This window comes from Rhinatrema bivittatum, chromosome 1, assembly GCF_901001135.1.
Source record: "Rhinatrema bivittatum chromosome 1, aRhiBiv1.1, whole genome shotgun sequence".
Lineage (NCBI taxonomy): Eukaryota > Metazoa > Chordata > Amphibia > Gymnophiona > Rhinatrematidae > Rhinatrema > Rhinatrema bivittatum.
Window position 1 is genome coordinate 663,339,804 of NC_042615.1, and position 72,089 is coordinate 663,411,892.

Genomic DNA, 72,089 nt, shown 5'->3' on the forward strand with positions numbered 1-72,089 from the left:
AGTGCATTCTTTCTGGTGTTCAATGTTACACATAGGGTGATCACTATAGTCACACTAGTGTCAGTGTGTCACACATATACACATCCACGTCATTTAAAGAAATAAAGATTAAAACATCTTTTGTCAAAAACTTTAGCAGATAAAATCCCATCATGTCAGGTAAAGGTACTAGAGGATGTGGGAAGCCTGCAGTTGTTAGTAGGGGATTTGTGAGCAAGACAACAGTGAGTTCCCCAACCAAAATAAAGAGGGATTTTTTTCAATTCCAAAACATCAGCAGGAATGTCAATGTGCAAAAAATTGAAATTTGGGGAGGTTATCCCAGTTCCATCAGTGTCTCAGCCAGATCCTGTTGTGTAAGAGGAGTTGGAAAGGACAGGCACTAGTAGTAGCCGCAGAGTACAACCACCAGTGCCTTTAGAAGTAGAAGTACAAATGGTGAAACCTAAAGCACCAGCAGCAGAGGCCATTCAAGCAGTTTTGTCTTACTCTTCCTCTGAATTAGATCTCAAAGAATCTCCCTTTAAAGGATTTACTGAAGCAGAAATGGGAGAGGCAATAGCTGAAGACACAATATTAGGAGGTTTAGTCAGTACCATGCTAGCTTCCACTTCACTGAAAGAGGAGAAGGAGGCAGGAGCTGATGTTTGTGAGGAAGAGCAGGGTACACTGACAGTACAGGAAGAGAGAATGAGTGAATCCTCTGCACCAGTTTCTCAGGCTCTACCTGTCTCCTCCATGATTTCAGTGCCAGCAGCATCATCTACTCCCAAGGATGCAGACAGAGGCAAAGCATAATGAAAGAAATCTGTGATCTGGAGCCATTTTCAAATTAAGGAGGACCCACGCTTTGCGCGTTGCAACTATTGAGCAAAGGGCATCAGCCGACGGAAGCAACTGAGCCACTTAAGTAATTCTAGGATGGAATATTACCTGAAGAAGCAGCATCCCCTTCAATATGCACCTGGAGATGGCAGTAGCAGTAGTCAGGGGGCCCCTTCTGCAAGCCAGAGGACACTAATATTTGAAAAGGGGCCAAGTGTTTCTCAAGTGGCATCCAAGCCTTCAGCTCCTTCTACCAGTTAGGTGGCAGGCTGGCAGCAGCAGTTCCCAGCTATACCTAAGAAGTGACAACCTTCAATGGATGAAATGGGATGGTGTTCAGTGACACTGTCATGGGGAAAGAGGCAGGCAGCATCCAAAGTGGTGATTAGGACTATTGGTGAGATGATTACTTTAGATGATTAGCCCCTGGTAAAGGAGGTGGACCTTCTCCATGAAAAGCAAGAGGAATTAGAAATGCCTCACATGTGTCTCATTACAGATGTGGGTACCCACTGGAATTTAACCTATACAATGCTGCTGAGGCTAGTGGATCAGCAAATACCTCTGCATGATCTGTCTAGGGAAATGGAGATAAGTGTGCAGGCTCTTCTAGGGCATTATGACTGGTTAGTTATGAGACAGCTTGTGAAAATCCTGAAGCCTTTTAAGGTTGCCACAGGGGACCTGAATGCCACAGACACTACCTTGGGAGATATCATCCCTATAGTAAACATCATGTTAGAAAAGTTGGAGGGCTTTCAACAGGGAGAGGGAATGAGAGGTGAGGTGCTACTTTTGTTGGTATGCTTAGCAAAGCAGGTGACAGAGAGACTAGGACTTTGACCCCAAACCCCACATATATACTCGCTACTTTTTGTGAAAGGGAGACTCACACTGAAAGCCAATAATCTGACACGTAAGAAGAGAATGCTGAGAGAGAAGGTCTATCAACTAGACCACCAGAGGTTGAAGCAGAGGAGGGATGTAGCACAGGAGGAAACACCATCACTGGCCAGGTCAGATAGTAGTGCAAGTCAGAGCAGCAACCTAGCATCATCACCTCCAACACAGAAAAATGGAAACAATCCTCACTTCTATACCAGGCAATCACAAAAGCAGCTGGGAAGAAAGACAAATGTCTGATATCAGCAAAGGAGATGGTAGCTCAAATCTCAGTGACACACTATTTCACAGACAATCGAGGACACTGAGAGAGATATGGAGCTAGGTCCCACCCCTGTCCTTAGAAGAGGCCCTGTCCCTAGAAGAGGCCGGGCGGTCCGTGCGCATAGGGGCATGGCCAATGCCAAGGACGATGCTGGACTCCAGCTTGAGGCCTGGTGCACAGTAGAAGGCCCGGCAACCTCAGCCGTGGGACGCCGGGGCCTGGAGGAAATTGAGGCTGCAGCTGGGGAGGCCAACCCAGGACCTGCTGAGGAGCCAGAGAGGTGAGCAGGCCCATGCTTGGGCTGCATGCGGACGGGGCACAGAACAGCAACAAGGATTATTAATAGAGTCAGTAGGCATAATTATATCATCCCAGTGTTGCAAGATCATGAATGGCTCCCATTCAAGTTTGGGTCATGATTCAAAATGTTAGTGACAAATTATTAAAGTTAGATACCCAGTGTATGTTAGGAAATAAATTGCAGGGGTATGTGTCTGAATGTTTCTTCTGATCTGAAGGAATAGCATTGTTGGTGTTACCCTCAAATCATGAAATGTATTCACAGTTTATTCGTAAAAGAGCTTTTATTCAATGCTGCTCCTGTAATGTGGAACGTGCTTACAGTGTATTTGAGGAAGGAATAGTTTGTGAAACATTTTAGAAAGGGTCTTAAAACTGTACTATTCCAGGAAGCGTTTAATTGTTTGTGATGATGTTAAGTTTGTAAGTGATTTGTTAGTTCACTTTATTTTATGAATGTTCCACTATAACCCACCCTGAACAATTGTTTGGAGGGGCAGGATATACATTTTATAAATAAATAAATAGAAAAAAAAATAAAATGTCTCTGTTAGAATAAAGTGCTTGTTTGTATGCCTTATTTTATGACTGAATAAGGATATCCTCATTCTAGAAATTGTCTGAAAAGATTTTTGGCTTCTTTTTCAAAAATTGCTATATTGGAACAATTTCTCCTAAATCTGAGAATTTGAGAAAAAGGAATACTATCCTTCAAATTCTGGGGCTGTAAACTTGCATATGAAAGATAATTGTTGCAATCATTGGATTTCCTATATATAGTTGTAATCGAATTGTCATTCAGATTTTTCTTGACCACTACATCCAGAAATGGAAATTTCCTGCACATTATATTTCATCTCAAACTGAGTATGATCATAAGAATAGTTTGCAATACATGAAAACTCAATAATTCTTCAATTGAACCCACCAAAATCATAAATACATCATCTAAAAACATTTCTATAACACAATTTTGTGGTGAATTATTGACACATGCATCCAAGCTTTTTCAAAGTGATCCATGAAAAGATTTGTTAGAGACAGAGCTATGGTTGCTCCCATGGCCAATCCAAAAACTTGAAGGAAAAATTATTTATTTTTATTTCTTTCAGAATCCATGGCTCTGTCTCTAGCAAATCTTTTCATGGATAAATTGGAAAAAAAAACTTGGTCTTTTTCGGCTCTTATCTTCTATGTTGCTATGCTATTATGTGTGGTCTATGAGGAAGCAGAGACATCATAATGTAAGTGGATAGATGTGTCTAAAAGTTAACCAGGATCTCAGATCATGCTCACTGTAAGAGAGGTTGTTCTGCTTTGTGGCAACCACAGTCTAGATGAGTTCATCATGGAGCACAGCGTCAATGATCTGTGTCCTTCAAAGATAGCCCCAGTATATGGATTCCCATCCTGATGAAAATAGTATCAAGGGGATTTGTTTATTCCTGACAGTTAGGTCATCAATGGAAGAAGAAAGGGCTAGGTTCCAAAGTGAAATAAGGAATAATGAGAACAGAGCAGTGTGAGTGAGACCCATTAACTCAGTGACCTAATAGGCCCATCCTGTGCCCAGGTTTCTGAGCAGCACCAACAGCAGAGTTGAAAGTTAATAATGCTTTTCCTTGGTATTTGTTTTCAAAAGATGTCATCTTCACTCTTACCCTCTTCTTTATGCTGCTTATGTTTGAATGACTATCAGAAAGTCTCTGGGATGTTATTGATCATATATCAGGTAAGTCTCTCGAGCTGCAGTTAATGTGACACAGATCATAACTGATTGATCATGCATGAGTTTTTGTTTCATCAAGACTCATCACCCAAAACAATTTTTAAACACCCAACAATAAACCAGGGAATTTTATTTAATGCCTGTTGAAAGTGTATTTATAAATATTTTGAAATTATGTAATAATTGAGTCAAAAATGGTTTTCATATTAGAATTATTGGCTCTATATGCATGGCATGTATGCCGTTAATCCAGTGCAATTTTATTTTATTTAGGGGAAATTTTCAGTAATTCACATTGCTTGTGATGTACACAGACACGATTAGCCTGCGTAAATCGCAGTTAATTTATAGAGGGAAACTATTGACATAATTTCCCTTTCATAATTAGCAGCCACAACCAATGTGCACTAAAATTTACCACCTAGTTTGCACCTTCTATTTCAAGTGGAGACAACATAGCATGCGTATATTTGAAAATGATTTGTACACATGCTGCTTTTCTCTCCTAAAATAAATATGCCCATAGAAATGCATCTTTTTAACTGTACATTTCTAATCTGTGATCATATATTTTTAACCTGACCAAAAGTGTGCACATATGTATAGTAGGTCAGAGAAGGGGAAATTTTCTGCCAAGTAATTATATCCAGATAAATCATTATTGACCCAGGTAAATGATTTTGAAAGCTGTCTTCTAGAAGTCTGCCTTTAGTGGGCAAATATTGTCTTTGCTGAAAATGCACTTTAGGACAGCCCTATGGTGCAACCAGAGTTAGCCGCATAAGTTGTATGGCTAACTCTGAATATCGGAGTTATTCACATAACTTATGCAGCTAATTCCACTCCTCTCTGAAACACTTCCTGGCCACCTCTGGAATGCCCCTGACTTATGTGGCTAGAATTTGGCTGCATATGGCGTTTAATATCACCGATTAAACATTTAGACAAATAACTTTTCAGCTGTCTGTCTAAATGGCTTTTGAATATCAACCTCTTTGTGTTTGTCAAATTGGTTTATGAAATTGTTTTGAAGAATCGGGAGAGTTCTTGGCATGCTATACACTACAGCATAGCTGAAATCCACTAATGGAGTCATTCAAAATCTGTCACTAATCATTACAGATCTATTACAAATTCCAGTGGATTCTCAGAAACCAATTTTTCTTGAGTATCTCACAGAAATATGCAGATATTTTTGAAACTTGAACCAGGCTTAAATCTGCCTGGTATGGGTTTCAATAAAACCGTTTGGGCCTTCCCAAGTGAGGAGGATGCTTCTGCCTTGATGCCCAAGAGCTCCGAGGTTGACTGAGACCACAGCTATTGCCAGGGACTTTCAAAAACACAGCAGGAATAGGTTACTTATCATTATTAACATTTCTTAATCGCCTTCTGAGGGAGTCTAGGGACCGGACACAGCTATCTGGCTCAGTCCCAACCCAGCAAGGGATTCTGGACCCAGGGAGGCTCCCTTCAGCCTGGCATAATAAAAGAGGGCCCAGAAAGGTAGATAGGCCCAGGGACCAAGCAGGAGCCCAGCCTAAGTGAAAACCTTCTATGTTTGATAATATTTCTTAGCAGAACTACAAGGTGAGCTGCATTTACTTTATGTTTTGGTTTTACACTGCAAATACAATTGCACAGAAAGAAACAGCCAGAATCTGCTTTAAGATAGTCAGGTATATTCAGCGGTACATCTCTTCTAAACAGGTTTGCACTTCCGTACTTCTTACATGTCACACACTCTACTGACAGGCAAAGCTTAAAATACAGATGGAAGAGGAAAACCTGGGCATATAACATCTCCGCTCAGAAAGTGGCAGTCTTGGGCCAATAGTGAGAACAAATATCTTCCAACTTCATGGTGAGTGCTACAATGTACATCAATAGCAGATTTCGAGAAAAAAATCCCTACTGATTTTGACAATTGCCTAATTTATGTGCAAGTTCAATAACCGTAATCTCATAACCTTTATTTTAGCTAATATTACAAATTTTAAGGATGTATATTCCTCTTCCTCCTATCCTCCATTTCACCAGGCATTCGTCCAAGTCAGGATTTGTGACCTGACTCCCTGTCTGTTCCCTTTCCAGGCACTGGACGCCAACAATGCAGCCCTCTACCTCAGTTCTGGTCTTTTATTCTCCTCTGATTCTCTCTGTTCTCTCAGTTCATCTAGCCATTTCAAACTTATTCCTCAGCTTTGGCTTATTTCCTCCTTCTAGTCCCAGCATTACTAGCTCAGATGTGCTGAATTCTAATGGAGAAAATCAAGGGATCTCCTAGATTATCTTATCTGGATTCCATCTGTCTTCTGACCCTTATTAAACAAAATCTCTTACCAATACCTGATTTTCTCCTCTACCACCCAGCAACACTAGCTTTCCTCTGTTTTCAACTCTTTTTTCACCATCCCTCTACTTTCCTTCAACTACTCTTCTCTTACTTTCCTTAACAAAATTTGCTCTATCATCTCTGTCATCTGACTTCTACTACCCACCTACATTGCCATCTGCTTGTTCTCTGAAATCTTCCTCCTTCTTCTCCTCGTTTTCTTATCATCTCTCCAGGATACAGATAATTTCATTAATTTTTCAACACCTTTTTCCTCATTTTTAGATCCCAACCCTACTTCTATTATTATTAAGAACACTAGCTCACTCCATCCATTGATATCATTTCTTCTTAGCCATTCTCTCTCTTCTTTTATGGTACCTGACCTCAAATTTCTTGTTGTACCTCCAGTTCTCAAGAAGCTTACTCTGAATTCTTCTTTCATCCGATTTAATTTCTTAAATTCCTCACTAAGATTCTTCAGAGATCTGCCTCTGAACAGAATATCCAGTTTGTCCTGGACACAGTGGAACCCTTCCAATTAGGTTTCCAACCCTCTTTTTCTACTTAAACAATTCTCTTTCTCTTATTTAAGCACCTACAGATTCTTGTTGTTTCTCATTCCTCATCTATTCTTGCCCTGCCTGAAACTGTTGACCAGGTGACACTATTACCCACCCCAACCTTGTCTCTGCTGTTCAGGTTGCATTTCTCTGGCTCAGTCCACAATTGGTTTTCCTCCTATCTTTCTAATCACACTATATTTCTTTCCTTCTCCTTATCTGTGTAGCTTCTTCCTGGACATGTTTGTGTTTTTTGATGCTCAATTCTAGATAGATGATGATGGTCTCCATATCTTCTGCTTTGCCAGTTCCAATATCAATACCTCCTTTCCCCCTCTCCTTTGTTAGCATAGCAGCTGTGCTGGATATCTTTCAGCACTGGTGTGCACTATAGCAGACAAATTATCACTTATTCTTTGTCATCAACACTTTATTATAAAACCCCAATCACTGGCTGTTGTTAAAATCCAAGCACAAAGCAGATTATCCTATTCACTCTCTCATTCTTTGTATAGAATGAAGTACCTAGTACAGTGTTCAATTAATATCATTTGTTCCTCAACACAAGTAACGAGCCTCTTGTTATAGTAAGTTTGCTCTATTTTTCATGTTCCTTGGGTACTAGTAGTACAAGTATTAGGTCACTTGAAGGAAAAGGGGCAGAATGAGCAGCAGTGAAACTGCTATGAATAGCAACTGGAGGAGAAAGAATTATATTTTCTACTGTTATGAAAGCAAAGTATCAACAGATTTAGGGGTAAAAGGTAAAGCTGTAATGCACATTTTTTACATTCTGTCTTATTGCTTCATTTCAAATTCAGACACCACTTGTATCATGGACTTGTTTGCTTTCTAGCAGAGTGGTTTCATGATGTTACCTGGGAACTCTCTGGGTTTGCTCCAGACTCTGGGTTTTAAACTTGAACTCCAGTCTTCATGATAATTCTCAGATTATCCTAGGCCTAGGGGAATTCAAAATATAAAGAAAGACAAAGCAGTGCTGCAGAATTTCAAATCTATCATTACGGAGAATGCTGCCTTTCTCACACAGGTATTGCTTTCTCCCTCCTGGTTAATTTGAGAGGCAGTGACAACACGAGTACTTCATGTTACAATGCTGCTCACAGGCCTAGCCATGAGCAGCCTCTCGCCTCTGCTTTTGGAGGCCGCAGCCGACATCCTGCTTCGCAGCAGGTCAGCCGCTGCCACTGTGCTTCCATGCGGCCTGGAGGGCGCTGACACCATCACTCCTCCTGCAGCAGGCAGGGCCACCGCTGCCACGCTTCCACATGGCTTAGAGGCTACCACCTGTCTTCCGTGGTGGTTGGAGCCGCCGCCATTGTTCTGCCTTCGTGGCCCGGAGGCCGCCAACGTCATCCTCTTCCTGCGGCGGGCAGGGCCACTTTTGCCATTCCGCGGCCCAGAAGCCGCGCCAACACTGGGATCTGGTTTTGCGGCCTAGTGCCGCTCCTGCTCCTCTTCACGGCATGGCTTCCACTGTCCCTGGTCCTGCCTCCTAGGTGTGCGGCCGCGCCTCTCCTGCCTTCTTAAAGGGCCCACGGTGGGAGTAGCCCCATGGCCCCTTTTGATGATGTCATCAAGGTGTCTCCTCATCAGTCCTATTTAAGGGCCCTTCGCCAGTCCTTCAGTGCCTTTGCAAGGAGCCAGTCCACTCCTGGGCTTCTCATCTCATCGTTTCCAACTTCTTCAAGGCAGTCCGTTCTTCATGGGAATTCCCTTCTCATCTATGTCTTTGGTTCCTGGTCTCTTGTCGGATTCCGTGTCTTCAGATGTCCTCATCTTCAGATATCCTGATGTCTTTGTCTTCAGATATTCTGCCTCCAGGCGTTCACTCCTTCCAGCTCCTCTCCTTGGAAGCCTTGTCCTCAGATGTCCTGGTTCTGGATTTGACTCCTAGCTGCCTGCCGTCCTCTGTTTAGCTTTGAGAAGACCTTCTGCTGCATTTTCCACGCCGGGTCTGAATTTTGTTTTCTGGTTGACCTGTCTGGTGTGTCCATCATGCTGGGTCTCTGAAGTCCCTGTCCAGGTCAGAGGCTGCTTCAAGTGTTGCCCAGATTCTTCTTCATGCTGAGTTTTAACCCTGCTGTCCTCTGTTCACTCATCAAGTGTCCTCGTCGATGTTCGTGATGTTCCTCTTTTCATCCTGAAGCTTCAGCTTTGCCTTAGCCGTGTCCACTCGCCTAGTGTCTTTGCCTGACCATGTCTCCAAGTACCTTCGCCTGACCATGTCTTCAAGTACCTTTGCCTGACCATGTCTCCAAGTACCTTCATCTCAATCATGTCTTCAAGTGTCTTCATCTTGTTCCAATACCATTGCCTGACCTCGACCTCTGTCCATCCTGTCGCATCTGTCGTTTCCAGGCGGCAGGTCCGAAAGGGCTGTTGAGTGGCTGGAGGACTACCCCAGAGACCAGCATTGCGTTGGGTCTCTTCCGGTGCATTCAGGTTTGGCAGAGGTTGGAGCTCCTGGTCTTCAGCCTGCTGCCTGTGCTTGGACATGCCTTGCCTGCCTTGGTGCTTCCTCAAAGCTCCTCTGCAGTCTCTCCATGGTCCAAGGGCACACTAACCTTCCCCGAACTGGGACCGCTCCCTAGTGTTCCCGTAACACTTCATTTCCTGTGGCACCATTCCTGTGCTCTCAACTGCCATTTTTTTTTTTAAAACAAAAGTTTCAGATGTAGGTAATAGAAACAGATGGCTATTGGCTCAGGGAAGGATGGTGAAGTAAAGATGGATACATGGTGGGGAACATGATGACAGATAAAGAGCAAATGGCCCATCCACATCTCCTATACAGTTTTATAGTCCCATCCTTTCCCTCAGAGATCTTTTGTGATTATCCCTTGTTTTCATGTCTCTTCACTCTCTCACAGTAGGTGCTCATGGCCAGTTGGCTTAGCTTGTATATACTTTCTCTTAGAAGAACGGGCTGGATAACTCAAATGGTGTTCAAAAATAAAACTTTACAGCAACAAAAATAAACTTGAAATCCAGTTCATAAAACAAAGTCCATGAATCTTCATACAAAATGAAAAAATCCACAGTACCTGTTATCACTTGTTGTTCTCTGAGCCAGTATCCCTATGGGGGGTAGGGAACATTTAGAAAGAAAGCATTCTTCTGAGAGATTGAAAGTGGGCCCTGGTAAAAAAAGACCATGTCTCAATCTCTCCAACAGAATTCCAAACGTCTGGGAGCCTAGGTGGAAAAGTCCAAAAACAAAAAAATCTCTCTCCAAACTTCCCTTCCCTTCCTTACAGCAACTGCAAACCCCACTTCAGTAGATAGTATCGCAAGGCAGCACCTGTCCCAGATGCCCTCAGGTCAGAGGGCTTCCCTCCTGGAAAAATACATGGGGCCCAAAAACACAACTTCTAAAAATCTAGCACCTCAACTTCCAGTGGCATAGGCCAGGGGGGCTTAAAAGTGAAAAGGCTGCTCACACTCCTCAGCCTTTCTCCACCCACACCACTCACCAACTCCAACTCAGCTTATCGCTTCCTAACTGTACATGCTCAGCCTCAATATACAGGGCCAAGCTGACTAATCACAGCCTTGGAAGGACACTTCTCCAGATGGTGTTGCGCTGGAGGTGGACCCTTGGCCTGGTGCAGGATTGGTACGGCCCTCTGGTTGGACCCAGAGAGTGCCTGCCACCAGGAGACGGAGCACACAAGCAGATAGAGGCTAGCTGGAGCTTCAGCAATAGCAATCCTGGATTTATGCAGGTTGAGCTTTTGGGTACCCAGACTGCCTGGACTTAGGTGGGCATCAGAAGGTCTCCCAGAGTGGTAGCGGAGAGGTGTGCCCACCACGAGCAAAGGTGCATGGCTGGTGAAGAATGGAGGAACTAGACCTGAACCAGGATCACCGGAGACTTCTGGAATGCAGCCGAGAGATGAAGGTCCTCCGGGCGAGATAGGCAGTGCCTACTGGTCTAGTCTGATGTAGGCCGCGTGATGTAGGCCGCGGGCAGTGTCCAAGCAGGCTGGTCTGGTGGTCACAGGAGCAGAGTATCCGAGTGTAGCGCAAGGGTCAAAACCAGGGTATCCATCCGAGGGTGGTCAGGAAAATCAAGGGTTAGTTTCAAGATCAGTCCGTACATAGTCAAGATGAGCAAAGGTCAGCTCCAGGAGGCGGTCAAGCGTGGTCAGAAGGCAAGCAGTGGTCGGTTCCAGGCAGCGGTAAGACATGGTCAGAAGGCAGGCAGTGGTCAGTTCCAGGCAGCGGTGAAACATGATCAGGCAAGCAGAGGTCAGTAACATGAATCAGTCCAAGGAGGTACAACAAGAGGAGGAATGAAGAGCAGGAATCAGGAGAAATGCTGGAACACAGGGAGGACCATGGGAACACAGGAACGCAGGAGCACTGGAACAAGACAGGAACACAGGAACAAAGGAGCACTGGAACAAGACTGGAACACAGGAATGCAGGAACACGGGAACACTGGAACAAGACTGGATCAAGGAAGCAGGTAAATGCAGGAACAAGGAGCAGCAAACTAGTAACACCGAGGTGTCGACCCGATTGCCAAGGCGAGGCTCTGGGCACTGGGCCTCGCCTTATATACACAGCCTAGGTGATGTCATCATTAGGTGTTGGGGATCGCTTTCCTGTGCTGGGCCCTTTAAAGGGCCAAGCGGTCCCCGAGCGTGCACTTAGGGGCAGGGCCGGCGTCAAGGAGGACGCTGAGCCCCGGCATTAGGAGCGCTGAGAGTCAGAAGGCCCCAATGGGCCTGGGGATGCCGCGGGGCGAAAGGTGCTGGCTGCAGTTGCGAGGGATAAGGAGCCAAATCTGGTTGAAGGAAGCGTGAGGTGAGCAGGCCCGGGCGTGGCACCAACGCGGCCGGGACGCGCAACAGACGGTGTAAAAAACGTCAAGCCCTTTAGTGTGGCTCAAAAAGAGAATAATTGTAAGGGATCAAAGAATCCCTTATATATAGAAATATTTATTTAGATTGATCCTTTGTATATCCCCTTCAATCCTTTTCCTATGATTCCTTGTCCTAAAATTTCTTTTCCATTGAAAGAGATCTGTCTCTAGTGCATTTATCCCTTGGAAATATTTAAATATCTTTTCATATCTCCCTTTTCCCTCTTTTCTTCCAGGGTATACATGTTTAGATATTTAAGTCTTTTCCCATATACATTATGATGATTTCCGCTGAACATTTTAATAGAAGCTCTTTGGACGGATTCCATCTGGTTTTGTTAGGATTTGAGGGTATATGGGCCCCTGGGTCAAGGTGAGAGATGGAGCCGCCCACAGGGAGGAGCCCTGTGAACCTCACCGTTGGGAGGCAAGGACTCAGTGATGTCAGACACAGCTATAGATAGAGTCTTTATTAAGAGATAGAGAGGCACTGCCCATGGAGCGGGGAGTGCAGGAGAAAGTCTCAGAGTCTGTGCAATGGGAATGACCCAAAGGAATACCTCTGTAGTGAAGATATGGCAATGGTCCACAGAGCGGGGTACACCGATGAGATTCCTCAGTAGAGATGATACAGTAGTAGTCCATGGAGCAGGGTACGCTGGTGAGGGTTCCTCATTAGAGGTGATACAGTAGTAGCCCGCAGCGTGGGGTACACTGATGAGGGTTCCTCACTTAGCAATGACATGGTAGTGGTCCGCAGCACGGGATACACCAATGAGGGTTCCACACTAGAGATGGTACTGTAGTGGTCCGCAGCACGGGGTACACTGATGAGAGTTCCTCACTAGAGATGGTACGGTAGTGGTCCGCAGCACGGGGTACACAGATGAGGGTTCCTCACTAGAGGTGGTACGGTAATGGTCCGAAGAGTGGAGGTATTCACAGTAATGAAGGTTCCAAGAGAAACCCTGGGGAATTGGGCAGGTAGCAATCCAAGGTGATAGGCCATCCAAGGAGCGGAGAGCCAGAGACGAGGAAGGGTCCCCGAGAAGCAGGTACCCAGAGTGTCTCATGCCAAAGAGGTAGCCACAGGAACGGGAAGTCCGTAGTGAGCGAAGTGGATTCAGCAATGAGGGAACTTGTTGCCAAGTCGTCGGTTGGCAGGGCCAGCCGGCTTAAGTATCCTGGGGGGATGACGTCATCTGGAGGGGACGCCCCCAAGGTTCCCGCCATGACATGCTTAAGACTGGCCTGTGTGCGCGTGCGTGTGCCTAAGGGATTCCAAGGGCAAGATGGTGGTCGTCTGCATCCGTGCCATCCAGAGAGTCTGGGAGTGTTAGGCAGGCCGGCTATAACTGGCGGAGGCTGCAAGTCTGCCCAACAGAGTCAATGTTGTAAAGAAAGAGGTGAGCAAGAGCGGTCACAGCCATCTGCGACCCATGGGCGTAACAGTACCCCCCTTCTTAGGGCCCCCCCGGGGGTTTTGGCTTTCTTGGGTGAGAAGCATGGAACAGTTTGATCAGCTGTTTGTCAAGGATGTTGACTGCAGGCTCCCAACTGTTCTTTTCAGGGCCAAATCCTTCCCATGAGATCAGATATTCCCAATGCTTCCCATGCTTCTTCATGTTCAAGATGTCCTCAACCTATGTTATATCCTCTTCAGCCGCCAGAGGTTGGGGCACAGGTGGTTTCTTAGAGAATACCGACAGGATGAGCGGCTTTAATAGCGAGATGTGGAAGGCATTATGAATCTTGAGCAATGTGGGTAGACAAAGGCTGTAAGTAACTGGGCCCAGCCAGTGAAGTACGGGAAAAGGCCCGATGTATCTGGGAGCGAATCAAGCTGAAGGCAGTTTTAAGCGAATAAAGTGGGTGCTGAGCGACACTTTGTCTCCGGGGTTCAACTGAGGAGCTGCCCGATGATGGGCATTGTAGAATCTTTTTGCTTTCTGAGTGGCTTGCTGGAGGAGTTTGGTGTGTTCCCATAGTTGGTGTAACTCTTGCCCAGAAGCCTGTGCCACCGGAGACGACACAGACGGGTACAGAAAGAGGAGGCAGAGGTTGGTGTCCTTAGACTATTTGGAAGGGCAGTGATCCAGTAGATGCAGACTGAAGGGAGTTTAAGGCAAACTCAGCCCAGGGTAGTAAGTCGGACCAGTCACTCTGCCGAGAGTTTACATATGCCAGAAGAAACTGCTTTAGAGTATGGTTCATCCTCTCTGTCTGTCCATTGGCCTGTGGGTGGTAGGCTGATGTGAGGTCCAAGGCTATGTCAAATTTCTTGCTTAATGGCCTCCAGAATTTTGCCGTAAATTGCACCCCTCGATCAGAGAGTATATTTCTCAGGAGTCCGTGGAGGCAAAAGATGTGGCGAATGAACAATTTCACTAACTCCGGAGCCGTAGGTAGACCAGGTAATGCCACAAAGTGAGCCATCTTCGAAAAGCGGTCCACGGTGACCAAATTGTGTTGTTGCCACTGGATGGGGGTAAATCCACAATGAAATCCATGGCTATATGTGTCCACAGCTCACTAGGTGCAGGAAGAGGCTGAAGGAGCCCCTGGGGCAACCCGCCAGCGGCTTCTGATGGGCGCAAGTGGGGCATGACTTTATGTATGCTTGGACATCCTTTTACATGGTTGGCCACCAGTAGAATCTCTGAAGAGTGGCAAGAGTTCTAGCTTGTTCGGGGTGTCCTGTGAGCAAGGAAACATGCGCCCAGCGGAGAATCTTCTTTCGAAATGATCAGGGAACCACCATCTTTCCAGATGGCACTGTGAGTGTGGCGGAGAGAAGAACTTTCATTGGATCGATGATGTGCCGTGGAACGTCTGGAACATCTTCAGGGGTGAACGAGCGGGAGAGTGCTTCAGCTTGGGTGTTCTTATCGGCTGGCTGGATTCGTAGGAGGAAAATGAACTGGGTAAAAAAAAGAGACCAGCGGGCCTGCCTGTGATTAAGGCGTTGGGCATGGTGAAAGTACTTGAGGTTTTTGTGGTCAGTGTATACCGTAATTTGGTGCTGCGCTCCCTTGAGCCAGGGATGCCACTTCTCGAAGGCCAGTTTAATCGCCAGTAATTCCTTGTCCCCGATTCTATAATTACACTCCACTGGAGAGAAGCATCTAGAGAAGAAGGAGCACGGATGCAAGATGTGATTGACTGAGTGCTGGCTGAGGACTGCCCCAACACCGACATCTGAAGCGTCCACTTCAACGATGAAGGGTCGCTGGGGATCAGAGTGATGCATGGTTCCCGTAGGAATGTCTCCTTAAGTTCTTGAAAGGCAGTAACAGCTTCAGTTGACCACTGGGAGGGATTGGCTCCCTTTCAAGTCATAGCTATGAGTGGGGCGGTCAGAGTTAAATAATGGTGGATGAACAACCTGTAGTAGTTAATAAAGCCAAGGAATCTTCGAAGCGCCTTAAGACCCATTGGCTGATGCCAATCCCGAATACTTTTAGTATTTTGTGGATCCATCTGGAACCCTTGGCTTGAGACCACATAGCCCAGAAAAGGGACAGATTCCTGATGAAAGGAGCATTTCTCCAGTTTGGCATATAACTGGTTATCCCTTAAGCGTTGTAGAATGTTGGTGATGTCCAAGTGATGGCTCTGGAGGTCTTGTGAAAATACCAGGATGTTGTCCAGATAAACCACAACACAACTGTAGAGCATCACCAAATATTTGAAATGGCCTTCGCAGGTGTTAAATGCGGTTTTTCATTTGTCACCCCAGCGTATCCTGACCAAGTTATACGCTCCTCTGAGGTCCAATTTGGTAAATATCTTGGCTCCTTGGAGCCTGTCAAACAGTTCAGAGATTAATGGCAAAGGGTAGCGATCCTTCTGGGTAATCTCATTTAAGCCGCGGTAATCTATGCATGGCCGGAGGAAGCCGTCCTTTTTTCTCACAAAAAAGAACCCGGCTCCAGCGGAAGACTTTGAAGGCCGAATGAAGCCTTTTGCCAAATTCTCTTAAATATATTCAGACATGGCCTTTGTCTCAGTCAGAGAAAGTGGGTAGACCTTTCCTCAGGGAGGCTTGGTGTTAGGTAACAAATTAAAAGCACAATCAAATGAGTGGTGAGGCGGCAAAGTATCTGCGGCTTTCTTGGAGAACGCATCTTTGAAGGAGGAGTACTACAGCGGAAGACTTGGAATAGATGTAGTAGTGGCTAGGTAAGGCATCGGGGACACCACTTCCAAGCACCTTTCATGGCAGGAGTTACCCCCAATGGGACAACTGTAGAGTGCTCCAATTGAATTGAGGTGTGTGTAGTTGTAACCATGGCAGTCCAAGGATCACAGGGTGGATAGCCTTATCCAGTATCAAGAAAGAAATTGTCTCTGTGTGCAGTGATCCGGTGCAAAGTTGAATGGGTACCGTGGAGAAGGTAACTTCACCTAGTAATGGTTCACCATGGATAGAAGAAAGTAGCAACGGTGTTGGTGTCCGGACGGTGGGGATCCAAAGGTGTTCCACGAGTTGTCTGAGAATAAACTTTCCACAGGTCCTGGAGTACATTAGTGGGCCAGGGTGTGAAATTCCAGAGCGTCTGAGTTAATTGAGACAGGCAGTCAGCAGAGGAGTGGGAGCAGTCAGGCCTAGGAGAAGTCCTCCTGCAGATCCTAGGCCTGGGAGTTTCCCGGACAAAGTGGACAGTAGGGTACCACATGACCCGGTTGGCCACAATACATGCAAAGACCTGATCTTTGCTGACGACGCTTCTCCTTTGCGGATAGATGGCTGTGACCCATTTGCATCACTTCCTCTTCCTCGGTGCTAGGTGTAGGAGCAGTTTGGCTGGATGGTATTGGGCGAATGCGTGGAGCACCAGAAGACATTCTCTTGGATCCCCTGGACTCGTGCGATCGCTCTCTCAGATGGCGATCAATGCTAACAGCGAGGTCAATGAGAGAATCCAACGCCTCAGGGAGTTCTCGTGCTGCTAATTCATCCTTGATGCATGAACTTAGACTTCTAGGAATATGACATGCAGGCAGCCCAGATCTCAGTGTAATTCCGATGAGAGACTCCTAGCTGGATGACATAATCTGTCAATTACCTGGCACCTTGTTGCAGATGCAGGAGCATAGATCCGGCAATGGTCTTGTGACTGGATATGGAGCGAGATAGGGTGAGGAAACCCGGCAAGTAGTTGAGGATTGGGTCCGTTCACTCCTAAAGGCGTGACGCCCAGGCCAAGGCCTTTCCGTCCAGGAGGGACAGGATGTATGTAGGTTTGGAAACTACGTCGGGAAGTAAGGAGAAGTGCATGCTGCACTGGTTCAAGAAACCCCTACACAACAAGAGGTCACCTGCGAAATGAGGAGGTGCTGGCAAAGGCACTGGAGGCCGGAACGGTGACGGATGTGGAGCAAGGTTAGGCTTGCTAGGCATTGGGACAGAGTCCAGCTGATTACTCAATTGATTTATGGCATTAGCCAAAGTCTCTAATACCTATTGCTGTTCTGTGATTCGCTGGGCCAGGCCAGGGATGTCCTGAATCACCAAGACCTGTGCCGGGTCCGTGGGCTTGGCAATCTGTTAGGATTTGTAGGTATGTGGGCCCCTGGGCCGAGCGAAGAGATGGAGCCATCCACAGGGATGAGTCCTTTGAGCCTCACCGTTGGGAGGCGAGGTCTCAGTGACATCAGACACAGCTATAGATAGAGTCTTTATTAAGAGATAGAGAGGCACTGCAAATGGAGTGGGGGGTGCAGGAGAAAGTCTCAGAGTCTGTTTGATGGGGTATACCCAAGGGAATACCTCTGTAGTGAAGGTATGTCAATGGTCCGCAGAGCAGGGTACACCGATGAGGGTTTCTCACTTAGCAATGACATGGTAGTGGTCCACAGCACGGGGTACACCGATGAGGGTTCCTCACTAGAGATGGTACGGTAATGGTCCACAGAGCAGAGTTACTCACAGTAGCGAAGGTTCCAAGAGAAACCCCAGGGAACGGGGAAGGTAGCAATCCAAGGTGATAGGCCCTCCGAGGAGCAGATAGCAGAAACGAGGAAAGGGTCCCTGAGGAGCGGGTACCCAGAGTGTCTCACGCTGAAGATATAGCCACAGAAACGGGACGTCCATAGTGAGCCAAGCGGATTCATCAATGAGGGAATTCGTTGCCAAGTTGTCAGTAGGCAGGGCCAGCTGGCTTAAGTATCCTGGTGGGATGACGTCATCCGGAGAGGACGCCCCCAAGGTTCCCGCCATGACGTGCTTAAGACTGGCCTGTGCGCGCGTGCACGCCTAAGGGATTCCAAGGGTAAGATGGTGGTTGTCAGCATCCGTGCCGTCCAGAGAGGCCTGGGAGCGGTAGGCAGGCCGACAATAACTGGCGGAGGCCGCAAGTCTACCCAACGGAGTCAATGTTGTAAAGAAAGAGGTGAGCAAGAGCAGTTGCAGCCATCTGCGACTGACGGGCATAACAGGTTGATATACTTTTGAAGGTGTGAACTCCAGAACTGTACTCAGTACTCCATGTGAGGTCTCACCAGATTTATACAGAGGCAATATCACTTCCTTTTTCTTGCAGTCTATTCCTCTTTGTATGCACTCAAGCATCTTCCTGGATTTTTCTGTCACCTTATCTACTTGCTTGCCTCCTTAAGATCATGATATATGATCACTCCCAGATCCTGCTCTTATTTTGTGCACAGTAGAACTTCACTCCCTTATACTGTATTGCTTTCTTGGATTGTTGCAATCCAAATGCATGATCCTGAAAGTTTTAGCATTGTCTTAAATGCCAGACTCTAAACCATTCCTAATGCTTCACTAGAATTTCTCATGCTTTCCCCATCTTCCTGGGTGTCTACCCTGTTGCAGATAATTGGTATCATCCTCCAAAAGGCAACCTTTCCCAATAGTCCTTCTGTAAGGTCACTTATGACTATAAGAAAGAAAACAGAAGGAACAAAAGACAACAGAACACAGAGGAGGGGGAAATAGAGAGGATACAGGGACAGGTGGAAGATGGGCACATGGAGGCAGAAAAAAGGATAGAGCTGCATTAGGAAGGTGGAAGAAAGAGAGAGGTTCATGGGGAGCATAAGTCACAGAGGCAAATGGGGGGGGGGGGGGGGGTTGGTTCAGGAGAAGAGAAGGGAAAATAGAGGGGCACAGTGGGGGAGAGGGAGGAAAAGGGGGCCCTAGAAATGGGAAAGAGAGAGAAACAGAGCAGAAAAGGAATGGAGGGAAAAAGAGAGTTGATCACAGAAAGGAAAAGCAGGGAAGACAGAGAGGGACAGAGGTACATAGGAAGTAAGAGAGCTGCACAGGGAGGGAGAGAAGGGTGCAGAGATGTAAGAGATCGGTGTCACAGGAGGAGAAGGTAGAAAAGTCAGCTGTCTGCACAGAGGTTGGGAGAAGAGGAGAAAGCAGACCTGTAGAAGGTGAGAGAATCTGAGAAGACTAAAGGTTGATGATTGAGAGGAAAAAAAATCTACAAAAGGAAATGGGGAATTAGTATTTTCTGCTGAAGTAGTGTGACTTCCTACCATAGGGAAACCCAAGGCAACACTTGTGTGTGTGTATGTGTTTTGGTGGTGGTGGTGGTACTTTTCAAAACCACTCTATTGAATCAATAACCTTATGGTCAGGATAATTAAAGAAAAAATGGAAATACTCTAGGAATGCAGGACCTTTGAAATTAAAATGATCAGACACTTTAAAACTGACAAATAAGGACTTACAAAGACCTAGGTTTCGTATCACATTATGAACCATGAAATTATACTGCCTGCCACTTTCTGATCACCCATCAAATCCCCACCCACACCACTTTCCCTTCATTCTATCATTAGAATGTCTTTTATGATTCACATATTTTCTGGTAATGTCATCTTTTGCTCATTTTATTGTGACTTCAGGAAGAAAATATTAACTCTTAAAATATAGTCAAGAAATGTATTGTTAGTCCAAAAAAAAGGGTATCACCTCCACAAGGGAGCTGTTCCATTCTCCTTATCATTTTTTTATTGTTCTTCTTTGAACATTTTCTACTTCTATATGTCTTTTTTAGATGGTGCAACCAGAACTGCTCACAGTTCTCAAGTGTGGCCACACCAAGGATCAATATTCAGACATAACCAGCTAAGTTAGCAGGATATTCACTGCGGTACTCCCAATGAATATTCCCAGATAAATTTAAAGTTAGCCAGATAAGACAACCGGATACATTTAGACTTCTTCAAGTTAGCCATATGCCTAAGCCGGCTAAGTTTGAAGATCACTAAGGGGGTCATTTATCAAAATGCACTAAGGCTTTTTTTCATGCGTTAAGGGCTTATCACATGTGAAAAGCCCTGTTAATGCATGTGATAGCACCATATTGTATGGTGTGATGCAAATTTGGAGGAGTGGGCTGGGTTAGCCTGTCTGCAAAGAGCTATTGCACAGACTTAACTACACCTTTAAGCTGTGCAATAGCTGCCATGACCAGGTGATAAGGTTTTATTGCCTTTTGTGATGTCTCCCACAAGGCCAATTATAGGTGAATTGAGAGAGAGAGAGAGAGAGAGAGAGAGAGAGAGAGAGACTAGCCATAATGTCATCTTCCTAGATAGGTATTTGTATCACTATGGTAGGCCCACCTACTAACTGGAGATGAGGTTTAGGTATTAGTTTGGGGGTTAGGGGCCACTTTGACATTCAACGTCAGACGTACGAACAGAACAGAACAGTGGTCACTTGTGAAGATTTGATGACCTTCAGAGTGAGGAAACTCACTCCAAGATGAGATTTGGGCAATGTTCTCTCAACCTAGCTTGATGGACTCTCTAAAATCAAGACACTGAAGAAGGAGTGTAACCCACTCCGAAACCCTGCAGAGGTGGAGGACCAACTTCAGGATTCAGATAAGTGCACATTCAATGTTCATTGGTACGTTCACCATAGCAATAAGCAGTTGAGTACCTACACAAAGACAGAGGTGTGGAATGACCAATGATTAATCTGGATTGAGTGCATAAAGGCTACATTAATTTTGCCTGTTGCACCACAATTACCAGGTCTTAATGTCATTATAGGCTTTATCAACATAGCCAGTGACAAGACAAATATGATGGTCATCCATGACACCTATTAAATCTATCACATGAGTCATTAGTGGCAGAATTTTTCATTTTTGGATTAACTCCTCCTGGCAGCATACTGGTGGGAGGTGGTTGAAGCAGGGGCAGGCAGCAGCTGTAGCGTGGGACTGAGCATAAGGGTGCAGGTGGGCTGTGTTGCACACCAACTTGATTGATATTAGCCATACTTCATCCAATATCCTAAGAGTTAAAAGAAAGATGCTGGAGGGCTGACAGCTAGATTGGAGAGGCAGGAATGTTCATGCTGTTATTTTTTTGTTTCAGACTGTGGTGCAAATATCATTAAGGTAGAGGAAGATGGGGGCTACTAGGGGATCCACTGCTTTGAATATTTGTTCCTCCTGGCAGGGAGGAACAAATTTGCAAATACCCTGGGGCACAAGGAAAATGGGATTCCAGGCCCAATAGACCTGATAGAAAGGTATAGGAAAAAGCAGGGCATTTTCATCATTGCATGAAAGGTGGGCAACTTCTCCATGAGAAACAGGAATAATTTGGGCTATCTCCTAAGCATCTGATTCAAGATGCTGGCTCCTACTGGAATTCCACCTTCCTGATTCTGCAGAGGTTAGCAGAGGAACAGACATCCCTTCATGATTTGACTCTGGAAATGGAGATGGGTGTTGATTGCTCCTGAGGGATTATAATTAGGAAGTGATGAGGCAGCTAATACAAATCCTGAAGCCCTTCAAGGATGCCACTTAGAATCTGACTTCTAAAAGTGCCACCTGGGGGCAGTTATCCACATAATAAATGTTCTGGTGTAAAAGTTAGAGGTTTTCCAGTGCAAGGGAGAGTGAAACCAGAGGTTTTGCAGTTTGTGGATTCTTTGCAGCAGCAGGTATAAAGGATACCTGCTGCTGCCTCGTCCGCCTTCCGGCTGCTGACTCCTTCATGCGGCCGGCACAGACCCGCCGGGGTCCGAAGGAGTGCTCTCCCCCAAGCCATGCAGCCATCGCCGGATTCGCCTACCTGTCTACCTACAAGTGACTCTAAGCCAGCCCACCTGACTGCATCATCTCTGGGGGCCAAAGGGCTTTAAATCGCAGCGCTGAGAGCAGGTACCCCTTTCGCCTCATCCACCTCCCGACCGCTGACTCCTTCGTGCGGTCGGCACAGACCCGCCGGGGTCCGAAGGAGTGCTCTCCCCCGAGCCACACGGCCATCGCCGGATTCGCCTACCTGCCTACCTTCAAGCGACTCTAAGCCCGCCCACCCGACTGCATCATCTCCGGGGCCTGAAGGGCTTTAAATCGCGGCGCCGAGAGCAGGTGCGCCCCTTTGTGCCCTATTGCAACCTCCTTTCCCCCTCCCATGAGCCGTCCACCCCTTATTCCCGCCATGCAACCCTTTCCTTCTCCCCATTTATGACCTCACCTCCCATGACTCTGCTTTGTTTTTCAGCCTTGTTAAAGGCCAGTCTTTGCCTAGTTGTGATATTGTCGAGTCCAGCTGAAATATTGTGTACTTTAGCTACCCTGCTGCCTTAAAGTCTCCTACCTCTGCTACACTGTAGTTCTTATCCTCCTCAATCACTTTTGTTACCTAATCTGTACTCGTGTACCCACTGTTGTTAGCCCTGTTATTCTATAGACTTTAACTCGATGTATCCCCTACCTAGGCTCTGCCCCCTTTCCCCTTTAGCCCACTTCCACCTTCCCAACCCCTACGTCCAGCACCAACCTTACTGAAATGTGCCATTTGACCATTCCCATTGTGCTCCATTCCTGCCTGCGACACACCTGTCTGCGCAAAACCTACACAACACACACACACATTTCTACCTCCTGTAAATCATTAGTGCCCATAATGATCTCACCCCTCACCCAATTTCTAGGCTTAGCTACGCTAGCCATATCCTTTTTCAACGCACAATCTATCCTTAAAAAAGCACCCATCCTCCATGACCTTCTCACAGATGACAAACCTGATATACGTGCCATTACTGAATCGTGGCTAAAAGACACAGATCATGTTTTCCTTAACCAGCTCCCACTACAGACCAACGACATCTTCTCTATCCCGCAACCAAAAAAAAAAAAGAGGTGGAGGGTTACTCCTGGCTGCCAAAAAGCACCTCACCCTTAAATTACAACACTCCCACCCCCCCACCCCACCCCCCAGATTAGAAACTGGGCTCTTCAAATCTAATGCCCTTCAGATCTGCCTCATCTATGCCCCCCCAGGCTACTCGAACATGATCCATCCCCCATCATTGAGTTTATTGCAGATAATCTTAAGCCTGACACCCCCGCAATTATACTCGGAGATTTTAATCTCCATGTGGACATCAGCCCCGCCACCCCTGCCTGTGAAACCCTCCTGATCACCCTTAAGGCCTTAGGTTTCAGACAGCTTATCACCAATCCTACACATAAAGCAGGTCACACCCTCAACCTACTTTTCGTTAACTCCCACATCACTGCATCCAATACCCCCGCATCCACCCCCATCCCCTGGTCCGACCATTTCTTCATCAATGCCCTCCTCACTACCAACCCCCCCTTTAAGATCTCACAATTACAGAGAAAAACTATCTCTTTCCGCAAATCTTGTTCGTCAGAGGATCTTACCCTTACGTTTGATGAAGCATATAAGAACCTTGACCTCTCCAATCCAGATGCAGCCTTACACTCATGGAACAATATCACCACCAACATAGCCGATGAAATCTGCCCCACCATACACAAAGAAATTTCCATCATACACTAATGAGCTCAAAAATATAAAGAAGGACCTTAGATTGAAAGAGCGCAACTGGCGCAGCCAACCCTCCCCTACACACAAAGTAGCATACAAACACACTTTGCACAAATATCGACAAGCCACCCTCCAAGCCAAACGGGACTTCTACTCTGCCAAAATTCACAATTATCAACTCAACTCAAACGCTCTATTCTCTTACGTTGTAGACCTTACAAAGTCCATTCTCCCCACCTCCCACGAAGAAAGCACCAATAAAAAATGTGAATAACTAGCAAAGTACTTCCAGAATAAAATCTCCAATATTCTCCTTCAATTTCCCACCAAGCCCTCCCCTACCTCTCCCCTCCCAAACAATGATGGAATTATCTTTCAGTCCTTCGACCTTACAACTTCACTGGAGATAGAAACCATATTAAAAAAGATGAAACCAGCCTCCCAAATTGCAGACACAATCCCCTCTAAAACTCTCCTCTCCATACCCACCACTATTGCTAAACCCCTAGCTGACTTAATGAATTGCTCACTGACTTTCGGCAAAGTCCCAGACCCCCTTAAACTTGCCATCGTCAAGCCCCTCCTCAAAAAACCTACCCTCGACCCTACCGACTCTGTAAACTACCGGCCCATATCCAACCTGCCCTTCTCCTCCAAAATCCTTGAGAAGGTAGTCAATATGCAACTCACTGACTTCCTCGAGAACCATAACATCCTGCACCCATCTCAATTTGGCTTCCATAAAGGTCGCAACACTGAGAATCTCCTGCTAGCAATCACAGACACCATCCTTATAGGCATGGAACAAGGTAATTCCTATCTACTGGCCATTCTAGATATCTCAGCAGCCTTTGACACGGTCAACCACCAAATCCTTCTTTCCCAGCTGACAGAGATAGGTATATCTGACACAGTACTATCATGGTTCACCTCCTATCTCACCCACAGATAATACCTAGTAAAAATTGACAAGTCGGAATCCTCACACATTCCCCTCACGTAGGGTGTTCCACAAGGATCCTCCCTATCCTCCACCCTTTTCAATATCTATCTTCTACCCCTCTGCTACCTACTTTCCGACCTAGGCCTTAACTTTTTCCTGTATGCTGATGATGTGCAAATCCTTATCCCCATTCAAAAAACTTTCAAGGACTCCCTGCAATTCTGGGAATCCTGCCTAGTCTCCATCAATGCACTCTTAGCCAACATCCACCTTGCACTTAATGCAGCAAAAACAGAAATCATCATCATCTCTAATCAACCAGAACTCGCATCTCTTTCCTCCTCTATCTTATCTACCTTAACCCACACCCCTTGCCCTCTGTAATAGACTTAGATGTTACATTAGATCAACACCTTAACTTTAAGCCCCACATTAAATCACTGCTAAAGGGGGGATTCTACAAACTCCACATTCTCAAAAAACTGAAACCACTCCTTCATACCCAGGATTTCCATCTAGTCCTGCAGACTACCATCCTTTCTAAATTGGATTACTGCAATTCCCTTCTCCTAGGCCTTCCATACTCCACCATTAAACCTTTACAAATCCTGCAGAACGCCATGGCAAGAATCATAACTGACACCCGTAAAAGGCAACACATCACCCCCATACTGAAAGATCTGCACTGGCTTCCCATCCCTTTCTGTATTCAATATAAAACTCTCAGCATCCTTCATAAGGCACTTCACAAAAATAATCCTGCAATTTCAAAGAAATGCCATGTTTCTGCTCCTCTAATCGCCCTGCTAGAAACACCCTAGCGGGCACCCTGCACACCCCACCCCTCAAAACCGCACACCTTACCTTTACCAGAGAAAGGGCATTCACCATAGCCCGCCCTACCCTCTGGAATTCACTCCCCACATATCTCCGTCTTGAACCATCCTTACACAACTTCAAAAAAGGCATCAAGACTTGGCTCTTCATGCAGGCCTACCCGGATGCCAACCAAACCTAGACTACCTCCCCCCATCTCTCAGAATTCCTCCCCCATTCTGTATTCTGCTCGATGTTGTATTATATGGAAACGCTGATGATGTGATGTAAGGAGTTGTTAATAAGCCTTTTTGCTATTAAGCTTTCATTGTTACTATAGTTGTTATTAAGCCTCTATTGTTATCATAGTTGTTATTTAGCCATCTTTGTTATTATCGTTGCTCTTCACTCTCCTTACTATCTCTTTTCTTCTCCCTATTCTCTTCATTTGCTCCTTGCCGTCTCTCTCCTTTTCTCGCCTGCTCCCCTACCCCCGCTCCTTGTTCATTGTAATTTCTACTTCCTTGAGTTGATTGTAAACCGGCGTGATGTGTCCTACGAATGTCGGTATATCAAAAGTTTTTAAATAAATAAATAAATATTGAAACCTTTGAAAGAGAACATAAGAACATGCCATACTGGGTCAGACCAAGGGTCCATCAAGCCCAGCATCCTGTTTCTAACAGTGCCCAATCCAGGCTATAAGAACCTGGCAAGTTCCCAAAAACTAAGTCTATTCCATGTTACTGTTGCTAGTAATAGCAGTGGCTATTTTCTAATTCAACTTAATTAATAGCAGGCAATGGACTCCTCCGCCAAGAACTTATCCAATCCTTTTTTAAACTACTGCACTAACCATATAACCACTAAACAATACATGCTTGTGATGGTTTTTGACTCGCAAGTGAAAGGGAATCTTGCCTTCCAGTCCCAGCTTCTCACGAATATGAAGGAGATACTGGTAGCTAGGATTCATAAATGTTGTTTCCGTCGGTCGCAAATGGCTGCAACTGCTCTGCCTCACCTCTTTTTTACCTTTCTCCTCCTCCATGAGTAAGATGGCTACTTTTGGTGCTGAGTGCCAAAACCCTCGGCGTCTCCAACACAGCATGGGTGTCCCTGTCCGCCATGCCCCTTCCCATGGCCTCCTAGGGTGCATGCGCGCATGCTGCCTATGCTTATCTACACATCATGGCGGGAACCTCGGGGGCGTCCCCACCGCATGACGTCAATACCACCGGGTATTTAAGCCTCAACTCTGCTCCTAATGAACGAGTTAGCAAGGACTTCGGTTTAGCTACTCTAACCGCTTCTAAGCTGCATGCTTGGATTCCTCGCTACCCTCCGGGGTATCTCGCTCCTGAAGAAGCTCTGGGCACCTGCTCCTCGGGGGCCTCTCACTTCCATCTACCCTTTGGGGTTTCTACTACCTAACAGACAATTGCTCCTCAGGGGTCTCTCTTCTCTTTTCAGGATCATCTGTGCTCCTAGGTACTCGCTCCTTGAGGGTCTATCCAGCTCAGGGTATCCTGCACCACGGACCTCGGGTCCCACCTTCATCATCTACCAGGAGGATTCCTGCACTATTCGTCAGTGAGTATCTCTATGCTCCAGCTTCCATTTCCACTTTCCAGGTTTGGTTTATCATCCTAGTACATCTGGGTGAGACCATCTACATCTGAGACTGTCTGAGCTTATTGACACATTGCTGGACTTCTGTGCCATTGGTTCTTGTGCAAGTATCATCTATCTACAGCAGTACAATAAAGCTTTCCCTCTCAAGTGTCTGCTCTCTGAATCTAGCCTATTGCTGTGGTTCCCCACAGGGCCCCCCCTGTGGGAGGAGTCATTGCCACTGCGACTAAGAGTCTACACTATGCTTCAAACCCAACAATAAAGAGGAGAACTAGAGGCAGAGGTGCAGTGGGGATATAGCACCATAAAGAGGTGCCACCCACAAAGTAGTGTGAGCACAAGCAGCACACTGTCAGCTACCACTTCCTCCCCTATCTCAACACACCACTGCCACATTACCGCCATAGAGCCATCTCTCTTAATGCAGGACACAACTAGAGCATCTGGCAGCAGAGATTCTCGCCCCACCCCAGCACAGGAGACCCCAGCAGAAATGTATTTGTTAAGCTATTTGACAAAGCCTATCAAGGACATGGTCAGAAATCACTGGCATATTAGGTACATATGTCCATAGACCTAGGCAGGGTTGCTCAGCATTATCTTTGCAGCCCACCAACCAGAGTGTCCAGCAAATATATCGTCTCAATAGCAAGGGAAATCGTGAGGCTTTATCATTCAAGGCTGGCACCATAATTTGTTGAAAAAGTTGGTCATTTTGAAAATCAATCTGCCTTTAATGGTTTTCCAAGAGTTTCCATATGAGTGGAAGAATGAGTGTTGCTGTTACTCTGTCTTGTTGCCCTGCCCCTGATGCTACACATTAGTGATGATGCTGCCACTCCATCTTGTTACCCTGCCCTTGACTTTATACCTTATTGATGCTGCTGCCACAATGCTTGCTGTCCTGCTCCTGTTGTTATACCTTGCTGCCTCTATACCTTGATGCACGTCCCTGATGCTACAGCTCAGGCATGTTGCTACCAAACTGCTTTGTTGTCCTACTTCTAATACTATACCTTGGGGGTTTCCTTAACATTACATTTTGAGCATCTTGCTGCCTTCTCCCTGATACTACACACTTTGTTTTTTTTAATGTATCCATGTTGTTTGCTACTTGGATCCCTGCCTAGGTCTCCCATCCTACTTCTTTCTTGTTTTTACAGTGGCATGTTGTCTCCAAAATAAAATGTAAAAAAAGAGAAATTATTTCAAGTTTCTCCTCCAACCCCCACCTTTTTTCTGGTTCCCTAGCTTACTGTTTTCTTGTACCCCACTAGGATCCCATTCTAGTTCTACTACCCTGTTGCCTTTTTTCTTTTACTGGGATATTTTATCCCAAGATAATATGCAAAAAAAAAAAAGAAAAGAAAAAAAATGCAAGTTTCTCCTCTTACCCCATTTATTTCCTGGCTCTATATCTTACTATCTGAGTCTGCTATTGTTACTTCCTGGTCTATTCCAGGTAGAGATGTGAATCGTGTCCTCGATCATCTTAACGATCGATTTCGGCTGGGAGGGGGAGGGAATCGTATTGTTGCCGTTTGGGTGTGTAAACTATCGTGAAACGTTAAAATTGTGAGCCGGCACACTAAACCCCCCTAAAACCCACCCGACCCTTTAAATTAAATCCCCCACCCTCCCGAACCCCCCCCCAAATGCTTTAAATTACCTGGGAATCCGGCGGTGGTCCAGAACGGCGGTGGTCCGGAACGGTCCCCTCAATAGAATCGTGTTGTCTTCAGCCGGCGCCATTTTTCAAAATGGCCACCGCAAAATGGCGGCGGCCATAGACAAAAACGATTCGACGGAGGAGGTCGTTCCGGACCCCCGCTGGACTTTTGGCAAGTCTTGTGGGGGTCAGGAGGCCCCCCCAAGCTGGCCAAAAGTTTCCTGGGAGTCCAGCGGGGTTCCGGGAGCGATTTCTTGCCGCAAATCGTTTCCGTACGGAAAATGGCGCCGGCAGGAGATCGACTGCAGGAGGTCATTCAGCGGGGGTTCCGAACCGCCGCTGAACGACCTCCTGCACTCGATCTCCTGCCGGCGCCATTTTCCGTACGAAAATGATTCGCGGCAAGAAATCGCTCCCGGAACCCCGCTGGACTCCCAGGAAACTGTTGGCCAGCTTGGGGGGGCCTCCTGACCCCCACAAGACTTGCCAAAAGTCCAGCGGGGGTCCGGAACGACCTCCTCCGTCGAATCGTTTTTGTCTATGGCCGCCGCCATTTTGCGGCGGCCATTTTGAAAAATGGCGCCGGCTGAAGACAACACGATTCTATTGAGGGGGCCGTTCCGGACCGCCGCCGTTCTGGACCACCGCCGGATCCCCAGGTAATTTAAAGCATTGTGGGGGGGGGGGGGGGGGTGGGGGGGGGGGGGGGATTTAATTTAAAGGGTCGGGGGTGGGTTTTAGGGGGTTTTAGTGTGCCGGTTTTCCTGCCCTCCCCCTTCCCCCGATTTACGATTTTTTAACGATAAATTGGGGGAATTGGTATTGTATCGTGGCCCTAACGATTTTTTGACGATTTAAAATATATCGGACGATATTTTAAATCGTCAAAAAACGATTCACATCCCTAATTCCAGGAACTATCATAGTACCTTGAAGAACACCTGCCACTATAGTACCATTGTTGCCAAATTGCGATGCTTTGGGGTATTCATGATACTGTTGCTTCTGCCTTTGCTTCTCTTTTGGTGTCATTGGTTGTTCATGCAACTCTTGTTGGTTTCCTTTCCCCTTTAATGATGCCTTAGGGATTTTGATGCCTCCATGCCACTTTCAATACAATACAATTACACACTATGCCTTAGTGGTTTTAATTCATCCATGAAGTTTTTAATACCCTGCACATTACACCTTGGGGTTTTTGATTCCTCCATGCTGTTTGCCATATAATAATTCTATGCCTTTGGGATTTGTATGCCTCTCTGCTGCTTGTGATATTCTACATTCTACACCTTAGGAATTTTAATGCCTTCCTGCCTTTCTGTATCTTCATCTGATCTGCACCTACTATTAGTTACAGAAACAGATTACAGTGAATGCTAGTCTGATCCCTCTCCATTTCTTCTCTTTCTCACAGTTTGTGTGTGTGTACAAGGAATCAACACATATACACAGTAAGTGAGAGATATTTTTGCACACATTGTTAGATTTACTGGGTATAGTATTGTACAGTTCAACTGTATACACTAAATTGACATAGTCAACTAGTAACCAGTGTATCCCACTGCCAAGCATTCTGACTTTGCTTACTGAGCAGTTCCACTGTTCTTGTTGTTGCTCTGTACATACCATTTGTGATTTGTAATGGCCAGTGCCACTGTTGCTGCTGTTGCTGGTGTTACTATTCCAAGCCACTCTTAGTATCTGTGGGGGATTTTACCTCTGCTCCAGCTGTCTTAGAGGTTCTTTCCAAATCATCTTTCCTTACGGTACTTGCCAATGCTTAGGCTTGCCATAACAATCCAATGCTTTACACAATGGTACACTACTTATGGACCCTTTGGCCCTTCATGCCACTCTTTATACTGATTTTCCACTCAATGCCTTGCACTTTTGAATCCATTCTTCTTCCTGCCTCATCTCTCACTGTATATTATAGGGCTTTGCTGCTACTCTTCTTGCTGCATTGCTATGCATCTACTGCTTGTGATTTTAAGTGCCAGCACTACTGCTGCTGCTGCTCCAAGCCACTCTTGGTACCATTGGGTAGTTCTGCCTCTGCTCAGAATGACTTTGAGGTTCTTTCCAAATTTCCTTCCCTTATGGAACTTGGTGATTCCTGGTCTTTCCGTAGCTATTCAATGCTTTACACAGATTTTACATAGTTACTTTTAATAGTTTCATGGTCTCTTCTACTTTTTTTCAAGCTCTCTTCCTTTATGGTTTTTGCTGACTGAGATCAATATTCAAAATCATTAGCTACACAAGTTACACAACTAAATGAGTTTTTTGAATATTTGGCCACTTATCTGGATAAATTATAGCTGTATAAGTCATAAACTAAAAAAAGTCCTTTGCAGGCCTGTGGCCCAATTCCACCTCCCTCCCCAATATGTTTTTACTGGCCCCACTGGGACAAACAGACTCCACCCCCATCAAAAAGATCAACTTTTTTTTAGAGAGGTCACAGATCTCCCCCAATCCTTCCCTGTTTTATTATTATTATTATTATTATTATTATTATTATTTTATTTTTTTTAAAGTCTCCCTTCCATCCCCTTCCCACCTTCTACTCACCCACAGTCTCAATAACCTGTAGTAAAAAGGGAGGAGTTTATGAAAATGAGGCATGTTTAATGTTGTGTTTGATAGCATAATGCAAGCTATTGCATATTTTAATGCCAGAAATAACTATACCTTTTTTCCTGATGTTAAGCTGCGTGATATGCCCAAACTGGGATTTATGATATTTATCACAAATCCTGTTTTGGGTAGGGGGGAGAGGGGAGAGAGAGAGAGAGTGAAGTGGAGTGAAGAGAGAGAGAGAGCCTCTGAGGTGACCCACCTATTAGACAACTCTTTATACTACTATAGGAGGGTCAACTAGTAACTCAAGGTGAGGTTTTGGTGATAGTCTAGGGTTTGCGGGCCAGTATTACATGTATAGTTAGATGTACGAACAACACAGTACACATCAGTGAACATTTTATGCAATTTGGAATGAGGAAAGGAACACAAAGATGAGATTTCTACCAAGTACTCTCACTCTAGCTTGATAGCACCTAGAGCGAGAGTAGAATGTATAAATGTCATCTTTGTGTGACTTTCCTCATTCCAAATCACATCAAATGTTCAATGATATGTACTGTGCTGCTCATACATCTGACTGTGCATGTAAAACTGGCCCTCCTACAGTGGTATAACTATTTGCCTAATAAGAGAATCTCTCTCTCTCTTGTGATAAATTTAACATTCATTGTAGTAAAATACCTATGCAAAGAACTAAAATAGCTACATGTTGTAGTAACTAAAAAATTACCTTAACCACACCCTTTTTTTTTTTTTAGCAAAATGATGAATCTAGGCCCAAGTGAGCTGCAGTAACCTTCACCCTTCTGATGTTGTCTAAGTGATAAGTTTCTTTAGAAATGATAGGAAAATCTCAAATTTAGTAGCCCAAAATAGACTGCTTGGCTTACTCTATTAACTTTATGGAAAAGAAATGCACAAATAAAACAAACACAATTTTTACAAGTAAAACAAACCAAATGAATGAATGTGACCTATCAAACAAATAAACAAACTGAAACACATTTTTGCCTCTGCATATTCCTAGCAGCTACTGTAACTTGGTTTTCCTTTGTATGATAGTTCTATTTTAGGATGACAGTGATTACTGATTCATCTTGGGTTTTATACTTATTTTACCTAGCAATCTGATCTTGTATTATATTTTGGAATTGCATACCAATAAAAATGCATATTAGATTGCAGGTCCATAAGTTCAAAGCTCACAAACCAAATTGCCTGAGTAATTTAAGAACTGCCCTATTAAGAAATACAGATTGTATGCAAATAACTTCTTATGTGCAACAGAGGTGCAATATATTTAAAATTGTAACATTATTTCCTAATCCTATATGCAGAATTACCTTTGAGATACCTTATACAGCTTAGGACCTTGTCTATTGTGTATCCAATCCATGTCTATCAGTAACCCAGAACAATTTAGATTAGACTTGTACCACTGCCAGCATGTTCTTGAATAAATTAACTAATTGTTATGAGACAGAGATCAATTTTGAGCCAGCTCAGATTTATATACTCACAACTCACAGACATAGTTTCTGATGTCCTACTGGAAATATTTTACATATGAGACATGAAAGATAAATATGAAGATACACAGAGCTTGAATGCTCATGTTGTCTTCTCTCAGACATTGGACTGCAACTACCTAAGGTTCTTTCAGACTGTACGCTCAAGATAGTTCCATAAAAAAGACAAGGCGGGCTCTAATCCTGTCAAACTGCCTCTGCAAAATAATTAGCTATGACATTCAAGAAATACTCCCCCATGCTGTTTATTCATTATAAAACAGAATTCAAAAAAAATGTTATGCATTTATATTTCATAGATTTAAACTTACGCTTCCTTTTTAAAACTGTGTGGTTACATAATTTGTTCTTTTATTTTTGAAACAATCTTTCTTTTTCCCTCCTATGAAACTTCCATGCATTTTTCTTGCTCTGGAAGGTCTGATTTTGATACCGTGATATCATGCATGTTTCCAAAATGCAACAGTGGAAGAGTTTTTTTGTTATGGTTGTGGGATTATAGTTTGGGTAACATATGAATACATTTGGATATTATTATTTTATATTATGAAGAATTAGAAACCTTTTATTAAGCTTGTCCATGTTTCATCAGCCAAGGATGCCAGCCATGAATATTCAATTTTCTTCATGCACATGCAACACATGTGGCAATCTCATTTTCCCTGACATAGAAACACCACATCAGAAGGCCTGTATTCTGTGAAGTGAGGACACATTTCATCAATTAGGTGTCAGCTCATTATTTTCCTGATGTACTATTTAGAGGTGCACAAAAGAATATCAGTGAAAGTAAGAAAAGTCATGAGAAATGTCCTTTTCAATTTTCAATTTAATGGAAAATGATTAGGAAACAGATAAAAATGATGAAATATGCCTTTTTTACTACCTTCCAAAATCCCCAATATGTATTTTCCTTTCCCCCAGCTACATATCAGTTCCTCACATTTCTCAAGATTGGTTAACAAAGGCTGCATGGGGCTTTGCAGAATGCGGCAGCTTTAAAATACCCATGTTCAGTTGAACACGGCCTTCCTAATTCTGCATCTAATTAGTTTTATACATCCTGTATTAATGCAGGATGTAATGCCTGCATTAGAACCAATGGTTGACATGCATTGCCTGCTACTTCTGTTATGTGCCCTGTCCACGGCCATCCCACGCATGGGCCTGCTCACCATCACGGTTCCATGGCAGGTCCCGGGTCTGCCTCCCTAGCGGTGGTTGCCAGTTCCTCTAGGCGGCGGAGGTCACCGGGCCTTCATTCTGTCTTGTTTGGAAGGGAAAGCTCTGGCATGGGCTTCTCCCTTATGGGAACGATGTGATCCCATTCTCTCCAGATTAACCGATTTCATTGTGCTCTTCAAGCAGACCTTCGGAGACCCAGATCATCTGGCTATCGCCAGCCATAGTCTACTCCACCTCCGTCAAGGGTCAGGGGTCATCTCCTGAGACAATGGGCACCACCTACCCATTGTTTCAGCCTGAGACCCAGGCTATGTTTGAATATGTTAAAGAGAATTTAGAGAAAGGCTCCATCCATCCATCTGACTCCCCTGCTGGTGTGGGGTTCTTATTCATGAAAAAAAAGGATGGTGGCCTATGTCCCTGTATTGATTACAGGGGTCTCAATGCTATAACTCACAAGGATTGATATCCACTACCCCTCATCAATGAACTGTTTGATCACCTAGAAGGGGCACAAATCTTCTCCAAGTTGGACCTGAGGGGTGTGTACAATCTGGTATGCATCCAACCTGATGATATTTGGAAGACAGCATTTAATACAAGAGACGGTCACTACGAATATGTAGGATGCCATATGGGCTTTGTAATGTCCAGCCATCTTTCAGTGACTTATGAATGAAATCTTCCAAGATCTTCTGTACAAATTCGTAGTCATATATTTGGACGACATCCTTATATTGTCTAAGAACTTAGATTGCCATCCTGAACATGTCCGTATCATCCTTCAACGTCTGAGAGAAAACCACTTGTACACCAAGCTGGAAAAATGCCTTTTTGAGCGTAATCGCTTACCCTTTCTAGGATACATCATTTCTGACCGTGGATTTTCGATGGACCCAGAGAAAGTCCAAGGTAACCGTGACTGGCCCCAGCCAGTAGGCCTTCAGGCCTTGCAAAGTTTTCTTGGTTTCATCTATTACCGAAGCTTCATTGCTAATTACTCCTCCATAGTTGCCCCACTTACCGCTAAGACGAGGAAAGGAGTCAACACCTGAGTATGGTCACCCAAAGCACTTGCAGCCTTCCAGACGATTAAGGAGGCTTTCAGTTCCGGCCCTTGTCTCCACCACCCAGATCCCAGACGTCCATTCATCGTAGAAGTGGACGCCTCTGCGATCGGCGCTGGAGCTGTTCTGAATCAACACACATCACTCAAACTCTTGCCGAATTACACTGGCTGCCAGTCGAACAAAGAGTACAATTTAAAACACTTTGCACAATCCACAAGTTAATTAATGAAGAAAATACTGATTGGTTAAACACTGCATTAAGACTACATGTTCCCCAAAGAAATCTCAGATCAGCAAATAAAGCCTTACTAACCAAGAAACAAGAAAAGGACTTATACGCACAAGCAAAAGTCACCTGAGAACATATGTGTGTTTTTATTTTTATTTTATCACACTTAAGTATTAAGTTAAAGAATTACAGTATACCACATCTACGGTTAGCTCAAAAAGGGAATTTTAATACACTTTACATATAGCTTATAATAAGAACATAAGAAAATGCCATACTGGGTAAGACCAAGGGTCCATCAAGCCCAGCATCCTGTTTCCAACAGTGGCCAATCCAGGCCATAAGAACCTGGCAAGTACCCAAAAACTAAGTCTATTCCATGTTACCATTGCTAATGGCAGTGGCTATTCTCTAAGTGAACTTAATAGCAGGTAATGGACTTCTCCTCCAAGAACTTATCCAATCCTTTTTTAAACACAGCTATACTAACTGCACTAACCACATCCTCTGGCAACAAATTCCAGAGTTTAATTGTGCGTTGAGTGAAAAATAACTTTCTCCGATTAGTTTTAAATGTGCCCCATGCTAACTTCATGGAGTGCCCCCTAGTCTTTCTACTATTCGAAAGAGTAAATAACCGATTCACATCTACCCGATCTAGACCTCTCATGATTTTAAACACCTCTATCATATCCCCCCTCAGTCGTCTCTTCTCCAAGCGGAAAAGTCCTAACCTCTTTAGTCTTTCCTCATAGGGGAGCTGTTCCATTCCCCTTATCATTTTGGTAGCCCTTCTCTGTACCTTCTCCATTGAAGGTGCGGTCTCACCATGGAGCGATACAGAGGCATTATGACATTTTCCGTTTTATTCACCATTCCCTTTCTAATAATTCCCAACATTCTGTTTGCTTTTTTGACTGGCCGCAGCACACTGTACCGACAATTTCAATGTGTTATCCACTATGATACCTAGATCTCTTTCTTGGGTTGTAGCACCTAATATGGAACCCAACATTGTGTAATTATAGCATGGGTTATTTTTCCCTATATGCATCACCTTGCACTTATCCACATTAAATTTCATCTGCCATATGGATGCCCAATTTTCCAATCTCACAAGGTCTTCCTGCAATTTATCACAATCTGCTTGTGATTTAACTACTCTGAACAATTTTGTGTCATCTGCAAATTTGATTATCTCACTCGTCGTATTTCTTTCCAGGTCATTTATAAATATATTGAAAAGTAAGGGTCCCAATACAGATCCCTGAGGCACTCCACTGTCCACTCCCTTCCACTGAGAAAATTGCCCATTTAATCCTACTCTCTGTTTCCTGTCTTTTAGCCAGTTTGCAATCCACGAAAGGACATCGCCACCTATCCCATGACTTTTTACTTTTCCTAGAAGCCTCTCATGAGGAAGTTTGTCAAACACCTTCTGAAAATCCAAGTATACTATATCTACCGGTTCTCCTTTATCCACATGTTTATTAACTCCTTCAAAAAGGTGAAGCAGACTTGTGAGGCAAGACTTGCCCTGGGTAAAGCCATGCTGACTTTGTTCCATTAAACCATGTCTTTCTATATGTTCTGTGATTTTGATGTTTAGAACACTTTCCACTAACCGGTCTGTAGTTTCCCGGATTGCCCCTGGAGCCCTTCTTAAATATTGGGGTTACATTTGATATCCTCCAGTCTTCAGGTACAATGGATGATTTTAATGATAAGTTACAAATTTTTACTAATAGGTCTGAAATTTCATTTTTTAGTTCCTTCAGAATTCTGGGGTGTATACCATCCGGTCCATGTGATTTACTACTCTTCAGTTTGTCAATCAGGCCTACCACATCTTCTAGGTTCACCGTGATTTGATTCAGTCCATTTGAATCATTACCCATGAAAACCTTCTCCATTACGGGTACCTCCCCAACATCCTCTTCAATAAACACCGAAGCAAAGAAATCATTTAATCTTTCCGCGATGGCCTTATCTTCTCTAAGTGCCCCTTTAACCCCTCGATCATCTAACGGTCCAACTGACTCCCTCACAGGCTTTCTGCTTCGGATATATTTTTAAAAGTTTTTACTGTGAGTTTTTGCCTCTACAGCCAACTTCTTTTCAAATTCTCTCTTAGCCTGTCTTATCAGTGTCTTACATTTAACTTGCCAATGTTTATGCTTTATCCTATTTTCTTCTGTTGGATCCTTCTTCCAATTTATGAATGAAGATCTTTTGGCTAAAATAGCTTCTTTCACCTCCCCTTTTAACCATGCCGGTAATCGTTTTGCCTTCTTTCCACCTTTCTTAATGTGTGGAATACATCTGGACTGTGCTTCTAGAATGGTATTTTTTAACAATGACCAAGCCTCTTGGACATTTTTTACTTTTGTAGCTGCTCCTTTCAGTTTTTTTCTAACAATTTTTCTCATTTTAGCAAAGTTTCCCTTTTGAAAGTTTAGCACAAGAGCCTTGGATTTGCACACTGTTCCTTTTCCAGTCATTAACTCAAATTTGATCATATTATGATCACTATTGCCAAGCGGCCCCACCACCGTTACCTCTCTCACCAAGTCCTGTGCTCCACTGAGAATTAGATCTAAAATTGTTCCCTCTCTCGTCGGTTCCTGAAGCAATTGCTCCATAAAGCTATCATTTATTCCATCCAGGAATGTTATCTCTCTAGCGTGACCCAACGATACATTTACCCAGTCTATATTGGGGTAATTGAAGTCTCCCATTATTACTACACTACCAATTTGGTTAGCTTCCCTAATTTCTCTTAGCATTTCACTGTCCGTCTCACCATCTTGACCAGGTATACCCCTATCCCTATAGTATTCCCCGACACACAAGGGATTTCTACCCATAAAGATTCAATTTTGTATTTAGTCTCATGCAGGATGTTTATCCTGTTGGACTCTATGACATCCCAGACATAAAGTGCCACACCTCCTCCCGAGTGCTCCTCTCTGTCATTGTGATATAATTTGTACCCCAGTATAGCACTGTCCCATTGGTTATCCTCTTTCCACCATGTCTCTGAGATGCCAATTAAGTCTATGTCATCATTTACTGCTATACATTCTAATTCTCCCATCTTACTTCTTAGACTTCTGGCATTAGCATACAAACATTTCAAAGTTTGTTTTTTGTTTGTATTTTCATTCTGCTTTTTAATTGATAGGGATAAGTTAGAATTTTTTAGCTCAGGTGAGTTTTTAGTTACAGGCACTTGGACTACTTTTCTAATTATTGGAACGTCACTGTCAGGATGCCCTCATTCTAATGCATCATTAGTATCCTTTAAAGATACCTCTCTCCGAACCATGCACTGCTGAGCGACTGTCGGCTTTCCCCTTTGTTCTAGTTTAAAAGGTGCTCTATCTGTGCACCCCCTGGTTAAAGTACAATCCATCTCGAAATTATTTATGTGCCTATTTGTAAACCATTGTGATGGTATATCACTAAACGATGGTATAGAAACATTTTTAAATAAATAAATAAATAAAGCACTCCCATAAGGGCAAATTAATTCCCTGCTCTTTCTACTCTCTTAAGTTCTTCCCCACAGAACAACGCTACACCGTGGGTGACCGCAAAATCCTCGCGGTCAAGCTTGCACTTCAGGAATGGCGCCCCTGGTTAGAAGGGGCGCAACATAAATTTACCATCTTCACTGGCGACAAGAACCTTGAGCATCTCAAGGAGGCTCAAGTCTTGAATCCTCGCCAGGCCAACTGGGCACTGTACTTTGAATGATTTGACTTCAATCTCTGTTTTTGTCCTGGCTCCAAGAACCAGAGTGTGGATGCGCTATCCAGATCATTTGAACCCGAAGATGTCCTCGAAGTTCCTAGCTTCATCATTGACCCTGCCTGTATTTCTCTGGCCGTTACTACTACAGTCCCGGCTGGAAAGACCATCGTGCCTCATAGGCTACGTAAGTGACTTTTAAAATGGGCTCATGACTCCAAACTGGCAGGTCATCCTGGTCATGTGAGGACCTTGGAAATGCTGCAAAGACACTATTGGTGGCCTAATATGGTGCAAGACTCTCAAAACTGCGTGGACTCGTGTCCCACCTGTGCACAACAGAAGCCACCCATGGGAAAACCATGGGGCTTACTTCAGCCACTCCCTGCACCCACTGAGCCATGGTCCAGCATCTCGACGGACTTTATTACTGACCTGCCTCCTTCCCAGAATAACACGATAGTCTGGGTCGTTATCAACCGCTTTTCAAAGATGGGTCACTTTATTCCCTTGCCGGGCCTTCCTTCAGCCCCGAAATTGGTGAAACTCTTCTTAAAGAACATCTTTCACATCCATGGACTCCCCAAGGAGATTGTCACTGATCGAGGACCACAGTTTGAGGCCAAGTATTGGCGTTCCTTATGTAAGAAGTGCGATATCTCCTTAAGCTATACATCGGCCTACCATCCCCAGGCCAATGGGCAGGTCAAAAGGACCAATTGGACTTTAAAGACATTCCTTCGTTCCTATGTAAATGATCAACAAAATGATTGGTCGGACCTTCTTCCCTGGGCCGAACTGTCGCACAACATTCAAGTTGCTGCAGCCACTGATAATTCCCTGTTTGCGGTAGTTTTTGGATGGCAGCCTCGACTGCCTCTTCCTGTTCCTTTGAGGGTCCCGTCACCAGCGGCACAATCCATGGCTCATACTATTCGTCAAGTTTGGACCCAAGTAAAAGAGTGACTCTCGCAAGCTGCTGAACGCGCTAAGTGCATCTCAGACCTTCACAGACATCCTGCTCCACTCTTCCGTCCTGGCCAGAAGGTGTGGCTGAGTATTCAACACATCCGATTGAGACTTCCTTCTCATCGTCTGGCTCCAAAATATATAGGAGCATTTCCTGTGATCTGAAGAGTGGAAGCTGTATCATACCAACTCCAGCTGCCTCGTTCTATGGGCATCCATAACACATTCCACATGTCCTTGCTAAAACCGCTGGTCCTCTCCTGGCCCTCTTGCAGAGCTCCTCCTGCTCCTTGGGTCTCTACAGAGCCTGACTCTTCCCTCCAGGTAAGAGAGGTCCTTGACGTACAGCGACGTCGAGGCAAGTGGGAATACCTCCTCACCTGGGAGGGTTATGGGGCAGAGGAGAATTTGTGGGAACCATCACACAACATCCTTGATAAAGAACGTTTGAAGGCTTTTCATAGAGCCTATCCTGACAAACCACAGCCACATAGGGGGAGGCATAGAAGGAGGGGTATTGTTACGCGCCCTGTCCGCAGCCGTCCTGCGCCCGGGCCTGCTCACTATCACGGTTCCATGGCAGGTACCGGGTCGGCCTCCCTAGCAGTGGTTGCCAGCTCCCTTAGGCTCCGGCGTCCCACGGCGGTGTTCGCCGGGCCTTCCACTGCATGCCAGCCTCACCCTGAGGTTCGGCGTCCTCACCAATGCTGGCCATGCCCCTACACGTGGGCGGACTACCCAGCCTATTGTAGGGCCAAAGGTGGCCCTCAGCTCCGCAGTGCGTCCTGATTGATCCCCCAATATAAGGAAGTTCCTGTTTTTGCTTCCTGCGTTGGTATGTGGTGCAGTGCCTAAGGTGAAGAGACCTTGATCTGAAGATTGTGGGTTCAACCCCCATTGTTGGTGCTTCCAAGAATTGATTCTAAGTTTGTAGGTCCCTACCCACACATTCTTGAATCCAAGAAAACTCGTTTCCAAGCTTGTGGGTTCAAGCTCCCACTTCAAGAATTCCAAGAACATCTATCTAGACTGGAACTGGAATATCTCTGTTCTGTTCAGCTGCTCACCCAGGACCATGATCCTGTTGATTGGTTCTGTCCCTGACAGTTTAGTCTGGTCTTCTGGGTTCCTGCCAATGGAGACGTGACCCGGCAGGATGAAGATCGAGCATTGGCTTGTGTTTGTTTCTGCACTTGTCTTGTTACAGGACCCTTCTGTTCCAGTCCTTTTCCTGTGTTTGTCTGTATGTTTCCCCCAGGTAGTACCACCGGACTGTCTAACTGGTACTGACCTCAGCTTGTTCCTTGACCTGCCTGCCTATGACCTTGTCTGAACTCCGGTATCTGACATTTGCCTTGTTGATCATTCCATTTACTGACCTCTGGACTCTGACCTTTGCTTGCCTGCCCTCGTCCCTAGATTCTGGCTCTTTTCCTTGCCTTGTCATCACCTACGCTGTTCTTGTCCTCCTTGCTCCATCAGACCTCTGCTCTTGAACCTGATCATGCTCTCCCTGTGTCTGTGGGCACACCGGACTTCTACTCTCCCAGGAGACCCTGCAAGGCCCACCTACATCCAAGCAGCCCGGGTCCCTATGGGCTCCTCCCAGGGGGACCTCGGGCTTCCAGTGGTGAATCTCATCCTAGCCTCTGTCTCCTCCAGTGATTCACCCCCTGGGGGCAGTTGCCTCCTGATCCCTATCAGGTGGTGTTCCTCCACTGCCCCAGGACAAGGGTCCACCTACTAGCACAACAGCTTCTAAGGTGGGTTACTACATAGACCCCCTTTAATAATCCAACATTTATTTATGACTTTTCTGAATTTTACATCCCATCTTTCGAATGTGCATCCAAAACTGCTTACATAATCATGCAATAATACTATTTTAAAAGCAAAAATTCCACTTCCACATAAAACAACATGCATGACTACAATATACAATTATTATAAATACACAGAATGACAGATTAAACTTTACAAATATATCAACCACATACATCAAATGGAATCCTAAATACTAGGCCCGTAAATTCTACTGAAATAAAAAATAGACATACAGATAATTAAAATCTAGACATAAGTAAAAACATTATAGAACATGCAGATAAAAGCTAGCCTGCTGGTATAATAGTCATGGGCCACTAATATGTATTAATCCATATCTTAAACTCAGCTACAATACATTCTCAAACAATGAATATCAGTACAACAAACTTGAAAGAGTTCCTACTAATAAAAATAATCTTGACTACATTAATAATTTAAATCGGTGCCGGCATCCCATCGGGGTAAGGCCTCTCAGACCACCACTCACCCGGGAAGGGCCGCCACCTACCACGAGGCAAGCCTAGCCTTTGAACAGGGCCCAAATCTCTTCTTTCTGTGGCTGAAGCCCGCCCCTCCACCGATCCGGCCAATCACGCGACGGCTGCAGGGCAGCCAATCAGCAGAGGCCCGGCTGGGCTTTAAATTTTAAACACCAGCTAGGTGCCGTGCGCCGAGCGTCGCGCACCAAAGGAGCATGACAAAGGGGCTTGTCCCTTTGTGCACCCCTTCGTGCAGCACCTTCGTGCCGCCTAGTGCCTCTCTTCACGGCTGCTCCTAATCTGCCACCAGCAACGTGGACATCAGATCTCCTCGGACCACTAGCTCACCTCTAAGCCCTCTACGCTTCCCTCCTGACAAGCCTCCCAACAGGATCCGACACCTCACTCAAGCCTCAGGTTCCTCACCATCGCCAGAACCCCAGCAAGACCTATTCCAAAAAACACTCGTTGTCAGTCTTTCATATCTAAGTCCTACTGAGAGGGCACCCTAGCATATCTCAGAGACGCCGGTCCCCACTGGTCCATTTCCACACTCCTCCACCTACTCTAACTACTGACCGCCCACTCCCCACGCGTATTCTCAACCTCTCCCAAAGATGCGTACTTTCGCTATACCCATAACTTGCAATCACAGGTTTAATAGGCCTAAACCTGACGCTCTTCTCATCCTCCGACAACAAAGGCTTATCCCAATTATGATTTATCCAGTCACTCAAATACTCGGATTCTCTTTATTCACACTAACATTATTCAATGCTCAATCCATCACCAAAAAACCTCATATTCTCAATGACTATTTGGTAGACGCCAAACCCGACATCTGTGCTATCACAGAAACCTGGTTGAAACCAACGGACATAGTATTAATGAATCAGCTCCCTACTCAACTATACGACATCCTCTCAATCCCGAGACTCAAAAAAAGAGGAGGAGGACTACTGCTAGCAGCAAAAAAGGGCCTAGGCCTCTCTTTACAGCTAGCTACCGTTACAAACAACCTCGCACTAGCCCTTTTTAAATCTGATCATCTTCAACTCTGCCTCATCTATGCACCCCCAGGAAAACTTGACTCGGACCCTTCTCCTTTGATCAAAGTCATCGCCAAACATTTTAACATGGACAAACCAGCCATCCTGATGGGAGATTTCAACCTACATGTGGACGCCTCACTGCAATCCCCCAATTGTGAAATACTACTCACTGCACTCAGCCACATGGGTGTTAGACAAATTGCTAACAGCCCCACACACAAAGCAGGCCACACATTGGACCTCATTTTCATAAATGAGGGCATCTCCTCACTCATCAGCCCAACATGCGCCCCAGTCCCTTGGTCAGACCATCAGATCATTTCCACAGTGCTACAAATCAAAGATCACCCCCCTCTTGTCTTCCCAAATACCAAAATCCAGTTCAGGAAACCCTGTTCCATAGACCACCTTAGCACGTTACTCTCAAAGGATCTAGCCCAACTCGATCTCATGGATGCCTTCACTGCGACTACCTCCTAGTTCAAGATTACTAGTAAAGTTGCAGAACAATCCTGCCCAACTATCACAAAAACATTACACCCATCTCATGACAATAGAAAACCATGGTTCACCCCAGAACTAAAGGCCCTCAAGTAAGATCTTTGAACTAAAGAACACCAATGGTGCAAGAACCCATCCACCTCGACTCTATCTATAAGATTTCTTCTCCAAAAAAATCAATAATTTCATTTTCGACTCTAAAGCCCTATTCTCCTATGTCTCATCACTCACAAAACCATCCCCTCCCACCATAGCAGATGACTTAGCACTTAAAAAAGCCACAGAGCTGGCCATCTATTTAGAGAAAAAAATAGCCAACATCATCAAGCCTATCACCGCTTCCCACCTGGGAACCCCTCATCCTCTCACCACATCTCGTATACGAAACTCCACTCTAGAATCATTCAAGTCCTCGTCATCTCTGGAAATTGAAAATATCCTCAAGAAGCTCAAACCCGCTTCACACCTGTCAGACCCAATACCTTCCAACCTTCTATTCTCCATCCTGAACATCATTTCAAAGTCTATAGCAGATATCATTAACTGCTCCTTGGCACAAGGGTGGGTACCAGACCAACTTAAACTCGCAATACTTAAACTCCTACTAAAAAAACCTAACCTTCCGCCAACAGACCCGGCAAACTTCCGATCCATAGTGAACTTACCTCTGATCGCCAAAATTATGGAAAAAATAGTAAACAACTCTCCGAATACCTGGAGGAGAACAATATTCTTTCCCCATTCCAGTTTGGATTCTGCAAAGCTCTAAATACCGAATCCCTCCTAACTTCTCTGTCAGACACCATCCTCCTAAACCTGGAATAAAAACAGCCTTACTTCCTAGCACTACTAGATCTATCTGCGGCCATTTGACACTGTGAATCATTCCATCCTTTTAGAGCGTCTATCAGACACTGGCATCAAAGGAGTGGCACTCAACTGGTTTAAATCGTTCCTAGACAACAGATTTTTCAAGGTCAGGATCAACAACAAGGAATCACACCCTATCAGATCTAACCTGGGAGTCCCCCAAGGATCATCTCTCTCTCCCACCCTCTTCAACATTTACCTGCTCCCACTCTGCCAGTTACTCACTAACTTAAAATGAATGTATTACCTCTATGCTGATGATGTCCAGATTCTCCTCCCAATCACAGAATCTCTTAAAAAACCTGGTCCCACTGGAATAGTTGTCTACAATCGATCAACAGCCTTCTCTCCAGCCTAAACCTGATCCTCAGTACAATTAAGACCGAGATCCTCATCATATTGCCGGACGAAAATAACGTCCTCCTCAACTCCCCAAGCTCTTCACAATTCGCAAAAACAGTTATCAATCACTCACCTTCCGTCAGAGATTTAGGGGTTCTGCTTGACAACCAATTTAATCTTAAAACATTTGTCCAAAATACAACTAAAGAATGTTTCTTTAAATTGCAAGTACTTAAAAAACTGAAATCTCTCCTGCATTTCCGAGACTTCTGCCTGGTGCTGCAATCCATCATCCTCTCCAAAATTGACTATTGCAACTCCCTCCTTCTCAGTCTCCCCGCGATCACCATCAAGCCTCTGCAGATGGTCCAGAATGCCGCCGCCAGGATACTCACCAACTCAAAAAAAAGAGATCACATAACTCCCATCCTCCAGTCACTTCACTGGTTACCCATCAAATTTAGGATCTCTTTCAAAGTTCTTATGATGATCCACAAGGACATCCATAACATCTCCCCTCTCAAGCTAAGCAGCCAATTCCGTCCGAACACTTCAGATAGACCGGTCAGAAAAGCATACAAAGGCTCTCTTTATGCCCCCCCGGCCAAAACCTCCCTAAGAAAGTGAGCATTATCAACAGCAGGGCCCACTCTATGGAATACGCTTCCCCCGGATCTCTGTCAAGAACTCTGCCCTCAGACTTTCAAGAAAAAGCTTAAAACTTGGCTTTTCAGTCAAGCTTTCTCCGGAGACTCAAACATACACTGACGCCGATCCAAGGACATGGACTAATGCTCGCGGACAATGGGCACGCCTCACTCCCAACCCGGTCCGCCTAGGCCTTCTCGGGGGTTTCTCTTCCTTAGTTACCTGATTCCGCCCTTTCCCTCCTATCTCTCCTGCCCCCCCCATACCCAGCCTCACCTTTTTCAGTTGCCCTTACTATTTCATCTTACACCCAACTGATCCAGGCCTTATGTTATTTATATGCTATTTATCCTGTATTGAAGTCTTATATTTATCCTTTATTGAAGCACCCTATGGTTTGTAATTGTTCCTTATTTTACAAATTTTTCTAATATTCAACTGTTAAATCTTCAATTGTTTATTGTATCGCTGTCACGTGATGGTTCTGTTGTACTGTAAATCGGTGTGATCTGTATTCTATATAGGAATGTTGGTATATAAGAATTCAAAATAAATAAATAAATAAATAAATAAATATTTAATAAGGCAAGCCTCCTGAACTCTCTCCTCTCAGGAATAGCCTTTAATGCCCCATTAGACCTCCAAAGATTACATAATTCCAAATAGCCCTATAGAAAATCTATGTACTAGCCTTAAAACTGCACAGCAATAACAGCATGACAAGTACCCCAACAATTGGCTCAAGGTATCCCATTCAGAATTTGCTTTTAAAGAGATATGTATAGGACAGTGAGATCTTCCAGAAGAAAAAAGCCCTTTCAGTTGTACCATTTTTTTTTCAAATCATGTATTTGTTCGCAAACAAATGCAACAAGGTGATACCAACTGAATAATTCAAATAGGATGTCAAATACTCCACAAAAGACATTTATGCCAAATACACACGCTTAAGTAGGATTGATCTTGGAGGGAGATGTCAAGGCCTATTGTGTTAGGGCCATGGTGTCACTGATTGCTAATCTAGATTTGAATCACCTGAGAAAATTTGCGACATGGAGTTCAGTCCACATATTCACATCACTTTATTGTCTGGATATGGCCTCCCTTTTCAAGGGGCACAGCCAAACTCTCTCCTTTCTAGGGCCCATTGTATGTCTTTGGTTTGTCTTACCTGTTAAAAATAATTAAAAAAAAAAAAAGACAAAATACAAAATGGTTTTGTTCTCAACAAACATATTCCTGCTCATTGTCAGTTATTATTGTTTCCCCATTTCTTTGCTGAAAACAACCATTAGCCTGGGAGTCCCACTAATATATCATGATAAACCTGCTTGTGTTCAGAGTGAGCAAAGTTACCTACCTAAAAGCTGTTCTCTAAAGACAGCAGTTCATCAGTCATAGAAACCCTCTTCTTTCCCTTGGGAATTGTTCTCTCCCTTATCTTGATTAAATGGGAACTGAGAGAAATAATGAGACTGCCACCATGTGTGAAGTCCCACATATGTATAGAAAAGACTTCTTGTATTTTCCAGAAAGCTCTTCAGTATATTTCTACTCAATGCCCTACACAGTTACGTGACCCACTTGCGTGACTAGTGAACTGTTGTTTTCAGAGAACACATGTTTTAGATAAGCAGCTTTACTTTCCGTGATCCCTCTGAATGATACATGGATCATTTAAACATACACAATATAAAAACAGACACATAACATAATAACAGTTAAAAGCCCCCAGCACTCACCCAAAGGCTTCGCAAAACAAATATGCCTACATGGGACTATTCAAACAATGTTCTCCTCTCCAGCTAGTGTGCAATATGTATGTCACTATTTTCTTTAAAGATGGCAGCATGGTTGCCATGTTAATCTAACTGAATATATAAAAAAGACCAGAAAACAAGTTTTAGGTGATGTTAGCCCTCTCTTCCTCCTAGTTTGAAGCCTGAATACTTCAAGGTCACAAGCAGAGAGATGCAGAATACAACAAAGAGACATGCCTTAGTCAGAAGATAATACATTAAATACCACTTAAAGTCAGCTGACAGTTAGGGATTTAAATCCTGTCCTTGAGCAGCTCTTCTTGCAACAGTCAAGTGCAGCACAAGTAGTTTTACAAGTGCTGAGACTAGAACATAGAAACATAGAAACATAGAAATGACGGCAGAAGAAGACCAAACGGTCCATCCAGTCTGCCCAGCAAGTTTCACACTTTTTTTTTTCTCATACTTATGTTATTCCTGGCTCTTAGTAACCTTTTGGTTCTATTTCCCTTCCACCCCCACCATTATTGAGAGAGCAGTTTTGGAACTGCATGTAAGTGAAATATCCAGCCCAATTAATTAGGGGTAGCAACCGCCGCAATAAGCAAGCCACACCCACACCCACCTGCCCACCCAGACTAAATAATTCAGTCCTTGTTGTTGTTGTCTGTATATAGATCCACCTTTCTTCATTCCCCCTGCCGTTGAAGCAGAGAGTTATGCTGCATATGCATTGAAAGTGAAGTATCAGACTTTCACCCCTGCTGTTGAAGCAGAGAGCTATGCTGGATATGCTTGAAGTATCAGTCTTTCTCCCCTGCCATTGAAACAGAGAGCTATGCTGGATATGCATTGAAAGTGAAGTATCAGGCTTATTTGGTTTGCGGTAGTAGCTGCTATAACAAGCAAGCTACTCCCCGCTTTTTTGTGAATGCAAATCCTTTTTTCCACATTTCCTCTTGCCGTTGAAGCTTAGAGCAATGTTGGAGTCACATTAACCGTGTGTATGTTTATTGAATAAGGGTATTATATCCAGGTAGTAGCCGTCATTCCTGTGAGCCACCCACTCTTCATTCACGTCCTCTAGACTTTTATGGATCCACAGTGTTTATCCCACGCCCCTTTGACATCCTTCACAGTTCTAGTCTTCACCATTTCCTCCGGAAGGGCATTCCAGGCATCCACCACCCTCTCCATGAAGAAATACCTCCTGACATTGGTTCTGTGTCTTCCTCCCTGGAGCTTCAAATCGTGACCCCTGGTTCTGCTGATTTTTTTCCGATGGGAAAGGTTTGTCATTGTCTTTGGATCATTAAACCTTTCAAGTATCTGAAAGTCTATATCATATCACCTCTGCTCCTCCTTTCCTCTAGCTGGCATATGCCCAGAATTAGTTTATGGTGCAACTTTTTTTTATTAAGTAATGGATCACAGACATAATATACACTGCACACAGTATTACAAGTCCTTTTATAGAGATTTAACAGTAGAGTTTTGCTTATTGTCTGAAATATTATATGACTGCTTTTATTTTGTATTGGCACTGATTACACTTCTGTTGATTTTATAGTTGTTATTCTGGATGTCCAACAGAATGTGTTCAGGTTTAGATAATATCGAAGGCTAATAGTTACACATATGAGAATGATGTATAAAATGGTGAAATAGGGAATATGGACAAAAACATAAGAAATCCACCATTTCAGAGTACACATGCAGTAGTTTTTCTTATCAGTTAAGTTTGGCAATATTTCAGGAAAGCAGGAAAACAAAGAAACCTGAACAGTACATGTCCCAACCTTAGACATAAAATCCTAATACCCGGTAAGACAGACAAATTCCTTATTGAGAAGTTGAGCTTGACCAGATCAATATACCCCATCTCAACAAAAAGAAAGGGGTCAGCCTTCCCAAAGAGATCTGCTTGCTAGCCACCATCTCAGGGAGTTTTGGAAGGTGCTCATTTACAGGAAAGTGGCAGCATTTGCTAGGCCATTGTATATATTTTTTCTTATTAGTTGAGAAATTTTTATCCTTGCTTTTTGTGCTGATATATACTGTAACCTGTTCTGTGACCCAAACGTTCTTATAAGCATCTGTTTTGTGTATATATTATACTGAAAATATAGCTTTTAATATTTTCATGTTAGCCATAGTCAGGTGTTCATTATTTTCTTAGTGTGTTTGTGTGATCCAGACTGCAAGACAAAAACCCTCATCTTACGACCCACTCACTTCAGGGGGGAGGGGCCTTGGGCCAGCAGGGCCTGCAACTATCTATTAACAATTTATTTTGGGGAATTGGTGAGGAGATAGAGTATTGGCCACAATACTCAACATTTTAAAAATTATTTGGGGGAATGGGGTTGCTGTCCTCTAGCAGTGGTTTTTTTTTTTCTATTTTAAACTTCTTTGGATATATTCAGCATATAGTTGGTTAAGCTTAATCTGGGTAAATAACTTTAGCTGTGTATATTCAGCAAGAGACTTGGGCCTGGATTTTCTAAAATCGCAGGCCTTAGTGAATCGCACGGTACCGGGGGTGGGGGGGCGAAGCTGGGGGGCAGGCCTGTGAAAGCCAGCAGCAATTGCACCACCGCGGTGCTATCGCTGCCGGCTTTCGCAAACCAATAGTGCCACCGTGAAAGGTGGTGCTATTGGGTGCATTACTGGTGGCGATATGGAGCCTTAACTTTTCGTCATCAGCGATGTCTTCACCGCATCCGCCCCGGTGCCGCCCCAACTCCTCCCCTTCCGGTGCTGACTCCACCCTGACTCTGCCCTGATCTAGCTATTGCATGCGAAAACTATAGAAAATGACCCCCTAAGCTTGCTAAATTTCCATGGCAAGTTATATTGCCGTCTTACTGAATATGGATATGTTTGTTTATGAATTGTGAGAGGGAGCTTGTGTATGATACCAGTGATGCTAGCATCTAGCAGAGATTAGCAGAGAGTATACTGCAGTTGGCAGGTACATCTGTGTAATGCTGATGTGGTGTATACTGATGAATATTAGAAATATGGTGCATGAGGCTTATCTGCTGCTATCACAGGCTGCACAGATGCATGTGGCTACTCAGTCAGTGGTTCTCACTTTCTGACAGTCAGTCAAAGCTAGTCTGATTCTCAGTCTCTCTAGCAGCAGTTGCAGGACTGGTCTGCAGAGGAAGGTTTGCTATAATTTGGCCATACTGGGTAGGGTGTCAGGTGCAGACATACAGTGCCTATGTGCTCATCCTTGTTTGAGCACGTAGATTCCCTGCCTAACCACATCTTCACTGACTGCAGTACACCCCAGCCATCAGCCAGACTGCTCCCCTTCTTCGGAGAGTTAAGGTTCAGGTTTAGATCCCCCAGCAATATCACCTCTGGCAGTGACTCTAGTTACAGAGGAGTAGGACACTGTACCAGGGCTATGGGGCAACAGTGATACGCACTCTCCCCCCACTGACACCTGATACTGAACTCAGGCCTATCAACTATGGGCCTGACAATGTATTAGGATGATGTTCCTTAATGTGGAGTATCAGGTGTATTGCTTCTAGACGTATTCACTTCTTTCTTCAGTGGTCAGAAGCGCCACGCCTTGTGTAATGACCCACATAGAGCTCTGTACCTTGAAATCCAGTGGCAGACTAAATTGGTCTCTCACCTAATATTTTCTGACATCAGTCAATGATGGACATTAGACTGTTCACTGAACTCTAAGCAGTACTCTTCCTCCCACTGAGACTCTTCCTCTGAAATCTTCTCCTTTTTTTCAACTTCCTTTTTCTCTGTCTCCTCCCCTTCTTCCTCTATGCCATGTTCTCTAGCTGCAACTGGACTACCAGTGCTACTGACTAGACAAACCACTAGCCCTAGCCCCTTTCCCCTCTAAAGCAACAGCAGACCCAGGAGGTATTGGACCAGGTAGAAGTGCTGGTGCCTGCACGGTGTTAGCAAAGCTGCAATGATTGATGGTAAATCACTGCCACTGGCCCTCATCATCCTTCTATAAAGCAAACAACAATAAGAACAAAAAATCCACAAAAAACAAATTCAGTCCTAAACAAACCCAGAACCACACTGTAAAACAGCAAAAACTCCCCTCACTCTCAGATTTTTGTCTTTCCTGCTGCTTTCTAATAGAGTTGTTCATGGAAAATACATTTCATTTAGGTAGCTTTTTTTCCATTTGTCTTTTATTTAATTCAATGTTTATTTCAATTTGCTTCATTTACTCGAAGCAAAACAAACACTAAAGAGAAAAAAGGAGAAGTAAAAGAAAAGAAAAAACAAAAGGAAAGGAAATAAAGGGGCTGGATTTTCCCTTTCCCCACACCCACCACCAAAATAAAAAAAAACCTAATCCTCTCTTCCCAGGCATTCCCCTATCCTCCCATCATTCCCGGAACTATCTTACTCCATCCATGAGCCATAAGAATAAAAAACTGGACAGGATCAATCTCCAGTTGTTCTTGCCCTGCCAAGTCCTATTTTCAAAATGGGGTGAGCTAACTCTGGGTTTAGCACCTTTCTGTTGTATAGCCTTATATTGTATGACTGTACAACAAATGACACCACAGGTTGTCAACTGGCTCTATTTTCTCAGGACAGGATGACCCTGCCCTGGTTTAATCCCACTGATGCACAGACTTACAGTTCAGATTTTTCTATTGCAGTCCCCTAAGAAAAGCAAATCTATAAATCCCAGCATGCAGTGGGGTAAGAATAGGACTACATCAGGGGTGGTGAACTCTGTTCCTCAAGAGCCACAAACAAGCCTGGTGTTTAGGATGTCCATAATGAATATGCATGAGATAGCTTTGCATACAATGGAGGCAGTGCAGTGTATAGATGCAAAGACTAAACAGGCCATATGGTTTTTGTCTGCCATCATGTTTCTATGCTATTATGACGTCATGAAGCAGAGTGTTTCTTTGCATTTTGCATGCCATTACAAAATGAATGTGCATCCCTACTTTCTATCAACTGCTCAAAAAAACCCACATGCACTTCCAGAAAGAAATACTTTCTATAAACTCTTTTATGAAAAAATATTATAACATCTATTATATATTACAAATTGTTGAATTTTGCATGCACATTCAGATCCAAAGTTTCAATCAAATTTTTGAACAAGATTCAAATGCAACAGGATTTTTCAGTTTATTCAAAATTTATTAAAACAATCTGATGAAACTTTGAGGTCTCTAATGGTTTGTGGGTTTGTGGACCCTTGGCCCGAGGTGAGAGTTGTTACTACCTGTGGGGAGGGGCTTCACAGGTCTACACCATTGGGAGGTGAGTCAGGCACAGTGGAGAGATCTGGGAGAAAATGTGGAAAGGTCCTGAGGAGCGGGGTAGGAGACACAACTAGGAGGGATCCCCACAGTTTGTAGGCTGGCTGGAGATCAGCACCTGGGCAGATACCTCTGAAGGGGATTGTGCTAGCAGGCCCGCGGAGTAGGGAGCACGTGCAGGAGGTATTCCGGAGAGGCAACCCCAAGGGGTGGAGCTGCAAAGTGAAGGAGGGACTGATGCGATGATATAGGCCAACCCGCAGAGTGGGGGAACCTGAGTCAGGGCTCCAGGTGATGACGTAGAACAGCCCGAGGAGCGGGAGGTACCGGCAGTGACCGGTGATAGAATCAAGGGTACTGCCCCGAGAAGTGGGGAAGCACTATCAGGTCCAAGCGTAGAACGTAGGTGCTACCCTGAGGAGCGGGGAAGCACTGTGAGTCTCGGTATGGAACGTAGGCACTTCCCCAAGGAGCGGGGAGGCACTGACAGTCTCAGTATAGAACATAGGCACTGCCCCGAGTAGCAGGGAAGCACAGAGATAGAACTCCCAAGTGGTGAAGGCTTTCTCAGAGGTGGCCCCCAGGAGCAGGGAGCCAGCAGGACAGGACTTCTGGAAGACGCAGGGCAGCCCGAGGAGCTGGGGAGGCCAGGAGACCAAGTCCCCATAGAGTGCACATGCTGGCCCCCGAGGAGCAGGTACCAGGCAGGGTCCAGAGTCCAAGAAGGTCCAGTAGCATCACCACAGGAACAACGGAGACAGGAGCTCATAGATTAGTAATGGAACTCATTGCCAAGTCGGCTAGCTGGGGATGAAGGTAGAGCTTAAATACTCTGAAGCAATGATGTCATCAATCCGGGACGCCCCAGAGGTTCCTGCCGAAGAGCCTATAGAAAAGGGTCTGGTGGCACATGCACGTGCCTAGGAAGGCCCGGAGTCGACGTGGAAGGCGGCAGCATCTCGACCACCACAAGGAGCCATGGGGAATGTGGCGGCAGAGACTAGCCCGCGCCGCGAGCAGTCCTGGAGAGGGAAGCAGGATGTGAGTAGACGCGGTCGCAGCCGTCTGTGACCGACGGTCATAACAATAACCCCCCTCTTAAGACCCCTCCCCTGGGGGTTTGGGTTTGTGAGGATGCTTGGCATGGAACTGGTGAATGAGATCCTTGTCCAAGATATTGGCCAGAAGTTCCCAGCTGTTCTCCTCAGGCCCATAGCCCTCCCATGAGAGGAGATACTCCCATTTTCTTCCATGTTTTCTAATGTCCAGGTCATCTCAGACTTGATAAGTCACATCAGCTTCCAAGGACAGCAGTTGGGGGTCCGGTGGTTTTTTAGAAAATCCTGAGAGAACTAGAGGCTTTAGTAGAGAAACGTGGAAGGTGTTGTGAAACTTGAGCGAGGAAGGCAACTGAAGTCGGTAGGTAACCGGACCCAGACGGCGGAGCACAGGAAAGGGACCAGTATATCTAGGGGCGAAGAGAGCTGAAGGCAGCTTAAGTTGAATTAATTTGGAACTGAGCTATACTTATTCCCAGGTTGGAACTGGGGTGTTTCGCGGTGATGTGTATCAAAGGCCTTCTTTGATTTCAGAGCAGCCTGCTTGAGCAGCTGTTGGATGTTATGCCACAACTGGTGAAATTCTTGAGCAGTTGCTTGAGCTGCTGGTGATGCCATGGACAGCGGGAGTAGAAGTGGTGGCAAAGGCTGTCGTCCATAGACCACCTGTAAAGGAGACAAACCGTTGGAAGTGGACTGATAGGAGTTTAGTGCGAACTATGCCCATGGAAGGAGGTCAGTCCAATCATCCTGCCGCAGACTCATGTAGGCTCGCAAGAATTGCTTTAAGGTTCTATTAGTCCTCTCCGTTTGGACGTTGGCTTGAGGATGGTAAGATGAGTTGAAATCTAATGAAATATTGAATTTTTTGCAGAGGGATTTCCAGAAGCATGCAGTGAATTGAACTCCATGGTCTGAGAGGATGTGCTTGGGGAGGCCGTGGAGCTGGAATACATGTCAAAAGAACATTTTTCAGACTGAGGCGCTGAAGGGAGGCCGGGCAGAGCCAAGAAGTGGGCCATTTTGGAGAAACGGTTGACCATGACCCTTATGGTATTGTTACCATTGGAGACAGGCGAATCCACTATAAATTCCATTGTGATATGGGTCCTAGGCTCGCTCAGAATGGGGAGTGGTTGCAAGAGTCCCCAAGGTTTTCCTGCTGGAAGTTTATGATGGGCACATGTAGGACAGGACTCTACATAAGCTTGTGTATCTTTCATATAGTAGGCCACCAATAGTACTGCTGAAGAGTTGAGAGAATTCTGGATTGGCCCAGATGTCCTGCGGTCAAAGATTTGTGAGCCCATTGCAATACCCTCCATCGTAGCTGGCGAGGGACCACAGTCTTCCCTGGTGGAACAGGAATGGTGGTGGACAGAATGAGCTTGGCAGGGTCTATCATGTGCCACGGGGGGTTGGGTACATCCTCTGCAATGAAAGACATGGAGAGCGCATCGGCACAATAATTTTTATTGGCTGGGGGGTAACGCAATATGAAATTGAATTGGGTAAAGAAGAGGGACCAACATGTCTGGCGATGGTTTAAATGCTAAGCATGTTGCAGATACTCAAGATTTTTATGATCCGTGTATATGGTGATGTGGTGGTGAGCCCCCTTGAGCCAAGGTCACCATTCTTCAAAGGCCAGCTTGATGGCCAGCAGTTCTTTATCCCCAATGGCATAATTATATTCTGCTGGTGAGAAGCGCTGGGAAAAAAAAGAACAAGGGTGTAGTGTATGGGGAATTGAGTATTGACTCAGTACAGCTCCTACTCCAATGTCGGAGGTGTTGACCTCGAATACAAATGGCCATGTAGGGTCCTGGTGATAGAGACAAGGTTCCTTGAGGAAAGCAGACTTGAGGTCCTGAAAGGTGGTCATGGCTTCGGGTGACCACTTAGAGGGATTGTCCCCCTTGCAAGTCATGACTGTGAGTGGTGGAGTCAGGGTTGAATAGTGGTGAATAAAGGATCAATAGTAATTGGCAAAGCCAAGGAATCTCTGAAGTGCCTTAAGGCCCATAGGTTGAGGCCAATCATGGATGCTCTTCGACTTCTGAGGGTCCATTCAAAACCCCTGGCTGGACACCAAGTAGCCATGAAAAGGAATGGTCTCTTGCTTGAAGGACATGTTCAACATCCTGGCGATGACTTTGAAGGTCTTGCGAAAAGACTAGAATGTCGTTGAGGTACATGACTATGAACTGGTAAAGCATATCTCTGAAGACCTCGTTCATCAGGGGTTGAAATACTGCTGGCACATTGAAAAGCCCAAAGGGCATCATGAGGTACTCAAAGTGGCCATCACACGTGTTAAAGGTGGTCTTCCACTCATTGCCCTTGCGGATCCAGACCAGATTGTACGCTCCATGGAGATCCAATTTTGAGAAGATTTTTGCTCCTTGAAGCCTGTTGAAAAGCTCAGAGATAAGAGGCAGTGGGTAGCGATCCTTGAGAGTGATTTTGTTAAGGCCACGATAATCGATGCAGGGACGGAGGGAGCCATCTTTTTTCCCTACAAAGATCTAGTGCTCACTAATGGGGATAATGGCTCTGATGTTCAGGTAGGGGCTCACCTGAGCAGAGGTGATCATCAGATGGAATAGTTCAATATCACAAATAGGATACAGAGAAGTCCACACAAAGATTCAAGTTTTGAATTTCACAAATATGGGCTTTGCCAAAATGGGGATGTACTTGAGGAAGAACTGGAAGACTGGGAGAAAATGGGTGAGGTGGAACTACAGTGAGCCAAATTAAAAAGAGCTATTACAAAGGCAACACATTTATATGTTAGGAAAGTAAAGAAGAGTAAGAGGAAAAAGAGACTGGCCTGGATCTCTAAGGAGGTGGCTAAAAAAATTAAGGCAAAAATAAAAGCATTCGAGAAGTATAAAGGATCTCAATAAAGGAGCACAAGGAAGAATATCTGTTAAAACTGAGGGAGATGAAGAAAGAATTCAGGAAAGCTAAAAGTCAAGCGGAAGAAAGACTTGCTAAAGAGGTAAAGAGAGGAGACAAAACATTTTTAGGATATATCAGAGAAAGAAGGGATGCCCGAAGTGGTATAGTGAACTTGAAAGGTGACAAAGAGCACTAGGGATGTGAATCGTTTTAGGACGATTAAAATTATCATCCGATAATTTTAATATCGTCTTAAACCGTTATGGAACACAATACAATACAGATTCTAACGATTTATCGTTATAAATCGTTAGAATCGTGAGCCGGCACGATTCTAACCGGTCGTTCAGCGGTCGTTCTAGCCGGTCGTTCAGCGGTCGTTCTAGCCGGTCGTTCAGCGAGGCGCCGGAACCCTCGCTGAACGACCTCCTGCAGTCGATCTCCTGCCGGCGCCATTTTCCGTACGAAAACGATTTGCGGCGGGAAATCGCTCCCTGACCCCCGCTGGACCTCCAGGAACTTTTGGCCAGCTTGTGGGGGGCCTCCTGACCCCCACGAGACTTGCCAAAAGTCCAGCGGGGGTCCGGAAGGACCTCCTGCCGTCCAATCTTTTTCGTCTATGGCCGCCGCCATTTTTCGGCGCCATTTTGGAAAATGGCGCCGGCTGAAGACGACAAGATTCAGGAGCAGGAGCCCGTTCCGGACCACCGCTGGACCCGCAGGTTATTTAAGTTATTTGGGGGGGGGTTCGGGAGGGTGGGGGATTTAATTTAAAGGGTCGGGGGTGGGTTTTAGGGGGTTTTAGTGTGCCGGTTTTTCGATTTTTCGATTTTTAACGATGTTCCGGCGAGGGATGGGGTTCGGGAGGGTGGGGGATTTAATTTAAAGGGTCGGGGGTGGGTTTTAGGGGGTTTTAATGTGCCGGTTTTTCGATTTTTCGATTTTTAACGATTTTTAACGATTTTTCACGATATTTTACCCCCCCAAACGGCAACAATACAATTCCCTCCCCCTCCCAGCCGAAATCGATCGTTAAGACGATCGAGGACACGATTCACATCCCTAAAGAGCACTGTGTGGACAGAGATGAAGAAATGGCAGAAATATTAAACAAATATTTCAGTTCAATGTTCACTAAAGAAGATCCTGGAGAAGGACCGTTGCTGGTTGACAAGACCATAGATTGAGATAGGGTAGATGAAACTCCATTTATAGAAGATAATTTATAGGAAGAGTTAGGAAAACTGAAAGTGTACAAGGCCATGGGGCTAGATGAGGATCATCCCAGGATACTGAGAGAGCACAGAGATATACTGGTGGGCCTGCTACATGACCTGTTCAATATATATCCCTGGAAAAGGGAGTGGTACCAAGTGATTGGAGAAGAGCGGTGGTGGTCCCACTTCTCAAGAGTGATAGCAAAGAGGAGGCTGGAAACTATAGGCCAGTTAGCCTCATCTTGGTGGTGGGAAAATTAATGGAGGATCTGTAGCAAGAAAGAATAGTGAAGTATTTACAGTCAGGAGGATTGCTGGATTTACCAGGGGAGAGTGACTTAAGAATTGGATCGAGGAAGAGTACTTGATGTGATCTTCTTGGATATAAGCAAAGCTTCTGAAACTGTTCCACATAGGAGGCTTGTGAATAAAATCAAAAGCTTGGGAGTAAGCACCAAGGTGGTGGCATGGACTACAAACTGGTTGACGATAGAAGACAATTTATGATGGTAAATGGAACCTAGTCTGAAGAGAGAACAGTGTTAAGAAGAGTTCCACAAGGATCTGTGTTGGTACCAGTTCTGTTCAATTTCATTGTGAGCAACATTGCGGAAGGGATAGAAGATAGTGTTTGTCTATTTGCAGATGATACTAAGATCTGCAACAGAGTGGACACGCCAGAAGCAGTAGAGAGAATGAGGCATGAATTAAGGGAGCTTGAACAGGGGTTGAACATATGGCAGCTGGGATTCAATACCAAGAAATATAGAGTCATGCATCTGGGCTGCAGTAATCCAAAGAGCTGTATGTTATGGGGGGTGAAGGACTGTGGTGCCGAAGCAAGAGAGGGACCTTGGGGGTGATAACGTCTAGTGATCTGAAGACTGCAAAGCAATGTGACAAAGCAATAGCTAAAGCCAGAAGAATGCTGGGCTGCATAGAGAGAGGAATAACCAGTAAGATAAAGGAGGTGATAATCCCCCTGTACAGGTGTTGCTGAGGCCTCACCTGGAGTACTGTGTTCAGTTCTGAAAACAGTATCTCAAAAGGGACAGAGATAGGATGAAGGTGGTCCAGAAAAGGACAAACAAAATGGTAGGGGGGTCTTCATCAAATGACTTATGAGGAGAAACTGAAGGACCTAAATATGTATACCATGGAGGAGAGGAGGTGCAGGGGTTAAAATACAGACCTTCAGATACCTGTGGATCCCTAAAGGCTAGAGGATGGAAATGAAGAATAGAGTGCATGAGGGTAATTTGCTGGTGCAGCGGTTACTACCTTTAACCAATATGCCTACATACTGTTGATACAACTCCATCATTGCTCTCTGCTTAAACAGCAGGGGGGAAAGAGGAAAAGGGGAATTAGATTCAGACAGCAACCAACAAGGACATTGAATTTTACGGACTGGGAAAATAAATATGGGCGTAACTTGCAGATGAGGCTAATACTATCCTTAACCAATAAGTCGGATACTTTTGATGAAACTCCAACATTGCTTTCTGCTTCAAAGGCAAGAGGTAATGGGGAATTGGACTCAAATAGCAACCAACAAGTGCTCTGATGGTCTGGGAAATTGATAAATATGGGGGTGACCTGTATGGTGCAGCAAATACTACCAAAAGCTTGCTGGGCAGACTGGATGGACTGTTTGGTCCTTTTCTGCCATCATTTCTACATGTTGTTTGAATTTAAAAGGAAGGATTAAGATAAATATGTTAAGCATTTATAGCAAGTATTAAAATAGGACTTGCTGTTGACCTGCTATGGCTTGCTGTCTTTGCTAGGCTTGAAACAAGTGTTACAAAATATCTCAACAGGGTATTGTGTGGGCTGATTAGTTAGTCAATATACCTCATTCAAAGACAGAGACTTCAAAGGGGATACTTAATCCCATTAAAGAATAGGCTATAGATGGGGCTGAGGCCTAGCTGGTAATATAAATTGAATCCTTCCTGTGGAGAACCCTCTACACAAGTGGAAAAAGACTAGTGAAGTGAGATACTAGTAAATTGAACCATTAGATTACCAGAGGGTGAAAAGGGCACCTGGGAGGATAAGGCCATAGAAGAAAAACTAAATTAATTTCATGCTTTGTTCTTGACTGTAGAGGATGTTCGTGAGATACCTACACTAGAATAGGAATGTACATGGAAAAACATATTCTGTTTGGGTCGTTCATTGTGGGGCAGATTTTCAAAGGGGTACGCACGTAAGATACGCGTGTAGCCCCTGAAAACCTGCCCCAAGCTCCCCCTGTGTGCGCCGAGCCTATGTTGCATAGGCAGTCGGTGCGCGCAAAGCCCTGGGACGCGCGTAAGTTCTGGGGCTTTCCTGGGGGGGCGTGTCGGGGGCGTGTCGTGGCCGGCGCATCATCAGGGGCGTTCCTGGGGTGAGGCTGTGGGCGTGGCCACGGCCTCCGTGCCAGCCCCCGGACCGGAACATGGCACACCCGCAGCCGGCCCTGCGCGCGCATGTTACGCCTGCCTCAGGCGTAACTTTTGGAATAAAGGTAGGGGGGGAATTAGTTAGGGCTGGGGGGTGGGTTAGGTAGGGGAAGGGAGGGGAAGGTGGGGGGAGGCGGAAGGAAAGTTCCCTCCGAGGCTGCTCTGATTTCGGAGTGGCCTCGGAGGGAACGGATGCAGGCTGCGCGGCTCGGCACGCGCAGGCTGCCGATTTTGCGCAGCCTTGCGCGCACCGACCCCAGATTTTAAAAGATATGCACGGCTACGTGCATATCTTTTAAAATCCAGCATACTTTTCTTTGCGCCGGGTGCGAGAACAAAAGTACGTGCGCGTGTACTTTTCTAAAATCTGCCCCTGTGTTTTTTGGCTCATTGATGTTTTGTTCAGTGCAGGACCACAAAATGTATTTGTTTATTTTTTTTTCATTGTTTTACAAAGATCTTCTTAAAATGGCGACCCCCTCATATATTTGTTTATTTGGGCCATTTGATCATTTGCATTCCATTAAAGTCAATGGGAGAGGCAATGCATCCTAGTTTGGGCAAAGTGGCACGAAGAGTGATATGAACAGCCCAATGACAGGGAAAGTCCAAAGCACTGTGATAGGGGCAAAGCAGCCCTAACAGATGCATGAACACCCCAAAGCACAGTGAGAGGGGCAAAGCAGCACAAAAGTAGCAAGAATACCCGAAGGCTGCAAAAGAGGGGCAAAGAGCACTAACAACAGTGGCATGAATAGTCCAAGGCACAAAAAGAGGAGCAAAGCAACATAAACAGTAGAATGAACACTCCAAGGAACCATGGGAGGGGCAAAGCAGCAGCAACAGTGGAAGGAGTACCCTAAGATACCTAAAGAGAAGCAAAGGGAATCAACAGTGTCATGAACACCCTATAGCATAGATTGGGGGTATAGCAGAAAACACAGTGGCATGGACACCCCAAGTTGCTATAATAGGGGCAAAGGGCACCAACAGTGGCATGATGACCTGAAGGCACCAAAACAGGTGTAAACGGAACCTATGTCAATGACATAAATAGCACATGGAACCAAAATAGGTGCAAGGGCATAACAACAGTGGCATAAACAGCTCAAGAGAGCGTAAAAAGGATGTGAGAGAGATATGGTTGTGGTATTTGCCACCGTATAGATCAGTAAGGTTGGTTTGTATGACATGGTTGGGTAGGTGGATGTCCCATTCCTCTCTCCCTTCTCCACACTCACCCCTCCCAAAGCTGTGAACTTGGTGAAAGAGGATGACCTGATATGTATGGTTCTTCAGTAAAGGTTATATGAGTAACTGTGCTTCCTTGACGGACTCTCCATGGCTCCATGAGCGAGGCAAAGCAGCACCTAGTTACATGAAGATTCCAAAGCACCAAAAGAGGAGCAAATATTAACAGTGTCATGAAGACCCCAAAATACAGCAAGAGAGAAAAAGCATCATAAACAGTGATTTGAAATCAGAGAAATCTCTGGAGAAGTTTCACAGTGATTCTAACAAGCAAATTTGTCCATTTGTTTCCATTAAAATCCTCTGGGTCTCATACATTTTAATAAATATGTCTCATAGGATTGTCAACTGGTTTTACCCCTTGTAGTTCTGACTTCCCTATTGAAATTCCTTAGAAAAGCAAAACTACAAGTCCCAGCATGCAATGTGGTAAATCCTGGACTGGATCAACCTATCCTGAAACTCTGGAGCCACTTGGCAACCCTAATGTCTTGTCTATCAGACTGGTAAATATTTGCTTGCTCATCATAAACTGCAACTTAATATTCAAAAGAAATAGATAATCATCTTATCATCTATCAAACCACCATGCATCTGTACCATTCATCAATTACTTTTGATTTCAAAAGTGTTAGCATACCAATCTCACACACTGTTCGCGATGTAGGCATTTTGCTTGATCCAACACTAACTGTGAAAACTCAAATGAATGCTGTGGTAAAATCCTCCTTTTATAAGTTGCATCTTTTACAACACTTAAAATTCTTCCTTGATCCAAATGACTTCTGTTTTGTGTTGCAGGCCCTAATTTCAAATGGCTTAGACTATTGCAACTCATTATACCTCGGTTTGCCAGCCTGCTCCATAAAAGCCCTACAAATAGTACAGAATTCAGCAGCAAGAATATTATCTGGTGCCAAATTACATGATCACATTACTTCTGTCCTGTGTTCACTCCATTGCGTACCAGTATAATATTGCATTTAATGTAAAGTAGCAAGTCTTATTTACAAGTTTCTTCATAAGGACATTTTAACTTTTCAATCCTGTGGCTTTATGTTCAGCAAATAAAATGCCATTTGCAATATCTTTTCCTCAGCTTGCACATTTAATAATAACCAGAAACGGGGCCTTTTCTATTGCAGGTCTGTGTAGATGGAACTCTTTTCCCAAAGCACTATGCTCTAATTGTTGCATAAAAGACTTTAAAAAAGCAATAAAGACTTATTAGTTTTTGCAGATTTATGTAGTTTTGGTTTGGTGAAGTTCACTTGGCAAATAGAGCTTGTTTAAATCACAGCTTTTGTTATGTAATCGTTAGTTTTTAATATATGGTTTACCTATTATGTATTGCAATCTTCTTTGAATACAGCTGCAGAAATGCGGAATATATATAAATCCATCTTCTGATCCACATCTTGTGGTTAGGCAGTGAATCTCAGTACATTTAGTATATGGTGATTTTAGTCGGAACCAAGTTTTCTGTCCTCCCTTCCACGAGAAAAGAATGAAGATGAAGGAGGATTTTTTTCCCCCGTTTTCAATTAATTTTGGAGTTTTCAGTCTGAAGGATCCCAGTGACTTTTAGGAGGATGTTGGGAAAGTAAAAGAATACCATATGCAGGAGAGAGGAGAACCTGATGACTCCCCACAGGAGTTTTTAGCGAGGAAGAACAGAAAAGGATAGTTTTGAAGATTTTAGTGTCAATCTGTGCTCACAGGTATTTAGAAGACAAGACACATTAGGGATAGGAGAGCCTATTCCTTTTCACCTTAGGTAGCCTTATATGCCATACAGGAAGAAAGGTGACCCTAGGAAAGGATTTAGGGACCATAGACATAGATTAATTTGGAATGTATTAATTGAACTGATTAAGGGTGTAAAAAAAAAAGTAAATAACAGTATGTTTGTTGCTATCTGATTACCAATGAATAACTTAACAGTAAACTTTTTATTTTGGTACATTCTACTCAAGTGTCCAGCCTGGTTATTATCTTCAGTACAGAGACTTGAACCTACAGAAAAAGACATGGAAAAAAATTGGAACTCTCTATCGCCTTATTTAAGAACTCAATCTAACATCAAAAAGTTCAAGAAGGACCTACAAACTTTCCTCTTCCATACAGTCTACATCAATGATCATCTTTAACAACAATCCTTCTACAATCAATTCAACCATTCAAACCCAAACAAGAAAAAACAGTAACTACATCTGGCCTCAACCTTAAGTATTACAATTTCAGAAATTTAATATGAAGCCCTCCTTTAAGATGAATTAATACTATTTTTGCTACTTTCCTTTTTTACATCTTTCCCTTCCCCCCCTCTTTCACCCCACCATCCTCCTCAACCTATCATTTCACTATTGTTATTGTTTTCTTCTTTTGCAACTATGTATAATTTATCTGATTGTTGTTTTGATTCTGTAAACCGTTGTGATGGCTAAGCCGAATGACGGTATATAAAAACGAATAAATAAATAAATAAATAATAAATTTATACTGCACCTTGGGCCATAGAGGTCTATCTTCTACCCCACCCCTCGCAGTTGAAGAATTCACTACAGGGTTTAGTGAGATTTGGCAAGAACTAAGCCCTGGTATTGACTGTGACCTATGGCTTCATAGTAACCACTAGAAGTGGAGGGTTGCACCTCTTCTCAAGTCACTACACTGGCTTCCTGTCTGCTTTTACATATAGTTTATATATTTATTTTATTTTATTTATTTCAATTTACTATCCACCTTTTTGAATACAAAATTCACTCAAAGTGGTTTACAGTGCAATTAGAATATTGGCATGAGGAAAAAGCATTAGCAGCTTTACAATAGATATAGTGTAAACAATTTAAAGTAGCAGCAATGTAAATAGTAGCAATTTAGACATTTCAGTTTGGCATTAAAAAGGTGCTCAGCGGGGGAGATCCAAAATGGCGTCTAGCTAGGAGGCAGCGTGAGGAAGAGCTCCCAGAGTTGAAACTATTTCTTAAGAAAAATGCCTCACACAAAAAGAAAAGGGAGACTTCGAGGGGAGGCTCCGACAACCCCGATTTCAGCCCTACCTCAATCTGTGATAGAGGGCTTCTTCTCGCCGGTCAGTCGTTCTCCGGGTGAGGTGTCTGCGATAGCCGCTGGACTGGAGCAGGTATCAGCGGCTTTGGACTTGAATACCACGCTAAGCCCCGGAGCTCCCGTGGCTCCCCAGCCTCCGACCTACATACAATCCCTCCTTCCGGGTCAGAATGCCCAGTCTGAAGTGTGTGCGGCACCTGGCCCCCACGGAGTGGAAAAGAGGGATATAAATGTGGAGTTAGGTCCGGAAGCAGCGATAGCAGCGAACCCTCGGCAATTGCGGCCGAGTGACGTTGGAGGAAAAGATCTTAAAGCTGCACCGCAAACATCAACGCCGGAGAAGCTGGAAGAAATGGCGGCGGCCTTGGAAGATAGGCATGAACACCTCCGAGAAGCTCCGGTAAGCATTATTCTACCTACTTTCTCGGATCAAGGGCAAAATATCACCCTGGAGAATGTCTGGACAGTGTTATTAGAACTAAAAACCCAAATAGTGAATATGTCATCTATGAATTCATCTACGCAGTTGCAAATACAAAGATTGGACCCTGTTGTTAATCAACATATAGAAAAAATTGAAAATGTACAAGAACAAATGGACCAAATAAAGGAAGTCCAGTCTGGATTAATAAAATCTGATAAGAATAACACAAGGAAAATTGAAAATATGGAGAACCAGGCCAGGTATAAAATCCTGAGAATATTAAACTTTCCTTGTGTAAAGTTGATTTCGCCTCTGGAACAACTTAAAAAATATTTACAGGAAAATCTGCAATTACCTATGGAAGGTATACCACCTATTGAAAAGATTTTTTATGTAAACATTGGGAAGAAGGCAGGAAAACAACAGGATATGGAGATACAATCGCAAGATTTGGGAAATCTAACAGGCTTCCTGGAACAGTCAATGGAAGAACAAATTGAGTTTCGGGGAACTCTTTGTATTAGATTTGTTTTTTCCTCAGATAGAGACACTATTTTGAGGTTATTCTTGAGAAATAGGGATAAAACCTATCTAGGCGAGAAAGTTGGATATATCCTGACTTATCCAGGGATACGCAAATTCGTAGAAAACAATTTCTTTGTATGGCCCAGGAAGTCAAAAACCTGGGTGCATATATGGTTGTTCGCTATCCTAGTAAATGTGTATTAAAAATTAACTCTCAAAGATATGTGTACTTTGACCCGCAAGATTTACGCAAATTTCTTGATTCCCGAATTGCCTTAAATAATGCTACCTGAACTTCCCACAGGTTATAGAGGTATATACTGACCTACCTCCTTTTTTTCCTTTATTATTTATAATTTCTTGCTTGCCTAGAATTAACAATTATGGATCTCCCCATTACCTTATAAATGGATATATAATCATAGAAATGTTTTCTTTCTACAAGAAATATGATTCTTAAACAAGGATGTTAATTTCCGAATGATTATGATTATACGAATTATTATATTGATATGTATATTTTCTTTTTTCGTATTATTGTGTTGTTAATGCAGTGTGAAAATCAATAAAAATTATAAATTAAAAAAAAAAAAAAAAAAGTGCTCAGCAAATACTAAGTTTTACAAACCTAGTGGAAAATTTTTAATGATTAAATTCTGGCATTAGATAACGTGGAGCAAATATTTGTAGCAGTCTACTTAAACAGCATGTATAAAGGCATTAAGGGTAAAGCCAGGCAGTGCCTTTGCTGTCTTTGTGAGCGGGTTTGGCATTACAGACCTGACAGAAAAGCCAGGCTTTTAGTTGTTTCCTGAAATGACAGTAATCATGGATTGCTTGGAGGTCTATTACAAGGGAAGGATCTGTTTTGGCTGCCTGTTCTTTTGATTGATTTTGAGGACAGAATTGACATTGAGGATCTTAGTGGTCTAGAATAGATGGTAAGTATGCAGGTAACCTTTCACTCTCTTCTTAGTGCTTTGAACATCAATGACAATGTTTTAAATTTGGTTTAAGCTTCTCTTACCTATAAATGCATTCACCCTGCAGCTACTCATTGCCTGTCTTTTCTTCCTCGTGAACTCCCCCACTGTGCTGTACTATATGCCTAAAATAGACTTTCTGAGTCGGTGTATCATGCACCCTCTCTGGGCATAATCAAATCCAGTTTAAAAACTCACTTTTTGGAAGCTGCTTTTAAATCCTAACCACATATTTATATTTATGTATTTATTTAAAAATACTTGTAGCCCGCTCCCTCCAAGGTTCGGGGTGGGGTACAATCGATCGTACAGAATAAAAGGCATTAAAACAATAGACGAGTAACAAAATAAATACTGGAAAACATTTAGTATCAAACAAGGACCTGGAAAGGTCATTACCATGTGCCATTTGTTGGGAATCTTAATAATGCACTGGTTGAAAAAGAGGAAGGAACTTTATAAGATCAGCTGGTCCTGGAGTAGGTCCTCAAAGGCTATGCTAAAGAAAAAAGTTTTCAAAGACTTTCTAAATTGTTTGGAATCCTCGATGGTGCATAGGGAATGAGTTCCATAAAATGGGGCCAGCAATAGAAAAAGGCTCATTCCCTTGATGAGTCAAGCCCGGCAAACCTGTGATGTGGCAAACCAGAAAGTGTTGGCTGGATGAATGGAGAGAGAGAGAGAGACTGTGTATATGCAATTTTAATATGGCATTTATCTAGGGAGAAGTGTCATGATTTAATAAGTCATGAATGACTGAAGCTAATTTATACTGAATGCATTATTGAATAGGAAGCCAGTGCAGTCTGAAAAGTACTGGGGCAATATGTTGATAAATCCTGACACCAGTTAGTAAGCGTGCAACTGAGTTTTGAGAAATTTGTAAGGCTCTGATAGTGGTCTGTGGAGTACTGTCCTAAAATCAGAAGAATCTAGGGATGGCTTTATGTGACAGAGAGAAGTTTTAACTTTGTAAATGAGTTCTAGGTAATAGTAGAAATGTGCAGTTTCAAAGCAGTGAGCTGTTGGTCTAAATTGAAGCCAAGGTTGCAGACTTTATTGGAGATTTTGATTGATTCATTTTGGAAACATATTGTAGCAGGTATGTCAACTTTTAGGCAGCAGCCAAGGATAAGGCAGTAGCCAAGGATAAGGATTTCTGTTTTTTTAATGTTAAGGACATGCCTTATGTGAGTTATCGAGCTTTTTATGGAGGGCAGATATAGTGTAGCAAAGTTGGCAGTGGCAGACAGGATGATTTTAAAGGGAAAAAAATTATCTGCAATAAGAACACTTCCCATAGACTTGCTTGTCATGTATGTTTGTCTTGACTAGATTGTAAACTTGATAAATAAGGTACTGTCTCTTATGTGTCTCTCTAGAGCACTACCTATCTATAATAGGACTTTTGAAATAATAAATAGTAGTTGTAGTAGATGGAAAACTTTAATATTCTTGGCAGGGCAAAGCCAGAGGAAATCTCTGGAGGAAGTCAATAGTGGGCATGATTTGCAAATTAGTCTTAAGACATACGTATAGGGCAAAAGACTAATTGAACCATCTAGAAGCCATAAGATGGTGAATTTACTATCCCTGAGCAGGATAACACCAGAGGAAGTCTCTGGAGGGGGTGCATAGTGGTCCTGATATAGTTTCCCTATGATATCAATGAGTGAAGAGGCTAGGGGGTCAGATGTGGAAATTGACTTCCCTTTTGCTGTGCCTGGGCAGAAGTAAAACCATATCAGTGCAAATAAACAGCCCAGTGTCAATTCCCCTCCTATCTAATGGAGGAAGAAATATGGCATACAGAAGACTGTATCCTTGATGCCACTCAGCTGCCGAGGTCCTTCAGACTGAGGCTCAGACCTTGAACGATAGTAGGCTAGTTAGGCCCATGGCTCACAGAGATCAGGCCTTCTCTTATTTGTTTTCCTTGGGATTGCATCCTCAAAGGGTGGAATAATCTATTGAAGGCTAAATATTGGATAAATCCAATAGACAATAAGTACCGTAAGGGAGTTTGAAAAGAAGTTTGAAAAAAGAGTTCAGGAAGGAATGAAACCATCAGAGATAAATGGGTAATGTCTGTGCAGTACGCCTAGAGGATTCAAACTGATGGTATGGGTGGTCGCATCAGAATGGCAGATCACCTGTATCATGTGAAACCAATCCTGATGTCCATGGCATTGAGTAAATAGTAAAACAGTAGGAGTGAAGGCAAAAACATTGCAAGGCACCAAAGGAGAGGCAAAGCAAAAGGAGCACTGGCCTTAAAACCCTAAACCAGAGGTGCAATGAAATGCAGCAAACAGAGTAGCATAAAAACACTAAGGCACTTAAAAAGGGGTAAAGCATTGCCAACAGTGGTATAAACACCCCAATAGGCCATGAGAGGTTCAGCAACTGTGCAAAGCCACAGATCAGCATGGCAAGACCAATAGCAAGTACAATAAGGGAAATTGAAAAGAACTTTGAAGACAGCAGGTGCAGAGATAAAAACACCCCCAGAGAGGTAAAAAGCAGAAGGAGCACTGCTGTTAAAACCCCAAATAATAGGTGAAGAGCAACACAGCAAGAAGAGTGGCATGAGGCACCAAATGAGAAACAAAGTAGCTCCAACAGTGGCAAAAGTACCTCAAAATTTATGAGAGGGACAAAGCTGCAGCATCAGTAACATGAACACTCCAAGTTTTAGGGTGGGAAATTTGGTAGCAAACAGAGCTTTTAAAGCTAAAATACATCTCGCACAGAAATTGAGAGAGGGTTAAGGCAGAAAGCACAGTGATTGGTACCCCAAAGTATAGAGTGATGGGTATGGCAGGAACAACAGTGGCATCAAAACCTCAAAGCACCAACAAAAGGACAAAGGATACCACCAACAGTGGCATTAACACACCATGGAACTAGGAGGGGGGCAAAGCAGCAGAAGCAGTGGTAAGAACACCCCAATACCCCATGAGAGGAGTAAAGCAATACAAAAAATGGCAGGAGTTTCCCAAGGCACCATGAAAGATGCAGGAGCAGACCCTCAGTAACAATGGCAGAAGAACACATCAAAGTGCTGAACCAGGAGAAAGGGAAGGTGGAAAAAAATGTTTTTTCTTTTTTTTATATATATATATATATAAATAATTTGTTTTTGTTTTGGGGGACAAAACACCCTGGTTATAACCAAAAGAAAGGTAGACCAGGAGGAGTGGCAGTATAAGTGGCAGAAAAACACAATAAAGTGCTGAACCAGGAGAGAGACAGGGTGGAAAGAGAATATTTTTCCTTTTATTTCCTTTTTGTGTTTTTGGGACCAAGAATACATACAAATAGCTAAGAGAGAGGCAGGTTTGTCTTTCACAGCTGGCACTCTGGTGCCAGCTGTGAAAGACGAAGACTCATGCTATTACCTGCCATTGAGAATACCCATTCATTACACACGCTGGTTGGTGGATAGGAATGGAAATCCTGGGCCACTTTGACCAGTTCTGGCCAGACCACAGACTTGTATGTCCAGTATGCCAGTGGGTCTGTGCCCATATTCCTAAGTTCTGTGAGAGAGCATGTGACTGAAATTTCTGCAGGGGTCTCCTGTGCTGGGTGGAGAGAGGGGGGATGATCTCTGCTGCCAACTGCTGAAGCTATGGCCTTTGTCAGGAGAGCCCATTCTGTGGTGGTCACAGGGTGGGGTGGATAAAGTTGGATGAAGAAATGGTGGCTTGTAGCAGGATGCTCATCCTGACAGTACTGTGTTAGGTGTCCACTCTCCTCAGCATCCTCACTGCCCATTTACTTCTGGTGCTCCCATTCTAACACTTTAGCCACCAGCATCTCCTATGAGGTAATAAGACTGTTGGGATGGAGGGCAAGACTCCATTTCATCCATGTCTAGCATGTAAGGATCCTGGCAGGAAAGATGTTTGAGCTTATTTTTCTGTTTCAGTTGCAGGTGGTATATGAGTAGAAACACTTCGGGTTTCAGCCCTGTTCCTGCTGGAAACCCTCTAATTTCCCTTCTAGTATATTGACTATGGGGATAAGAACAGCCAGGATGGTCCATATGGAACTCAGTACGTCTATGGCATCCTTGAAGTGCTTCAGAGCTTAACCAACTGTGATGCTCCGTGGGTCAATTTATACCTATCTCGGTTTACAAAGAAAACTCATGAAGGGCTGTCCATTGCTCCATTAACCTCTGCAGCACCAGATAGGTGGAACTCCATCTGGTGCCTACATCCTGAATAAGGCCCCCACTGCTTCCTGCTTCTCACAAAGCTGCTGTCCACCTTCCATGCTCCAGAGAAAATGCCCAGCCACTTTCCTGCACCTTTCTATCATTTATTTCAGGACTGAAAGGCTGTATTCCTTGGCCCCCAGCAGAAGGGAGTCCATTGCTGCCAGATGCAGCATGTGTGCAAAGATTTACATTCTTTGGTAGCCCACATCTTCCACTGCTTTTTTCATGTTGGCACCATTTTCTGTAACAAAAAGAAACAGAAACCACCATCTGCCAGCCCTCCATCATCACCCTTTTTGCTGCTAAGATATGGTTGAAGTATGACTGTCATCCATTACCTGGGTATGCGGAACAGCCCAACTGTACCCTGCCAGTCCACTCCACTAGAGCTGCTGCCTACCCCTGCATCATCCACCTGCCACTAGTGTGCCATCAGATACTATAGAGGTAGGCATGCACAGCATTATGGTCGGTTCAGATGTCACTCATGAAATAGATTTTATTCTCCTCTACCTTGGTCATGTATGCCTGCATCTGAGTACAGCAGTGAGTGTTCAGAGTAGGGATCACATTCCTACTGAATGTTGTACTGGAGGGTGCTTTGTAATTGGGGGCTAAGAAGTTCATCAGCCATTTGAATCTCACATTTCCTGACATATATATATGGGCTGATCACCCAGGGCAAATGTATTGTGTCACCACCTTTGATGCTGCTTGCCTGTTACCCTAGGAGAGTGATATGCAGCAGCACCCCGTCTGGTTCATGATGGCTTTCCTTTGACATGATTGTGGGGACTGCTTGCCTGCCACCTCACTGAGGGAAGGGGCCAGTGGTCATCTTTGGAGATGGACTTCCCATTTTCTCTGATATTTTTGCTGCTGCTGATCCTATGAGTGGAAGATGGTGCTCCTTGACTAATACAGATGGCCTCCCCTGAAATCAACACTAATATGTGTTGTTTTTGTGAACGATGTTGCATATCACTGTTTAAAAGATGGCTCATTACCTTCCCTATGCTAATAGCCATATGACAGTGGATGTATTCTGTAAAACACTTCTCCTGTAGAACTGTAAATTGCCTCCACACCTCAGATGTCTCATCTCCCTCCTCTGGGTTGCTACAAATACGACTAGAGTTGAGGGTAAGCAAGTAAGAAAAAGGCCAAAGGCATCTGTCATGATCTTCTCCACTATCTGATCATC